This window comes from Sipha flava, unplaced genomic scaffold, assembly GCF_003268045.1.
Source record: "Sipha flava isolate LNK unplaced genomic scaffold, YSA_version1 591_pilon_pilon, whole genome shotgun sequence".
NCBI lineage: Eukaryota > Metazoa > Arthropoda > Insecta > Hemiptera > Aphididae > Sipha > Sipha flava.
In genome coordinates, this window is record NW_020273570.1 from 213,454 (window position 1) to 285,542 (window position 72,089).

The 72,089-nt window shown below is 31.0% G+C and overlaps 3 protein-coding genes across 4 annotated transcripts in view; 2 read left to right on the top strand and 1 right to left on the bottom strand.

Annotated features, from left to right (window-relative positions):
* The first annotated feature begins 4,324 nt into the window (after positions 1 to 4,324).
* On the top strand, positions 4,325 to 22,576 carry LOC112691282. Its single transcript, XM_025565442.1, has 12 exons — positions 4,325 to 4,677; positions 13,047 to 13,746; positions 15,333 to 15,580; positions 16,190 to 16,549; positions 16,635 to 16,989; positions 17,120 to 17,319; positions 17,737 to 17,839; positions 17,973 to 18,197; positions 19,507 to 19,881; positions 20,247 to 20,372; positions 20,759 to 21,154; positions 21,926 to 22,576. The coding sequence occupies exons 2-12, from the start codon at positions 13,093 to 13,095 to the stop codon at positions 22,154 to 22,156; spliced, it is 3,273 nt and encodes a 1,090-aa protein (XP_025421227.1). The 5' UTR covers positions 4,325 to 4,677; positions 13,047 to 13,092; the 3' UTR covers positions 22,157 to 22,576.
* Positions 22,577 to 62,759: 40,183 nt separating this feature from the next.
* LOC112691283 (juvenile hormone acid O-methyltransferase) lies at positions 62,760 to 66,974 on the bottom strand. Of its 2 annotated transcripts, XM_025565445.1 has the most exons (5): positions 66,760 to 66,974; positions 66,394 to 66,693; positions 64,316 to 64,448; positions 63,359 to 63,494; positions 62,760 to 63,270 (listed from the first exon to the last, which is right to left on the bottom strand). In XM_025565445.1, the coding sequence occupies exons 1-5, from the start codon at positions 66,946 to 66,948 to the stop codon at positions 63,234 to 63,236; spliced, it is 795 nt and encodes a 264-aa protein (XP_025421230.1). In that variant the 5' UTR covers positions 66,949 to 66,974; the 3' UTR covers positions 62,760 to 63,233. The 2 variants fall into 2 exon arrangements, with proteins under 2 accessions (XP_025421230.1, XP_025421229.1); XM_025565444.1 differs by lacking the exon at positions 62,760 to 63,270 and having other exon boundaries at positions 63,288 to 63,494; positions 66,760 to 66,973.
* A 4,155-nt stretch (positions 66,975 to 71,129) lies between these two features.
* Positions 71,130 to 72,089, top strand: part of LOC112691284 (protein O-linked-mannose beta-1,2-N-acetylglucosaminyltransferase 1-like) — an 8,389-nt gene continuing 7,429 nt past the window's right edge. The window contains exon 1 of the mRNA XM_025565446.1: positions 71,130 to 72,089. This exon is cut by the window's right edge and continues 140 nt beyond it. The gene's annotated coding sequence lies outside the window, so the exon portion shown is untranslated.

Here is a 72,089-nt window from a genome sequence, read left to right on the forward strand (position 1 = left end):
GATCAGTATTTTAATTCCAACTATTACAAATTTAAGATTTTTCCATTTATGTTTTATTCTTATACATCTTAACATTCCATTTATTATAGATAGGTAATATTATATTTTTTTTTTCAAAAGTTTTATCTACTCATTACATGAGGTAGATATAAAGTATAAAATAAGAAGTAAAGAATATATGATGTAATATATTCATTTGATTATATGAATGGTTTTAGAGGAAATGGCGTTTGGAATATTAAAAAAAAAAACAATTAAATAACATAATGCAAATAATACTGAGAATCCATCTAACTAGCAATATAATTAAAACAGAATGAACATTTATATTTAAAAGATAGAAAGAGCAATCGAGTAAAATATCACTTTATATTTTCAATTATTTTTTATGTGTATTATAAAATATTCAGCGGTTCAACACATTTTTTATCTTGCAGACAGGGTTCATAGGTTTTTAAAAATTTTTTGATTAAAATTTGAAATGTTGTTTTGGTTTTAAGTTTATACTACAACTCTTGTGTCTTATCAATGACAACAATTGATACGCATTTAATTCGTATAATTCGTTAATAATATTATATAAAAGTAAATTCTGCGTGTTTCTTTAGCTACTGATTTGTGATAATAAAGGAAACTTTCATAAAGCAATTACATTTCTTATTTGTATTTATGTTTGTTGTCTGAAATACGATAAATAGGCTAAGCTAACAATGCACTTAGGGAAAAAAAAACAACAGTAATGTTGTACTTGTTATTGTTCAATATGTATATTAGTATACTTATCTATCTACGAATATCGTTATTCGTCTCGTCGGTCATGTTTTTGTTTCGTAATAGCATCATTGTTACGTGATCTTGTAGTGAGTTGGACTAAGAAAAAAACAGTTTTATGTATCAACGATCATTGGTCACAGTTTTCCAAAATATTTTATTTAACACATTTTTGTATAATGTGCTAATTCTGGAAATAAAATCTGTCAAAAAGAAAGAATACCTATACAATTATAATTATATAACTATATTTCACATGGTCTTAGGCACGTCATAGTACGCCAATACTCACATTAGGTCTATACAGTGTGCGATCGTATTATAACATTATGGACAATTTGTGTTCTATATCACCGATACAGATTTGCATTCTTTCATTATATTATATTACTGCTCATATATATTTACCTTGGAATCGAGTTTTTCAATTTTAATGTTGGCTGTGATCTCTATTATCAGGGTATTCAAGATTTCCATTTTAATTATAGGTTCTAATGACTTTTAAACAGTTGAATTATAATTTACATTTTTATACCAAGGTTTAAAGAAGAAACAATTGGAATGATACTGAGACTAATAGTGTTAATTTTTATTTGCTTCGTACCAAATATAATGAATGCAACTCTATTTAAACATTGTGTAAATTACATATTCCTATATACTCATATTATATTAGGTATATGTAATATTGGTTTTAGTTCTGTAAAATATTGATGAATAATCGTTCTATAAAAATGATTCATATTAACGTAACAATAAACATATTAATTAGCATCTTAAAAATAACTCGAATATTCGTAGTATAAATTAATTTTACTTGCTTGAACTTAAATGATATGCCTTATAAAAAATAATGAGTATTGAGAGTGAACTTATTAACTATATTATGAATGGGTTTATATTAAGTACCTATATTTAAAAATATTTTAAAATAAAAATAAAAATGTTTATTAAAAGCAAAATGGATTATAATCATTATATTTATAAATGTAGAAAAATAAGTACACAATCACATTTTCCTTAATCCAAACTAATTAAACGCACATGAAAAAATAACTAACATTTATTTTTTACAGTTGTTTGATATGTACCCGGCCGATTATTTAGTTTGTCCCAGATAATAAAAAGTGAGAGAAAATTAAATTTAACATTATATTATTAAAAAACAAAACATAGAATAATATTATATAATATATCATTATAGTTTGGTTTTCTAATTGACATGGTTGTATACAAGAATAATGTATTTTTATTTTAGTTAATAAATATTTAAATTACAAAATGATATACTTATTTTTGTTTTCACAAATACGATACACAAAAAAAGATAAAAAAAAGTTATTCCGTTTGATATCCAGGTTTAGGGATTTCAAAATCTGGCAACCCTATTGATATGTATAATAATTTACAACATATGGTTAGCCTTATACAGCGGCAGATTGGCTTAAGAAATCAGCCCGAGAAATAACTGAGTGACAAGCCCATTTAATATAATATAGTAATAATAGTTAATTTATGACTATATTTATTAAGTATGTAAAAAAAGTTAGTTTAAAACTTTAAAAATCACAAAATATGACAATCGGGCCACCGGGAACTTTTCCGAAATACAGGTGGTCCGCGATCCATTGCTAACCTTCTGTACAGAATACTACTTATTTTACCAATAAGAATAAGAACGTATAATAATCACACTCTTGTTTGAACGATAATCGACAAGTTTTTTTTTTACTGAAGATTTTTAACTAAAAAAAAAAAACCAATTTAAATAACTATTTCGAACTCGAACAAAGTAATATTTTTTTTGTTCAATATATGATCTCTAAAGAGGTACTGAATAATACGAATTTTGGTTCAACCTTACACTAGTGTGGTCCCTATTATCGCAAAAAAAAAATGAAATGAAAAATGTATTGAAACGTCACGTATTCATGTTTAAAATATCTACCTACCCAATATTATATAGAATATTAAATATTAAAAAAACTGACCATACTAGAATGACGAGCAATATATACGCTGGTTAAGCCAAAACTATTAAAACTGTTCAAAATCCTTTTTTCACATATATTCACACATTGGACATAAACAAGACACTAATAAGAACTTTAAGATAAACGCGGTTATTTTAAATGTACACGAAGATGATATACATAAAAACGTTATTAAATTGAATTGTACAACAAAATGCAAATCTACCAATGATTACAAACCGTGTTCCGTAGACAACGCGTTTTCAGAACGTACTACAAACTTTCTTGCGAAATCAAGTGATAACGCCAAGTATAGGGCTGTTAGCTGGAAAATGTATTACGTCCACGCTCCGTAATAAGGATAATTTATTTATTGAAGTTTTAAAAAGACCAATTAGAAAAATTAGATAGTATAATAACAAACGTTGGTGAAAAGTAAATCGAAATCGTAACAAAAAATCATGACTTGCATATTATTCAATATAAACGACGAGTTAACGCGCATTATGCCGTTACATATTAAACGAATTGAAGACCCTAATTGATACGAACGGAGCGACGTGCGTTTTCATAATGTTCTACGGGGTGGTACCGGCATGATTAATATTTACTTCTGTGATTCGGAACACGTTTTTATACGTTGTGTTCGAGGCCGGATTAAGCACATATTGGGCCGCCCCGGGGCTGAAATGTTACCTGGGCCCTTTTTACAAAACATGTTTTACAAAGCCGCTCGCAGAACGATACATTTTTTTTTAACTATTTCACAAATCGTCAATTGCATTACAAAATTATAAAATTTACATCTATAACACTACTAATTTCAGTACGATAAAAAATGTGCGTCGGCTTAAAATTGTTCGGGCCCCGGGGCTACCGTCCCAGCTAGAGCCCCCCCCCCCTTAATCCGGTTTTGGCAACTCGAGTAACGTGATTAGCGGACGGAAAAACGGCACGAGAACTCGGAACAGTCCGTGTTTCCACGGGGAACATCGTGCAAACAGCATCAGAATGCCAAAACGACGCGACACAGACGTGTCGACATAATCGGACGTGTGTAGCTTCGGTCGGAGAGTGAGAGGAGACGATTTAAAAACGGTGCGGTGGTGTTCGTAGGGCACCGTTTGATCGTACACCGTGCGCGTGCGCAGCACGCGGGACAAAGAAACACTATAGGCGTATTGTTATGATTTTAATGCGCGCGACGTGCTGCGCTCCTCTCTCGGTGCCGTACGACCGCGACGGACGACCGTTCCTCTCCCGTCCGCGCCCGTCACCTGCGCCGTACCACACCGGCTGCAACGTCGCGGCAGCTGCTGCATGGGTACGCCGCGGGACGACGACGGATACGCTGCAGCGGCATCATCACCACCGCGCAGACACCGGCCGGCGACGCGCGCGCGTTATTACCATTATATTTCCGTAACCGCGCGGAGGAGCGCGCCAGCGTCGTCGCAACCGTCGGCCGCCGCCGCCGCCGCGTGGCACCGGCAGCAGCTGCGGCGACGATACGAAAATATTATTGCCGCCGGTACGCGCACGCGCGTGCCGCGTCCGCGTGCGTTCCGAGAGGCGTTTCACACGCATATTTGTCGGCGGCGGCGTGTTTTGTTGTAGCACCGCACCGCGGCAGTGCGCGACCGACATCGGTGCGTTCAGGTCGTCCCGGTGCCCGTCCGCCCTCGTCAGTGTGGTGCCTGTACGTGCGGTTCGATTTACTTCGGTTCCGAATACATTTTTTTTTGTCCGGCCCTCCGCCCAGTCAAGACACTCGGCCGTGCCACGTGCACCGTCCACCGTCCGGCCGGGCCAGTCACGCGGCGTCGCGCGTCCAATCCGTAGCAGATCACATCCGGTCCGGAGCGGCTGCCCCACGTAGCTAACGGCCACGGTAGTCCGTTCGACTGTTCTTCGCCCACCGCCGGACGCACACGTACGTAGTTATTTTTGTTCGTTTGATCGGTTTCGTGCGTAGTCGTCTTCAGTCGTGCCAGGGCTCAATGTAGCGGCTAGAATAGCCCGGGACGACTACGAACGACTGTTGTTCATCCGCGACTCCGTGTGTCCCGCGAGTCACAAATAGTGTCGGAGATATTTTTAAAGGGATTTTTCGACCGCGGTCCCGATCGCCTTCCCCCTGCCGCCAATAATAATTTTAGTCCGTGTTTGCCCGGAACAATATGAAAATAAAACGGTATAAACGTCCGCTTGTTGTAAATCAACCCTCATCTGCTCGACGAAAATAGTTTACGAAAGCGGTTACCGCTGGCGGTGACAGACCAGAACGACAAGTTAGAAAACACAAACGGTCGTTTGAAAAAAATAAAAATAAAAAATGTTGTACAAATACAAATAACTCTGGTGTTGGATTATGTTTCAAATGTTTCTAGATCGCTAAACGATGTAAAACTCTTTTAAACTGTGTACCTTTGCTAATAATCATGCGGTGCGCTAAACACATACCTACCTACTGTATCCGACCGGTCGCGTGATTGTTCAAAAATCCTGAACACACGCAATCGAATTAAAAAGACGTGAAACGCTAGTCATCTATACCTTACGGCTCAACCACTCTGGATAGACTGCAATTAGCCAATTTTTTCTACCTTTTTTCGGTTCTCTGCCCAAAAGACTCTCGCTGTCTTGTCCCGCGGTAACCGATCGTACGGCCGCGTGACTGCGCCTCGATGCGATCGTCGCGTGTGGTAATATTATAACGCGGGAGTTAAAGACAACGTGTATCACACGTTAGTTATTACTGTCCCTGGATGAAAAATCAAAACGAAAAAGAACTTGAGTATTTTTAACGTGTGGTTTATTTAGGTCGTATAGTGACGGTGATGACGGGCCGTGTTATTTCAGTGCGCGCGCGGCTACACACAAATGCATAATTTGTAATACATTATATATTATTATGTCATATAATAGTAATAATAATAATAATAATAATAATATCGTGAACGCCGTCCCTGTTACGCATCGGTAATCACGATTGTTTTTATTGTTATTTCCGTGCACGTTTTTTTTTCTCGTTGTAAAACGTGGAAACGCTACGAAAACACACAAAAAAACGAAACTCAAAACCTCGGTCGTTCGCGACAACACTCGCGTGTGCACCGGAGACGGGTTCGTAAACAAAATCATTTCTCGGACGTCACGTTCTTCTTCCCACAACGCGCCACATTATTGTTTATTATTATTACAAATTTTTATCGTGGTCTCGTGTAGCATTAATAATATACATCGCGGCATCCAGTTGTCGTGTACACGCCGCGGAATCGACCGAAACAACAATAAAATAACAATTACAACGATTTATGATTTATTATTTTATTCGCCGCAATCGAGCTGACTTATTTTTTATTTTTTTCTACTCCTAAAACAATCGATCGTTTTGTTTCGCGTCGCACGCTGGTACGCGGGGATGATGGACGTGGCGGTTTTTTCGCGCTGACTCTTGCACAAGTCGATCCTGTCCCGCAATACCCGTTGAATGTCGCCGGCGGCGGTCGTTGCCACGGCTTGTTGCGTGCGCAACGGTTCCCACGACGTTATTTGTTCGCGACGCACGTGGGAGACAACAACGGAAAGCGACGGCTGACCGGTTGCCGATGATTCGTCGTGTGATTATCGTCATTCCGGTAAAAACGACACACGCGGCCAGCTAAGTGTTTTGGCGCGTAAAACCGACGGGACGGTAGAGGAGCGGACGAGGTTAGGTTTCCGGTCGGTAGCGACGTTGCTTGCCGAACAACACGTTCCGGCGGTTGTTAACGCTCGTCCCCAAAACGAACATCAATAATAAACATGCCCGGCGACCCGGGAGAGTACGTGATACCCGACGGTAATTACTATCGGTCTCTGCTGTGTACCGTCCCGTCCCTGCCCGAGTGTGCCCGAAGTCAATTTTTGGACTCGGTGTGTTCGACGCGGGGCCACGAAAACATGTACCAAATAAAAATACACCATGTCGTACACGTTACTAATGCACGCGCGTGTTTACACGAATTTATCGTAATCACGCTGCTCGAATCTGTAATCATTTTCGCTACGTTTCATTTCTCGACGGTTCACAAACGCGTTTTACATTGCGTACGATGTTTTGGGATCTAAAAAAGAGCTGTTCGGATACAAAGTGGGTACGACGCGTTTTTGGAATGTGCGATCATCGCAACTTACAAATTTTTGTATTGCCCGGAAAAATCGCAACGTTTGAGCACTCGCATACATTTATTAGCTAAGATATATTGTTGCGATTCTTGATTCTCGAATTATTTCTAACATTTATTAAAATTTTTTTTTTTTGGAACTTGATGCAAGTTTGAAATGTATAAATCATTAGTGGAATCAATAATGAATGTATGCAACATATAAATGTGTACCTTGTTTAGTAACATATAACATTAAAAAGAAAGGAAATATTTCTGAGCATAATAAATTTGTTTGATTTTCATAACACGTTTAACAGATTTTTTTTCTGACTTTTTAAAACCATGCTACATCATGCTTTAAGATTTTTAATACCGAAAAACTCAACCCTTGTGATTATAAAATTATATTATAGTTTATCGATGTTTTGTACACCACATCTACGTATGCAACTTGATAGGTTCACGGTTTAAACGATGTTTTAACAGGCCGTCATACCCTCATTCATCTTCTTTATTATTTGAGTATAAATATTTGCCTAATGTATTATATATTAGTGACATAGTATACATTTAATATACTTATTATATTTTCGTTGATCCAAATTTGCAGTTTTTAATATTTTACTATATTACATTTTACTTATTATTTATGCCAACAATATGATCTATAATGTTATTTGATTAATACCACTGATATTTTCTTGTGTACCTACGTTTTTAAGATAGTTTGAAAATTATTTCAATTCGTAAAAAATAAATCTGTCTGTACATACATCTCAGAACAATAGACAATTAACGAAAATATAGCCAACGGTTGGACGCGAAAAATGTGATAAAAACTATAATTTTCTTATCAATCAATTTACGGAATATTCGGGATTAAAAAACTACACTGAAGGTATGCGAAATATATTATACATATGATTGCCATCATCTTGTAAGCGTGTGTAAGCGGTGGAAAATACTAATACGTGATTACAGTTACATTCCTTGGAAAGGAAAATTTATAAATATCTATTGAACGCCTCGTCGTCAAATCGACATTATAATAATCCTATATCGGTTGTAAGATTGGGCTATCGTTTGCTTATATGACTATAAAAATCCCTTCCTTGACAAATTTTGATAGATAAAAATGTATTGATTCTGTACGATGACGGCTGCTGCCTGTATGTCATTATATTGTATTTATTCGTGTATGTAAGCCAAAAAGTGTTGAGTGCACTGAAGCAAATTTATACAACGTGTAATTGATCAATTGGTTTGGAATTAAAGGATGACATCGAAATATTAGTTTTCTCCTTCCATCGTGTACAAACTGTAATATTAAAAAATATAAATTAATTATAAATATAAATAAATATAGATTTTTAAATATCAATTAAAGCTAATATAAATCAGCACTTATATATAATTTCTTTAATAATTTTAATTTTTAAAAAACCTGTATAAGTAGGTCAAATTGTGTAATGTCTTCTTAGTATTGTTTTTACCATAAGTTTACTTAATTCAAGTTATTTGGTTGCAAAATAAGAAACGTGTGAAATGCGGTTTGGTGTTGTAAAAATGTGTACTTACGAGTATATAAGATATACATATATTGGATATAACCAGGTTTGTGATTTTCATGTTCTTTTTTTGCTATATCGTATATGAAAATGGATTTGATCAAAATTTGTTTAGCGTTATTTATAAATTAAATATGAAATCTTGTTCTGTAATTTTGCATATTTAACCGGTAAGGGCATACGTTATAAATGCATGATTTCGCGAGTTTTTCGTGTTATTACTTTCTCAATTTAATAATACATTTTTCTCATTTATAAAATTTCTTGAATTTGGCCGATACGATTTTACCATTGTAATTTTATTTCGGTGGTAATAATAGCAGTAACATGTGATAAAATAGGTCTGGATTGGTGGCATCGCGCGTAAAATGTCAAAAGCACAGAATCTGTATACATCTGATATATACAATAGTTTATTGTCTATATCTGTGGTTAAAAGTTAAACAACATCTCTAATCTATTTAATATTATTGTGGACAAACCGATAGTGTTGTCGGCGTCTCGCGAGTAGTAATACGTTGTTCGTCGGAGTTCGTAAATTTTCTATTAGTTTAATTATAATTTTTATATTATTTGTTACATTTAAATTTCAAAAACCATAAGAAAAAAAGACAACATCCAGTCGTTTACAAAGCTACTTTGCAGAATTTGGAACGGGAATATTTTCAACAGATAACCAAATTTTGTATGTAATATAAAAGTTTCAAGTGAAAACGTTTTTCTGTAACTCAGCATATCGCAACCGAAAAACATCGTAAAGATGTTAAACGCGTTGAAGAAAAAAAGGATAAATCTCAACAGTTTTTCTTACAAAATTCAACAAAATCGTCATTCAAATCTGATTTACGTAGAGCCATGTTGAGTGCTAATATTCCTTTCAATAAACTGAGAAATCCACATTTTAAAAAATTTTTGAAAAAATATACATCGGAAGTTATACCAGATCAATCAACGTTACGAAAATCATATGTCGACAGTTTTTACCTGGAAACTATTGGAGAAATAAGAAATAAAGTGGCAGAGAAAAAAAGATGGGTTTCAATGGATGAAACGACGGTCGTTACATTGCCTCCGTTATAATCGGAACACTACTCACAGATCGGCCAGATGAAATTTTTTTATTAAATGTCGAGCAATTAGAAAAGGCTAACCATAGTACTATGTGTACACTATTTGAAGATTCTCTTGGTTTACTTTGGCCTGGTGGCATACGTCGTAACGATGTATTATTGTTTTTAAGTGACGCCGCATCCTATATGATGAAGGCAGGAGATACTTAGATAATATTGTAATATATAGCATACATGTTATATGATATAACATGTATGCTATATTGACGTTTCAATGATTTAGTGATTTGAGATTAATACTTCACATTTAATGACTATTCATAAAATAATTGTAAATTATAGATACTCCTTCACGAATATAATACTTAAAAAAAGTTCAAGTCCCACGGCTGATGTAGAGATGCAACTCGTGTGAACTATGATTACACGGACTCGTCCGACGATCTGATTCCATTTTATAAGTGTATACCGATCAAGGATCTACAATTTTTTAAATTTTAAATTTTATCCGTACAGCGAGGCTGACAAGTTTTGTGTGCTGCATTTTAAAGACTTATTACGTGACCAAAACGGCTCATAACAGTTCGACATATGTATTATTATTGAACGTTCATAGCTTTTTTTCTTTTAAGATTGTCCTTTCTGTGTTCGATTTCTAACGAAGTGTGGTTAATATATGTGTTTATAATACACAAATACACACACTCAAATTCAATATAAAATATCTTAGTCCGTAACATTACTACGTTCCCTATAAGTGGTAATAGCTTATGTTGGAAAAAAAAATTAAAAAAAAACCACAAATGTAAATACATAATGGATTCGTATAAAAAAACGATTTATATGTAAAAGTATTTTTCTGTATTGAAATAATAACGAAACGTATGTAAATTCCTACATGGGTGTATTACCGTTAGACACGCGCCAATTATTCGATCGTTCGGTGGTCGCATTGACACTTGTCGCCTTGCGTTTTAAGATGAGATATTTTTTTTCTTAAAAGCAATCTATTGTCTTCCAATGTTTGTAAAAATGAGAATACACTTCGTTAAATATTTCAAGACAGAATCTCTCTAAAAACATTTTTGTACTTGGAATTTATTAAATTATTTAGATTTTATTTATCAAATTGAACGGTTATTAATATATACTTGACAATACTTCGTTTGAAAAATTCGTATGAATAAATTTTATCTTATTTTAATATTGGTTACTGGAATATGTATCTAAAAAAAGATAATCCATATAAAAATATAACTTCCGTACGTTACATAAATACTCAGATAACATTATACTAGTAGTATTTGTTTTGTAGCTTCATTTAATAAAATAGGTATACCTAACGATGGCATGGATGTTAATTTAATTTTAGATTTTTACTGCCCGCTCCTATCTCGTTTTTTACCATCTCGGCTACGCTTTACTAACCGAAGTACATTACATCCGATTATAAATGTACACGTATTATATTTATGTACACCGGGGCCGAACGGTTATATAATATGAATAATACATTGTAATTATTATACCTACACCTGATTGACTTATTAGACCTCGGATGTGGGCTCATTCCGATTCCAGTGCAGTTTCTCGGGGCCAACTATTACCATGTATACGGTTGTCATCCGAGATCAAATTGTTTTCGTTCGGAATTAGGTATTGCCGGTCCGGCTACCGGGTATACGAGGCCGCGGCAGTTCTTCGATTAATCACGAGCGCTGTGCAAGACGGAGAAGCTGAGAAGGCCACCAACGCTGGGTCGTAATAATTAATTTACCAATTCCAAGCCGCCGTTCATAATAATTTACCGTGGGACGACGTGAAATGTTTTATGCATTAGTAGTTCATATGGAAGTCATAACACTAATTACCGCCTCATTTACAAAATCGACGTCATTTCGCTTTTAAACTGCATAACATATACATGTAATAATAACTGTGTTATCGTTTTACACACCGTCCAATGCGCGTATTTTGGTCCGTGAAGACCATGATGACCGATGAGTGCGTTTACTAGATAGGTGATCGTTGGAAGGGATTCACGTCTAAAACTACGCTCACGGTGTATGTGTGTTCTTACATTCATGTGAGTAAATCAATCTCTAGAAAGTTTTTTCTCTTCCTCAAAGCTTTCCTTTGATGATTTTAATATTCCTCCGTGGTACTCTGTTGAAATAAAATGACATAAAGAAAAAAAAAATTTCAAATTTACTGAATCGAAGTTCTTTACTGTCGATTTGTCTCGGTTCGTGTGTGTGTGTGTGTGTGTGTGTGTGTGTGTGTGTGTGTGTGTGTGCGCGCGCGCGCGATTCACGTGCGATGCGTTCGGCTTCTTGGCCGCTATAAGGACATACGACGAGTTCTGCGCATAATATTATAATAGTCGCGTTGAGGACGTCATATGGCACTCTTGGCGACCGACGACTTTCAGTCATGCCAAGCCTGTACGTACATAGAAACTAAACATATTTATCGTTATATATACTCTTGTGTTGAAACGAGGGAAATGGAGAGAGAGATGATAAAAAGCGTTCGCACATTTATAGGAGAGTTGTCAGACGTGTATACCCGTTGCCGCCACTGTCGATGATATAGTATATTATTATTTTATCTGTGGCGCGAAAACGGGCGTGGTAGCGTGTCGTTGTCGGTGAATTCATTATCGGCGGGCCCATAGCTGTCGTCGTAATTAAAACCGACGGTTATTATTAATGTCAATGGTACTCGAGTTCCATATTTTTCCGTGTAGTTACATGTTAATCGTAGATACGTATACAAACACACAAGCGTGCGCGTGTATTATGTTGTAATCTGTCGTTGTACGCGTTTCTTTATCATCGTGCGATTAAATATGTACAGTCGTTGCATAGTTTACCTACTTAGATGTATGTTATCCTCGAGAACAATAAGGTTGATTTAAAATAAAATAAAAATGCTAATAGTTTTACGGGGCAATAATTTCAAGCTGTACAACACTCGCTTGTAATGGGTAACCTATGAACGATTTGACGGCATTTTGAATAATAATACGCACTCATCATAATCGCACGCGTTCGACTACAACATTCGAACACGAAATAAACGTCAGATTTTATAACCGTTTGAAAACGTTATAACTCTCTTTTTTTTCCGCTTCGGTTGGGCGTAAAGGTTTGCACGTTCTGTGTTTATCTCCCACCCGCCTAAATTGTTGTCGGAAAGGTGCATCGTTAATAGGCGCATTGGGATGGTTTATGAAACTTCGGAGTACGTCACGAAAAGACGAAATCGTGCCTCGAGGCCGTAAAATATTTAAAAAAAAAAATTAATATATATGCACAAACACGGTTAAAAAAAAAAACAGTTCGCGCTACGTTCGACACTTGTGATTCGCGCTCACTCGACGCACCGCCGTCACGATATACACATTATGTAAACTCGAAAACGCACGTATTGCAAATACGTCTCGGGCGAACCGATATCGCGTCCAAGTGCTTATGGGTGATAAAATAAAACAATCGTTGTGCGTTTCAGACGAGAAGCAGTTTCGTCAAGTGGCGACCGCCGCCGCGCCTCGGCGATGAACTTGAGAAAGCAACAGATGCATCTGCAGCTGCAGCAGCAACACCAGCAGCAGCAGCAGCAGCAGCCGCACAGGCGCCAGGACAACCGAACCGGCTTCGAAGTGCTGTTGGATCAACCGGCGGCGGCGCGGGCGACCGCGGAGACGTCGTCGTCGGCCGGCGTCAGTGCCGGTACCGCGTGGTCGCCGAACGTCGGTGCCGCGTGGTCGCCGGGCGGCGGTACCGCGTGGTCGCCATCAGCCGACACCACCGCGGGCCGCTACCGTAACCATCACGTCCACTACCATCAACACGACCGACCGAACGGTTCGGCGGCGGAACCCGAGAACGGTTGGCCCGGCAAACCGACCGACGCCGCTACGCCGAACGACATTGGTTTCGTCGACGGCGACGGCGGCATCTCGCCGACCGCAACGGCCGCGGCCACTTCGCCTCCGCCACCGTCACCGTTGTCCTTGCCCAGTCCGTACTACGACCGCAATCCGATCGTCGGGTTCCCGCTGCACAATCACCACCATCAACATCACCACTCGTCCAAATCACCGGTGACCGCCGCCGCCGCCGCCGCCGCACCGTTGGCTAACGTGCAGAACGTGGTACACGCGGGCGCCGATCAAGATCACCACGATCACTACGCGAACAATTCGAAAGTAAGATCGCCGATTAGATTTTTCCGACCGTGCAGGATTATTTTCAATTTACATTCGGTTCGTAAAATGTATTCTTACCGCGCGTGTGCTATACGCGAAATCGCGTTGTTTTTATTCTTAATATGTCGGTTGCACATGCACCACGGTATCGTATAATCTCGATATCGTCCATTTGTTTATCATTTTTTATCGGAATATTATCTTTTTATGCCGACGAAAATATAGCCAGTGTATTATATTGAGAGCGCGTAAAATGCATATATGTTTTTCAATTCGCATCACGTTAAATCATGACCATATTTTGCTGTGTAAACGTATGTGATATGGACTACACATAAACTGGGAATAACAGATAAGCATATCTATGATATTACGATATGAGCGTTTTGATATGAATTAATTAATTAATTAATTAATTAATTTTGATATGAATCATCATTCACGGTGTACTGTTCCAGAAGACAGCATTTCTCAAAGCAAGTATAGCATTTATTTACATTTTTTTTTTTTTATAATTGAGTTACAGTACATTATTCTCAAAGCATAAAAAAATCAAAAACAACGGAATTTTGTTATGCGACCCAGACGTTATACTATGTGACCAAAGGCGGATACACTTTTTTAATTCGTCGTTGAAAAGCAGATTATAAGATTTAACAAGTCAATTACGGTTAATTGGATATTCATTATATGTCATTTACTTTTAAGCATAATTTTACTACACATACTTGGTGCGTTTGTTTTTGATGGATCGCATTAATTTCATGTAATTATGACATTTAGGCAGTAATAAAAAGAACAGTCGTGGGTCATAATTTTCTTATAATTAACCATAAACGGTTTTTAATTCAATCAATTATTTCTTCGTTGTGTGCGCGCGGTCAAAGAAAACAAACTTGTTAACGAATACATCGCGTCGTACGGACCATTTTTTAGAACACAATATTGGATATCTATTAGTTTATTCTTCAAACGTGGGTGTGGCTATTATAGTGCTTAATAATCAATAAATTAATATACTTATTCTTAATAAGGTGTAATTGGACTTCTTTTCGTCACACATTTCCACTGACCGTCTATGTTCGTAAAAATAAAATATTTCCGACCGATTATGAATCAAGGATTTGCTGTAATATTGATATAAAAAAAATTATCCTTGAAGTATGATTAATAGTATAATTGTGACCTCACTGTTAAAATATTTTATGTCATAAGAGTTAAATATTATTGATAATTTCTGATTAATTGTATTCTTATTATTATTAATAATTTAAATTTAATTGGAAAATTTCAGTTTCCTATCTTCTTAATGCGTTATTTTTTAAGTATGAAAACAGATTTTAATGCTTATTTTTTTATTTACCAATTTATTATTTACACCGTAAATTAATAATGTTTTTATTCTAAAATGCGTATCTACGATTTGAATATGCAAAACTTTATCAAATATTGCTCTAGAGTGCCTGGTTTTCAATAATATAAAATTTTCACCATTTTCATGTACTTTTATGTATATATGCTTGCATATAATAATATAAACGACGTTTATTATAAAAATCGATTTTTGTCTCTTTTCGTATGATCAGTACTACTATCAACGACAAAACCACAAATCTGGTGGCTTAATGGATGAACGGGACGATGATAAGGAAAATATCAAGCAAAGAGACGCAGAAAGTCTACAGCAGCAGTTGGATGAGGTGTTGAGAGCGTGTGTGGATTATGAGGAACGTAACAAAAATCGGCAACTTCAGCCGGCAACGATGTCGTTAGAAAGTTCGGGTAGCGCGTCACCCGGATCTGCGACCACCACAACACCACCACAACAGAACAGGTAAAAGGACTAAATTTGATGGTATATGCATATCCTTTAAGAAGTAATTTATTTATTTTTGTTAAGATTTTATCTACTCCGAGTTATACTCAATTAATTAAAACTAATTTCAAATTTTGAAATAACCTTCGCTTAAATCGCTTTTTGAGCTTTAAATAAATGAATGTTCAGAAACGTTGTCTTTCAGGAGATAATTTTTGATTTCTCTTAAAATCGACCTAACAATTTGCTAAAAAAATAATAATTACAAAAAATATATTATTCTATAGATGTTGATTGAATTGATTTTTGCCAATTTCTAGTAAGTATTCGTCATTTGAAAGCTTTTGAAATCAACAAGGTTTTTTTGAGAGTGAGTCTTAATTTTTTTAACTCACATAGTTCAAATTGTATAAAATTTGAACCTGATCTAATTTCTTAAGAACTTTTTTCCGATGTGCTAAATAAAAAAATGATTTACGACATTTCTTTACCTTGATTTTAAAATGTTCATATTCCAATTTCGATTCACAGAAACTCAAAATTATAGATTAATTGATTAGGACGGTTTATTCCTCGTGGCTAATTATAATCCTGGTTACCCTTATACCATTATTACTTAATATTCAGGATCAAAACAAACGGTTCACTTCCACGGGACACTTGCAAAAAAACCAGTAATGGCACCTCTTCTCCGACCGCGACACTGTCACCGACGTCACCGCTATCGCAGCTATCCGTGGCACCATTATCACCGTCGTCCATGACGTGGACCAGCACATCGCCTCCTACACTATCGCCTTTGTCAATACACGCGAACGGGACCGATATTGACTCGGTGTTTTTGGAAAACGACCATTATATGGTTAAGCAGCAGTCGACACAGAAAGTGGCCACTTGCGGCAGTCCCAGAACTAGAATAAGGACGCTCGTACAACCGTCACCAGCAACTGTCACGACAAACATCACCGCAGATTCGTTTTACGGCAGGTAACTGTAGCGTGGCGATGAACACGTGGTATGTTTTACAACATAACACATGGAGTTATCTCTTGTTTTTAAATTTTTAATTTAGTAATAAGAACTACGACTATCAGCTAAATCGCAAACAACATAACGGTGATGACAAAAGCGATGATAATGGCTTAAACGTTCATACTCCAAACGGTTACTTGTCACCCGCGTCTTTGCAGTCGTCTTTTCAATCGCCATCCCAACCGTCGTGGCAAACAACGACCACGTGGCTGCGTTCGTCTCCGTTCAATACAGCGGATTCCACGGATGGTGGTGCGACCACGACCGCGGCAACGGTATCCGGTTCCGATGCGGATAGGGCAGCCGAACAACGTCGGAAGCTGCTGGTCGAGTTGTCGGCGCACAAGTCTCGGCTAGTGGAATTGCACTTGCGTCGCGAAGAAGTCGACAGAGAGGTGAGTGCGATTCTATACACAAATATACTAATTTTATCTTGCCCACTCATTGCACCCGGATTAACCTCGTGACGGCCGAAACTCCCTAGACATTTATGTAGTAACTTATTATAGCGTAATGCGTTTACAGCTGATCATCGAGACAGCGTTGTTGCGCGCCGAACTTGACGTTGCGGACGACGAGACACGTCAATCGGACAATATAGTTAACGGACTGGACCGCGCTGTGAGTGATTGTCGACAGCAAATGGACTTGTGCACGGTCAAACAGCAGGAACAGAGGATGGCCGCAGAGTTGCAACTAGCGACTTACCGGCGAGCACTTCAGGGGTAACGCAAACCGCTTAGATCGTTTTCGACAGTGGAGGTTTTACGGAAAGAGGGGTTCCAGACACTCTGGACCCCCCCCCCCAGGTCACTCGTTTAGGTTTTGATGTATTTTATATGCGGATATATGCTTATAGATACATTCATATATATATATATATAAATCTGGTGATTTCAACCGTATGTCCAAATATTTGAATGTTTGTACAACTATTGCCTATTAAGGTATTTTATATTTTCTTTAAATAATGGGTTAAACATTTTTTGTCTTCATATATTATAAGATAGTGTAAAAGCACCCCCCTTCTCAAAAAAAATTAAAAAACCGCCACTGGTTATCGACGCAATTTTATAGAACTTTTTTGCGCATTGTATAGATCAACATTAGTTTAACTGTATATCTTACGGGGGTGTTCGTAGATTGCGGAACCGGTTGGAAACGGCCGGCGACGACGATGGGCTGAAGAACGAATTACGAACTTCCATTGATAAACAGACTGAACTTTTGGAAACTGAACAAAAAGTAAGTAGTAATCTGTTAAAGCCCTCGTGCTCAACGAGAACGGAGACTTTCATTTTTTTTTTTACACATTTTATTTACAATATTATTATTTAATACATTTAATAATTACGTAATCATAATAATGTGTTTACAGTTGTACGAAGACGTTGAATTTGGATTACTGGAAGAGGAGGCTGGGTGGCTGGCCCGTAGGGAAGAATTGCACAGGGACCGAGCGGCGGCTGTGGCTATTAGACGAGCTCGACGAGCACGCGCCGAATGGTTACGGGCTCAGATGGACCAGCTTCGAAGCGTGGGCGAGGACCAGATTCGAGCTCTACGAACCGATATAAACACTGCAACATTATCCATCCAACAGGTAAAATAGCTATTTTAGACATATTCGGTACTTAATGGGTTGAGGGAGTTGAGACATAATATAGAGAATATAAATGCATAAGCGTAAAAACGTTTTTTGAGTATTTATATTTATTAATGTGCTATTTTAATAGCATTAAAATAAATAAAACTACAACAGTGATTTTTTTATTTTTTTTATTTATAAAGTTTTCTAGACAAAATTATCTAAACTTAAGTATAATGTACAAAATTTTTAGCCATTTATAAAAACGATATTAACATAATATATATATATTAGATAACTAGGTCAACAAATTAGTGATACCTACACATTTATAGATTTAAGATAGTGTTACAAGCAATGAACGATTTACAAAGAGTATTTTCATTGAAGATAATCTAATTTAGGACGTCATGAGGACGACCACGTTTTAGTCTTCGATTGATGGGGCCGACATTTAACCCGAAATATTGTGGACCGCTTGCTTTGCATAGATGACTGAATAAGCTTGCCAATAGATCCTTTATGTAGTTCTTAATTGTTGGTATACAGCGCATCGTTTCGAATAAACTAAGGGACATTTGAAATCACACAGAGGACTTTGGATTGTAGAACTTGGATCTTATTAATGTGGGTTGACGCACATTGACCCCAGACAGTTTATGTTATAAACTAATATATTACCTCTCCGATCCTCATGGCGACTTCTCCATGGACATATTAATTGGCATCTGAAGTTTAAGATGAGATAACCGATTTGTTTTTGAAATAATGAGACTTTTTTCAGTCGTTTGTTATTATAAAATTATTTTATTTTACTTAAACACATATAATGAAAATACATAAAAAATACGCATATGAGCAAAATTTACGCACTCATGATGTGAAGAGCTACTCTGTATGGAGAGCCGATGACCGGCCTCCTTATATGTCATGTTTTATGATTGTGTGTGTGTGTGTGTGTGTGTGTGTGTGTGTGTGTGTGTGTATGTGTGTGTAATCCTTTATCACTATATTGTCCTATTCAATATTTATAACTTATTCTAATGCTATCGATTATTATAATTATTTTACAATACATTTTAAATCTAAAAGATTTGATCACACATTATTACAATTCAAATGTGTTACGTGGTAGTAATACATCGTGTTTCTCATGGTGTATGCATGATCTCCGTTTTTGCGAACACTATGTTTACGTACGACTCTAAAGAACATCTTTATTGTTGTGAAATACCACCCCTATTGATTTCAACCGCAACTTGGCTGTGGATTAACACGTATAGCTGCGAACGTTTTCATGAATTTTGCGATCCATATACTATAGGGTCACAAGAAACTGCAAGATTTGGATACCGCTGCCGGCAGCACGACTGATACCGGTCATCACGATGTGCAAGACCAGTACCGCCGTCACCGATTTCTATACAACTCGACAACATCGACTAATGACCAGCAACAGTCGCCCAAGTCATTGGAATGGCCGTGGGATCAACAATTGAAGTCGCCTGCGTCCCCGCCTCCGTCGTCGCTGTCGTCGTGGGACCAACAGTCCAAATCGTCCGCGTCCCCATGGTCTCCCGCTTCTGCCACGGTAACCGGAAACCCTTTGCAGTCGGTCGGGGATTCCATGGTTGCAAACAACAACGGCCTGATGTCCAGCAGCGTGACGACAACCTGTTGTAGCAGCATCGGTAGCGAGGTAATTATATTAAAAAATGTTTTCCAAATCAAAGCGACGGATCATCTTACAATGTATATTGTCTATATCAGCGTTTTTCAACATGTGATACGTGTACCACTAATGGTACGCAGAAAACTCATAGATGGGGTTATATGAAATACTCGTATTATATTTTAGGAATCACATCCATTTATATAAATAAATATAAAATATAAACATAAATATAAATATGTTGAGGGAATAAAAATTACATTGGGTCAAGTGGTACGTAAACATTTTCAAAATGTGTAGCTAATACTCGGATATAAAAAATGATACACGTAGTCGATATTTGATGCCTACACGAAAAAATACGATTATAACATCAATAATACGTTATTTAGGACGAGTGCAGTAGACCGATATCTGAAGATTCAACCTCACGAATGTCAATGTCCACGGTTTTCGACGGTGGGACTACGATAAAACTACGTCCGAAAAACAAATCGTCTCCGTCAGACATAACTAAGGTTGGTATAGTTGTTTGCCTTTCCTTTATACCGTTCATATGTTAAATGAGCGTTCTATTGAAAAGTACTACAGAAATGTAATATGACATATTGTACACGATAGTACAAGTCGAATTGACTTAACATTATTTATTATAGCCGCGGGTTTTTTCTACAAAAATCCGTAAATCACATTTAAACTGATAAATTAAAGGGTTCCATAAACAATTTCGTTATTTCTGTGCAACTTGTTTAACGCAAAAAAAAAAAAACGACGTTAATATATAAAAACAGTATTGTGTGCATTTGTATTACAAACAAAAAACTTATGTTGCACGTTTATCGGACGTTTCCTATAAATCATTATACAGTATGTGGGTAAACAACAGTTTTTTTTGTTACTGCAGAGACCGTTGACCAGATATCTTCCGGTCAGGTACGACAGTAATGATGCAATCGAAAACCGTATGGCGTTCGATCTTCGTGCGCATATTGAATCTGCGGGTCATCAACTGGACGACGACGGCGACGGAGCGGATAACCGTGGCAATTCTGGTCGACACTTCTGGATAGACAGTTCATCATGTCGTGGTTATTTGAAGAAGCTCTCTGGTGCAGGTAGTAAAGGTTCGCGCCGTAGCGGACGTAAATGGTTGAAGAGATGGTTCGTGTTTGACCGGCGTACGAGGACCCTGTGCTATTATCATCACAGGTCCGACGAAGATGTCACTGCTTCCGCCAGTACCGCTAACCTGACTGAGAAGAAAACCCGAACCCGTCCTAGGGCTACGATCCGTTTTCAGGTTTGTTTGATTATGTGCCTCGTAGATTTCTCTTGAGTTGTTTGCAATGCGTGCGTTTCGCGAGAGGTCGCAGAATGGTTCGGGTTATTTTTGATTTCACATCATCATCATATATTATTATTCCCATCATGTATTATGTATCTTATGGTTTTTAATCAAAATAGTTACGAAGCGTTTTGCAAGGTCTTCGTTTTCGTGTAAGATTTCAAAAATCAATAATGTAATAGGTTCCCTTCACCTACCCCTCTTCCACTGACGATAAATTGTTCAGTAGCAATAGTCATATAAGAAATACGAAACTTGAAAAAAATCATAATATTTTTATTTGATACACCTGATGTAAGACTAGCTGTAGTGTATTTTCTGTTAATTTACTTGTTGCGTGTAGTTTTAATCACCTTACTATATTATTTAATGTCGATGCTTAGATGGACAATTGGGAAGGGAAGAAAACATTTTATAAATAAATAATAGTTCGTTTCGCGCAATAATGATCTTTGGGTGGTCCAATAGATTCTGATCACTGTTCCGTCATCTAATAATATTATCCTCGGGTAACACGATCCGCAATTATTATTCAACAAATCGTTAATCGTCGATGACAGGTAACTTAAACGCATGTGTGCCGAACAACGGTAAATAAGGGAAAAAACTGGATCCAGCCTTCGTCCTCGACATTCCGGCGCGAGGATTGCTATTGTAACATATAACTCTTATAGAAATACTAATCGCGTCCATACGCGTCTCGTGTGTGTTTATGAAACTATGTAGGACATACAGGAGGTGTACGTCGACCACACGAACACTAGCAAGGGACAGGGGTGTGCGTTCGTGGTGAAGACCGCCCAGAGGACGTTCTACCTTTCGGCGGCGACGGGTCAGGCGGTTCGCGTATGGGTGGACGTCATATTCACTGGCGCCGAAGGCTATCGGGAGTACCTGAAAGGGTCGACGAGCGACGGCAATGACAACGGTCGCCGGGCTCAACAAACAAAATCCTAACTCGTAGCCCCGTATCGCGGTGGTTGCACTATTATTACTTTTTTTCTACTATATTATGTTATAACAGCTAACCGCCGTATATTTTTTTTCAACAAATACAGTTGTACCCGTTACTATTTAAAAAATACTCTTGTGTATTATTGTTTATTTGAAACGTCTCTGGCTACAACTACGATTAGTTCGGTTAGTCTTAGAAAACCGGTTTTTGAACATTTTTGTTGCGAGGCAAATTCGACGTTTAATCGCAAGTTGACCATAATTGAAGGCCGTTTGAAAACAATGGTTAGATAAAATTATAGAAAATAATTTATTGATTTACGCGTGAAAGTGTGAAAAACTAACCACGTAGTATGCCTCTAGAATGAAATTGTACGTCCTGTTTTTGTTAGTATTTTCAATAAAAGTTCTTTCTCGAATTAAGCCAGTTGTAAAATAGTTACACAAAATGTTTGTTTTAAATCGTCCAAAATTAAAGATGAAACACATGAAACACAAACACGTTATTGAGATGTAAGTTTGCGAGTATATTTTATTTATTTATTTTTTTTTTTGCTTTAAGCTGAGTTGTAAAAAGGTATCATAGATTTTCACAAATATTATCAGTGATCATTTATCACCTTTTTAAACAAACGTCCGTTTGATGTTCGACACGACCCAGCTGAATATTGTTTATGTACGTAGTAAGCCTGTTAAAAAGTCACGAAAATAATTATTAACGATCCGTTATAGTGCGTTGGGATTTTTGATGCACGGCGCCAGAACTACGGTTGTAAATTACTTCGTGTAACTAAATAGAATCCAATCAATGCATCGAAAACGTTAGGTACCAAACTTGTGCCGATGATACACGGCATGCATTAATAATTATAATGATTGTTTGAACTCGGACAAAGCACGAAAACTGAACGTTATTGAATTAACCTTACAGCTGTAATCGTGTAATCGTAAAATACAACAACGAAATACATTTGTACGAGTTGGTTTTTCGCGGCTATTATCTAGAAAATTATATCCTCATTTTTGTTTTATTTTCATTTGAACACATATAAATCGAACACCTGACGATAAACATTTTAATTCGAAGACAGATATATGCGGAAGTATATGCAACTAACCTGCGTCTTATCGGTTTTATGGATAACCATTCTTGACACATATCCATATGCGCTTACAAAAGTATAACAAATCAATCGTTTCAATTCGCATTAAATTTGTGTAGATCAGCAGATCTCAGACTGTGTTCCGCTAGGACTAGGGCTCCGTAGAAGTCTAAGGGCTGTATAGGCACATCTGATTTAATTGAATTCAAAGAGTATATTTCTTAGTTATCGAGGAAAAACTAATCTGATACGATTATTTGAATTGCGCAATAAGTTGTTTCTTCACCAAACGCCCATTTAATTTACAATTCAGACTCACTGATAAAATTTAGTTTTCGACTTCATTGCCTAATAATAATTAATAATAATTCACAAATGTAAGTGAAGTAAATGTATCAATACAAAATAAATTACCACATTATTAAATTTTAGATTGGATGATTTTCTCAACATAAAATTGAGGATTTGTCTCAAATAGAAATTCCTGATTTACGAGGCTCCGTACATTTTTTTTAAAACATAAAGGCCCCGAGAACAAAAAAGTTTGAGAGTCACTGGTGTAGATAATAATGGTTGGAAAAATAATTTCTTCCCCCGGGTTTAAATGCGGGTAAACTACGGATGACCATTTTAAGACTAAATTATTTGACTGTTTACACTAGCAACGAAATGTTTTAATATTGAACATATTATATAAAATATCATCTACCGTACACGCCTGGCTTATGATCAGAAAATCGACTTGTACATGTACATAATCTCGAATTAAAAAATTAGAAGAACCCTATCACATTTCGCTCATTTAAGTTTCACTGTTTTTCCCATTTAGCGTCTTCTTTGTGATGACAGAAATCCATTCGCCAATAGTTAGAAAACACTCAACTTGAGGAACATGATGCTCGGTCATTTCATTTTATAGGTAAATAAACGCACGCGAGTGTTAAGTGACGAAAAATAACGTTTACGTAAATAAAATTTTTACAGGCGTAACGTAAAACACAGCTAATAGTCTCGATGATACGTAATATAAATTCGACGAAAATAAAAGACCCTTTCACAACATTACTTTTGAACATGACGGCGGATAATATGTGTAATATAATAACTATTTGGTATAGTACAATACAAAATAAAAAAACGGTTTGTAAACAATCAATAAAACGGTAAAACTATAACAAGACAATGACATTACATCCTCGGAGTTCATAAATTAAATAAAAGTAAACATTTCCATAAACAATATTTTTTTTATAAAATCGCAAGCAGTGGTTTGCCAAGAAAGTCGTGACGAACCCGACGGACACATTTATTATTTAATGATATGCATGCATAAGTACGGTTTACATATGAACATCTTAAACGATATGATAAACATACATTTTATACCAACAGCATATTTAAAAACTTCACGATACTGATACATGCGTCTTACATTTATTTATAATACTGTTTGTTTTCTGATTTACCTGTATTATAATATCGTAGTTTTGCGTGGCAAAAGTTCAAATATTATATAGTAGTTTAAGACATGGTTACGATCAAACCACAAAAATATTTTTTAATACTATGACCGTGAATACAAAATTTGTCCACGAGTTTTGCCTTACATGAATAAAGTCTTATTTTATATAATACTTTACATCTTTGAAATTATTGTTATGGAAAATAATATGATATTGATAAATTATAATAACTTTACTATAACTTCCACTGATGATATAAGGACAAAAAAAACTAATAATTTCTAATGGGTTTATAATTTTTCTTACCAACACTCTAGCGGTGTACATTATACGTTACATTATTAAACAAATACTGCGAATTGGTTGAAATAAAATAATAAATTACTTTATAATAAGACTAATTATTCTCAACTATCCAAATTTTTATTTTATTTTTTATTTTCCATTGCCTATCGTTAATAGTGCAAGTCTAATCTCATTTGGTTTTCTTATAAAATCAAAATTCTAATTTCATGATAGGATTTAGTTTGATCTTTGACCGATGTTGATTCATTTTAATTAAGGCTCTCACTATAGAAAAAAATGAATCAAATCATTACTATCAAGTCTCAGTAACATATAGCACATTAGTTTGTGTTAAGCACAAATTTTAATAATTATATAAATTATTAATATTATTATCGTATACAACAAGTCGATTTTTCTTTCATACCACCAACGACTACAACGAATATTAACGCCCATTGACTACGTTATATAATATTTCAAATATCGTTTGAATTTCACACGGCGTTCGTGTTTGTTATTTTCATTTAATATAATATATATTAAATGACAATATAGTATAAGAACACGGTAAGTTGATAGTATTTCTGAAGGTTTTTCTGTAAATTATTATTTTTTTTTTTTTTATAAATTAATAAACCGCTATCATATATTATTCAACTGCTATTTTTAACAATATCTGTTCGGATTTAAACACACGTGTTTCGATCATTGCAATTATTGGAAACGCGACTGTTTAAAAAAAACATTATTATTATACGCACTTGAATTGGGATTTTTTTTCTTTCTATAATCGTATTTCTATTCTAATGCACTTTTTTTTTTTTTTTTACGCTGGTCTTGTGCGCGCTGCACCATTACGAAACATCGAACTCGGAAATCAAATCAAAACATCTGTTTTCCTGTACCGAACGAACGACCGCGTGCGTCTGAAACAACAGTATACTGCACCCTGGTTCCGGACCCGTGTTCGTTACGTACGCAAGTCTGTTATTTTACACGTACGTTATAACATCACAGCCCGCGGAGGAAATCCACTTGAACACATATCGTACTAGTTGCCGCGCCTCGATATGCGTGGAAAAATAATAATAATAATAATAAAACATTTACCGAAGCAAAACAGACGCCTCTAGCCGGCTGTTGTAGCGATAATGTTATTATTAGCCGATCCTGTGTAAATACGTACGTGCACGACGCATGTACCCGTTACGAGTGGTAGTACGTACCGCGGCATATGTACACATTACAATGTGTTCGTTATCCGGCTACCGTGTGTCGTTTTCGAAATTAAAAATTTAAAAAAAAAAAAACCGCCCTTTAGACGGTTCTTCTTCTTCGACTCCGTCACAACAGCGCTGCGGTTCTCGAACTGCAGAGGAAACCAAAAATTGTAACCATATCGTATGCTCCGGAAACCCGACGAAAGACGCTCCGAAGAATCAAATAATGTTTTTTTTTTTAATTTGAGATCAAAGGTTAGGAACACTTATGCAACATGTAAGATGGTTTTTATTTCCCTATCGTTATCGCTGATCTCTACGGGAAACGGTTGGTAAATGTTTATATTCTGGAGCATTATTTTTCCACTTTATTACGTAACAACACGGAGAGCATTAGATTATTGCACTGTTCAATGTTTTATGCCTAGAAAATATTTCTAAATTTTACTCTCGAAATAAGTTATTTTATTTTACGCACATGTACGCCTATATTTTATTTTATATCTGATTTTCCACTTAATATTTTGCACACGCCTTTGACTATCGTAGTATCATCGTGCTATGCCTCCGCAGTTATTTATTCCAACGTGGGACTGCACTATCAATGTTTATCTATATGGTTATATTATTATACCTAACTTTCACCGGTAATCGCTAATTTTACTTATTTTGTCAAGACACGCGTTTTTTCCATAAATTTATTACGTTACGTACTGAATTTATTTCGTTCGTCCGTAATAATTATAAAGTCGAAAACCGTCCAATTATAGTTGAGCGCAAAATCAAAAATTCATTGAGTATACTATTTCATCGAGTCAATAATGAGAATAAGAAAAACTAAATAGTGACAACGAATCTCGTTTAAAAACCGCGAAGAGTTCAATATTTAAATAATTAAAACACTCAAAACTCGTTTTGAAAGCCTCCGGAGAAAACAACACACATCATTAACCAATATTGTTCAAACACAAATCCTTAGTAAATAACGTTAGTTATGAATATTGAATATTGTAAGTTACATAATTTTAATAACGCTATATAACGCTAAATATCAGTAAATGTAACATTTATTCTACCGTGACGAAGTCCATACGTTAAGAACGATCTATGTTGGTTATACAGTGCTGCTGTATATCGTATGTATTTACGTCATAACAGATGGATTCATAATATAAATAATAAGTATATGTTTGTGTGTGTATGTGTATAAGTAAATTAAAGTTCTTAAACTCGCACAGTGAGATAATGAACGGTTTTTTTTTATGTGTTTCCATAGTGAAATTAATTTCAATCAAATTATATACATGGACGTATATGGTATTAGTGGCAGCGTGGCGGCTGCAAACCGATAAGAAATCTTTCGTAAAAGACCACAGATAGTAATAGATATAAGATTATAATATTTTAATTTAAAATTAAAATTTCTATCGTAGGTAATTGCATAATAAAGGGCCCCATTACCGAAATACGAAGGAGGGCTCACCGGGAAATGCCCGGTTTCCCAGTAGGCCTATCCACCCATGCAGTTTCCGTAGTTCTTAATGCAATAGTTTAATTTGGAACGAGTAAAATAACGATATTGCACATATTCTGTACAGTTTGACACAAGTGAACCTCGGGTACGTATAAAATAACTAGTTAAAACATAAATTATATACATTACTTACACATTTTAGTTATTTCGTAAACTAACTGATTCAACACTTTAACTGTAACGAACACACAGTACATTTATACATACTATACGTAAATATGTATGTAGTTGCTGTGTTCTTTCATTGGATTTTATTTTTATTCGTCCACTTTAAAAACGCCGTGGTTAAATGTTTGTATTTCAAGCCAATTCAATTTCATGTCCTTAAAATACCAAATACGTCTTCTTAAAATTAGATTTTACGAGTCGAACTTACTCTTGCATCATAAATCACCTGAATGTACGAGTTCTCCAGGATGTGCACCAGCTACGGTGGTGTAACACAATGAGAAAACAAATGCGCAGTTACGACCGAATAACAACATATTTGATCCCGTTTATACGTTAGCGTTTGGAAAAGGCTTTTATGCCTGAAACATAATACGTCTACGTCAAGGTAATATTATAAATGAATGTACCGGTAAGGGTAGGGCCGCAGCGTTTGAATCACCGGCTAATCGAATGAGCTGTGAACGATGTAAACTTCTAATGGGATATTTAATGTCACACACGCCTGAATATTTACGATTTCAATGATGCGCACTAAATATATTATACTTATATAGGCTCTCAAACGCGTAACCTGTATGCCCGTCCAGAGAGAAAGAACACAATAACAGTGCTAGAAAACGGAGTAGAAATAAAGAAAAGAAATCGTTGTGAAATGTCACGACTCGAATTCAATTGAAATATTTGGTTCGTTTTCAAATAAATGTTTCGGAAGACGATAAAATTATTATAGCCCAAAGTAGTTTTCTTGTTATAATACTGTATTGTTGTATAGTATGTTTGCGCTCATCTCAAATAATATCTCTGTAACGGCTGACACCTATTTTTTGGGAACCTGTAGAAATTCGAGACTAGGTTTTCGCGTGCACTGCTTTAAAAGCAGATTTAAAATCCGACACCAGGTTCAGGTACGTAGTGCTCATCGAGGACTTGCATTGGTAAATCGTATACACACTATGTATTATCTCATACTTGTATCGAATAAAAAAAAAATGGTCGGTCTTTGGTAATAAACAGGGACATAAAAACATTAAAAATCGCCCTACAAACAATGGAACCCCTATAGGTCGAAACACGGAATAGTAATACGCATTATTCTTTTCCGGTAGCGGTCACATGTTAATGATTATTACTCACGACCATACTCTTTCCGATTATTTCTTCGATCACCTGTTTTCGATCATATAATTCATAATGTACGTAGATCTTCGTCGATAAAAAATATTTTGTTTCGCTGCCAAAGAAATATCAATGACGGAGTATTAATTTAATTACAGTTTATTTTTATTTTATAATTTATTGAATACAACTGTAATAATTATTATTAACGGTAGACACGATTCCCTAAAGCTTATCTTCTTGTTTATTGATTTTACAGAAATCTAATTTATTCAGGGAGGGGAGGTAGAGGCAACTATTAATTACATGAAAACTTTTTATAGTAAAAATATATATATATTATGTTTTAATGTGAACACGTCGTGTACATAAAATATTATTATACAAATCGTACATTGTGTAAACAGATAGAACGTTTACATGCAATACTGATAGCTGTTAATAATATTTAGTTTTGTGTTTGTATAATACCATGTAATCCCCGTGTTCCCTCTAATTTTAACGCTATAATGATATGGGCATGAACATTACATAATGGTAAACGGTGTTTCTTATTATCAAACACTAAATACATTTAATATAGTATGCTTTTTTTTATCTCTTCTGACGATGATAAAAATGTGTTAATAATACATATTGGGTTTAGATGTTTTCATTCTCGTTTTATTAATTTTACATTAATTATTAATTTTACACTCCTGACTTACTGGACGTCATGTACGGTACTTATCGGTTATCGCGACTACCTAGCTATGAGACGTAACAAGACGTATTGAGTAGTGATTATTATTACTAATTGGTGTGGGGATTTATTTTAAATAAGTAACATGTGTAACATTACTTGCCATTTTCTAACGGACTTGCTATGACCACTGTCATGTCATATTATATCATATTATCAAATGTTTTAAATTTTACAATGAAAATCTGGGATTTACCATTTAACAAAAAAGATGCCGTGTTTATTTTCCAAAAATATTTTGTTTTACTTAAAATACTACTGTTAGGTCTAGCCACGAAGCTAAGTTGTACTTCCAAAAACAAATATTTTGAAAATATAATATGAAATCGTGCTAAAAGAAAGTAATCATGCGTGTTGGTAGTTGGTTTGTTGGCTGTCGCATTTAACAAAAATCCATTTATCGGCATTTCAAATTGCATGTTTGAACATTTTCCTCTTCGGACGAATTTTTTATTATAATTATTAATTATTCCTAGTTTTTATACTAGTTTTTTTAGAATTGTTTATTACCAAACTGTTATAGTAGTCGTGATATCCGATAAGTACCCTTTCTTCTTCTTAAATGTCCGCGAATTATTGCCAGGGTTTAATTTTTTTTTATTCTCCAGTTCATCAGTAAGTTTATTTAAATATCTGTCCATAATTTTGGTCCAGGCATTATTTGTTCTTGCTATATTTTTATGTCTCAAATGCTTTGAATTCCATAAAATGGGTTGAAATGTACCATGTACCACGTTGATACTCAGTTGGTCCAGTTACACATTTTTAAATAATAAAATAACACGTTAAAATATTAAAATATTATTAAAATATCCAAAAAATTAACAACAAAGAAGACTGAGACAAATAATACTGATAATGAACACTGATGAGTTGCGCACGCGAGAGTGTAGGTAGTACACCTCGCCTCGTGCTCCGTACCCTTTTACTCGCGCCAAAAAAACCGACACGGAACGTAACGTGCACGAGACTAGGTGAGACGTGACAAGACGAACGACGCGACTGATCCGAAAACAAAACAACACGACTGTTGTACCGATAACACAGCGGACCAGTCCGACGATCTAACGTGCCCCGGAGGCACCGTAGAACAATATATTTTCCTTATGCATATGTTGCGTGTCCGACGGTATTTTTTCTTTTTGTTTAATACGGTTTCATACTCGTTTACTCGTACGTTTCATCTCTCATCGTTTTCGAACCGAACGCGTACGAAATTAACTCTATACATATTCTCTCGGCGTACGGCCAGTTTCCGTGTTTTTTTTTTATTTTTTTTTTTAAAACAGTTCCATTCAACGGCGGCATGCGGCATCCTGTTGACTTTGGCCCGAGCCGCACGTTTCTACCACAATAATGGTGTAACTGGCCGTTTTCGGAGAGGTGCGTATAGGCGTAACTAGGGAGGCACAATAGGGTTTTAGCACCCCAGAATTCAAATATAGCACTCCTATTTTTTTTTCAGCTCTATATAATCTATAGTAATTTCAGTTAAATATCATTTAATTTAATTTTTAGCAATTTCAACACTCCCAATATTTGGGCTCTAGTCGCGCCCATGGAAGTGCGTGTTCACCACAGTGCGCGTACGTCATCAACAGCTACGCGCGTAAGTCAGTCAAGTCGGTCAGGATCAACGGGCGGACCGGACAGAGCAAGATAGACGCGTTGACAACGTTTTACACGTGTAAACGATCGTTTTCATTGTCGACCACCATCACGATAAAAAGTGCGTTCACATTCCGCAAAGTGATTCCATCACGCCTGTTCGTACACTGCGGCTTGTAGATATAATTTTCGTGCATCGACCAACTATGAATTATACTACGTTCGATTTTACTCGTAAATGATTTCAATGAAAAAAGTACGAGTAGTTACAAAACACTAATTTACGGATTAATAATACACGAACCGTATGCTCGTCGTCATATTATCAATGTCGAATAGATTAATTGACTTGTGTTAGAAGGATGATTTCGACGATAACTTTATCTTCTTCACCGCCAAATCGTTTTCCGCGAAACAGGATGCAAACCAATTTCATTTTCGATCAAACTGAGGGTTTTCAACATTTCAACACTTAACTATCAGCAGTTTTGAAACACTTCATTTCCCGTACAGATACTCTTGCGACCTATATCGATGTTGTTTAAGCAAAAACACAACATAAGTTAAAATATTATGCCAAATAGTTATACTCGACGGTTTGTTTATTTTATTTTCGATTGATTTTACTTTACATTTGTAACACAAATTGCAATATTTTGAATTATTAAAATACTTAATATATTAATTTATTGACTCATGAAAAATCATATTCAACACTTATTATTTTGTGCAACACAGAGTATTTCGTAAATAACCCAAATATTAGGAAATAACTTATTTTAAAGTATTTAATCAATAAATTTTTTACGTGAAAAATAATTTAGCTGTTGATTTAAAAATTATATCAAACTTTTTAAAACGCAAAGAAAATATAACTATGCTATCGAATCGTAATAAAAAATCTAACCATAATAGTGCTTTAAAATTATATTTTATCATAGTGATTTTTATATTACACAAAATATTAAAATTATTGATTTAAAATTACTTCTGTATCGTCATGATTAGTCGCGTGTTTTGACCTTTTTTTAAAAGATGTCCTGATAGAACGTTTTCCTTCAAAAATATTATCATAGTTTAATCAAAAAATGATATAGCAAGCTTCACTTTTCTATATTAAATGCCCAAAATATTAATAATTAAAATTTGTTAAAAATTGTTATAATCAACTATCTATTTTATTAGAACAATAAAAATATCAACACAATGTTTCATTAATGAGTGGTAACGATTATACATTTATAGTTTTATATGAACTATTAATAATTTAGTGATATAAAAACACCTTTTAGGTGCTAATTTTCTTGTAAAAAAAAAACTTAGGATTACTATTAAATAGTAATCCAAAAAATACAAATTAAATACAAAAATACAAATTTTGTATTTTCGACTACAATTATAACTGGAATAAAATATGAAAAATTGGACTAAATAAAACATTAACTAATTTCAGATCAATGGGTAATTTCACAAATAATTTTATTAAACATTGCATAAATGTATTAATTTATTTTGTAATGTTAATTATTAATTATATTATAGGCATTATATTATAGTTAATTATAGGCAGACATCTTTTTTTTTTTAATGGACATTTTTCCAACACTTGAATACTTTCAATATAATCCTTCTGATTGAGATAATCCATTAAGTATTTTCTACAGTAGTAAATTAATTGAATTTTATAATTATTATCTAGTTTTAGTAAAATAATAATAAATACGAGTACCTACTTGGTTCATAATTATTACGTATTACGTAGAATAATCTTATCCTTTTTAATGACGAAAATTATCTTTCGTTAAGTACAATTAATGCAGAATCAGATTAGTGATTTACAGATATACATTTTAATTCATTTTCCGAGCAGTGTTAAAATATTTTATTGTTTTGTCAACATTATACCTATCAAGATACTACAATAAAAGAAAGTGTTCTAAAAAAAAAATATTGAGGGATGTTTTAACCGCAAGTACACCCTCCGTAAATATGTCATTGGTCATGATGATCTCTCGTGTCTTTTCAATTAGAAGAAGAGTCAAATTAATTTGTTCGTATTTAATACCAATAATGTTAATGAGCTGCTTATTGGATCATAATAATATCATAATATTATATTTTCATGCATTCATATCGACTTACCTTTGACATTTCATTTGATAAATGGTTTTCTAATTAATTATTAACAAATATAAGGAAAAAAATCCGTAATATTATGTGCTTCGTTACGTAAACATTTTTAACATTACTAAACAAAAAATTGTACACTAACAATAATAAATATAATGTAAAACATTATTTTTATGTAAATACGATTGGACTTACTAGGTGTAAGTTGTGTTTGCGATATGTATAGTTAATAAAATATTACTATTATCTAATAAATTACTGAAATTAGTATCTAGCAATGAAACTATCAAGCTTGACACTTTTTTTTGAATTTTTGCTTATCATTAGTCCCACAGTTTAATAATATGTATATTTAACATTATTTTAAGTATTTTATTATATATGCCAAGATTTTTAAAATAACAACGTAGATAAACAATAAATTGTGTACAACACCATATACATAAATATACATAAATATACATTGCAGTATAAATACAATGGTTCTTAACTTTTCTTGATCGCTAAGAGTCACTACAATATTATTGAAAAAACCGTGAATATCGATCTCTAAAAAAAATGTGCCTGTATTGATCATTTGTAATTCATAATTTGCACGATATTACGTAAAACTATATTTATTTTTTTGGTAATGCTTATTGCCTTACTTTTCGATATTTCAACAACCAATAAAATATGATAGACACCTGTATGTTTATATTCATAATTTTTTATTATTTATCATAAAATAACTTCTTTTTTTAATAACAAAAATTGAATATTGAAAATAATAAATAGCAGTTTGCAAGTTTAGCAAATTGGCAGTTCTGCTACTAAAATACGGTACCAATATGAAAACTTGTATTGATTTTTCGAATGAAAATTACCATTGCACAATAATCACAGTAATTGGCACAATATGATTTGCATATTAATTGAAATTTAAAATTTTATTCATTATTTTTTCTAGTTTGTTAAAACCGTTTTTACAGTTCTTATCGAATATAAAAACTATTGCATACGTCAAATTACGAAGTGACATAGCGACATACTCAGTGATTCAAACCGATAAACTAGAACAATGCCAATCATTTTTTAAATTCTAAAACGTCGTCCGTCTTCTATCTGATTTCCATTATGAGAATCACTGATGATCCGTCGCGGTCAAAATCAACCGATGGAGCGGTAGGTAAGTATGTGCTGTACACGATGAGTGTCCCACGAAGATTTCACATTTTTAAGTGGTGGTCGAGTGGATAGGAAGAGGAGACAACCGCAGCGGTGTTTAATGTTTACGTTAATCCTTGCGGGGCGACGCTTTGTATACACTCGAAATAGCCATAATCCAACGCATGTTGGGAAGAGATAAAAAAAAAAAAAATGGTTTATAAAATAATATGACCGGCAAGGGTTGCTGCGAGGTCGAATTAATTATATGGTTCGGACACGTACAGATGCCGGTGCGTTTTGGTCGTTTGCAGTGAGCCTCATCCTTTCTTTCCGTTTTTTTTTTTTTGTCCATTCAAGTAACCATTATAATTTTGGTCTTGATAAATGTTAACAGTATAAAAAAATCAACGTAAACGTTACCGATGAGTTTTATTTTTACTATTTCAGTGACAACTAATCGTAAACAATTCATTATGTATTGTATGCATAAAATTACTTGTATGTAATAAGAATTTATGTGCGCGTTCAACGTGAACTCGAAATGTATGGGTATACACAAATGGTTCGTTGTACAAATTTCCGTTATGAACGACAAGAAATATAAAAACGAAGTCCTCATAATGAATGATAAAACGAAAAACATAACATATGTTTTGTATTTATTTTTCACGTGACGTGCAGTAGCATAGCTGACGCAGGTGTGTTAGACATATATTGGTACGGCTGTGAAAAAGGAATAAAAATAAACACTAGACCATGCACAATGGAAATATGAATATATATTTATGTTTTTTGATCACGAGCCAATGTCAGCCACACGTTTAAAAAAAATAAATCGTCGCTAACAATTTGTCGTAAATTCGATTATTAGCCAACGTGTAAACAAGGCGCATGACTCTTGACAACCATCATTCGTCACAGTTAATATTAACGTATCTGACCACTGTTACGTGTTGCATGAACGTGATTAGGTTAGAAGTTGGACAGGATAGTGGAGAACAAAATTTGGATATACCACAGTATTTCCACGGGTATCCTGTTGGAAGCTTCTGCAAGAGTATTGCTTCCCCGGAACTATAAGTTGTTTCTACGCTATTTAACACAGTTCTATCATTATGATAATATATAGCTTAAGTTCTACGCTGTTATTTTCACTCAAGAGGCGTTTCTTTGTTCAGGAGGGTTTTGAAAATTGAAAAGCTTATGCCGGGACGTCCAACGAGAAAAACCATGTACTTTGGGAAAATTTTTTTAAACATTTAACATGTAGAGTTATTTATAGTTATTTATTGAGTTAAAAAAAAAAATTTATTTAAACATGTCATTTTAATGTTATAAGCAAATGTTGTGTAAATAAAATGCACTATCGTAGTACATTATATTCAATCTGAAAACTATTATCCGTACATGATTTTACTGAAATAGTCAAAAACTTATACGAGTATCCAACCTATTTCAAACGTCCTTTTTTCATTATGTTTTAAACGTGCTCAAAATATATTAACTGGTAACTCTGGTTTTCCGTTCCCATTTTCATACATCCATAGAATAGCGACAATAGTTACAATTGTAAGGTATTTGTTTATCGTTTTGTTATTTTAACATCTTATAATTTTATTCAAATTATCCACTTCAGCAACTGATTTGTGATTCGCCGAAAGAGTTTCTCCGTATGATTTCATTTTTTCCTCGTTCCAACAACAACGTTTACGTTATTTCTTTTGCCGTTTTATTGTGTTTACATTATTTATTGTGTTTACATTAGATACAATCGTACAGTATTTGTTTTTTTTTTACGCCGTCTATCGCTTTCTCATCGCACGGCGTGTTTACAAAATCAGTCGATAATAATTTATTCGTGACACTAAAACCGCGGTTGTGCTATTTTCCCGCGCCCGATTATATTCAACGTCGAACCCATTTTCCGCGCACGTTTTCGCGCTCAATATGCGTGGGTACGCACCTCCGACACACGCCTTCAGTGGTGGTTACGTGTGAAGTTTACAATTATCTAATTGATACTTGCCGTTGACCACGACGAAATAATTACTTTCGCCGACTCGGCTACAGTCAGTGATGTAGTCCTGAACAAATTTATGGGTACACGCTCGAATCATTGTAAAAAAATATATACACAATATTGCGAACGTTATCAAATGTTTTAAAAATATATCTACGTACAAACAGTCTCTGTACAAGTCACGATTAAAGTTAGTACTATCTATAGCCGTAATACAAGTAAGCCACGGACTTTTAAAATATTTTTTTTGTCAGTAAATTAAACAAATTATGCATATCTTTTTTTACTCATTGGATATCAAAATTTAATAAATATTACCCAAAACAAATATTATTTACCGGGTAACATTATACATCTTTTTCACGGTTCGCGTACCTGCACACCACGATTTTCGTCGAGGGTACACGTCATGCACCCCTGTGTACCCTCCACTACACCATTGGCTACAGTGGTCGGCAGTGGTCGACGGTGACTAGCTTAACGTGTACGACGCACGCATCGCACCGACTGCTGCGCACGGGTTCCGTACCTTAGTTATAAAAATAAAAAAAATCTTGTCATTTCACACGGCGATTTATGCACTCATGTATCCCTGAGAACTGGGATGTAATGTTACAGTCCATACGTTAGAAACGACGAGATATATGCTTAAGACATTCCGTGCAATATGATAAGTATCTATTCTCCGACGAGATTGTTATGTACGTTTGAAACGCACCGTAACAGCTCGACCGTAGAACACCGTTGGTACAATGCTACCAGTTATTCAATTCCGCAATCCCATATTTTGATGCTTTGATGCATATTTATATATATATATATATATATATATATATATATAAACAGTGTTTGTCCGACGAAAAATTAATTATATGCTGCGTCGTACAACCGATGATAGACGAGGATAACGAATCGAAGGGCAACGACGTCGGATGTCCAGAAGCTTCATTTCACCGTAGTCCGGAAACAAATATTTTGTCGATATGGCAAAATCATTAATAGTTTTTGAATCGTAAAAGTTAAATAAGAAAACGCTTGTCTTTGATTAGTATTATTATTCTGTCAACAGAGTTGCGTTCGGAATGGGTTTTTAAATAGTAAAACTGACGTATTCAAATGTGTATTTCATAACAGATCCGGGTTTTTTTGTAAACATGCAAGCTCGCAATTTTCGTGCACTCGGTGTTTCTCCGATGAGAATAATCTCGTCGTTTCATATTACTTTAATTCTCAGACGATTGGTTTTGAGTTTTACACAATGTTTGCACATTCAAGTAATAATGTCATAAATTGAACACATAGGCATTAGGCATATGTAATTTATGTGTACAACTAAATAATTCCAGGTAATCCAACGTATTCGTCATACGCGTAAGTCGCATATTGTAAATATTCGAATATTTGAATATTCGTAAGTCGCATATTCCATTAGTGTGTTCAATAACAGAGTTATATTGGTCTTTCGGATTGTTTTATTCCAGTTTATTTATTAATTTATTTCATGTAGGTTGTCACCTACTGTGCATTAATACCAGTACCATTTATTAGATTATGATATATTTTATTTTCATACAAAATGTTAATTGGAAACTATAATTCTTAAAACCAGTTTATTTACCTAGAAATCTTGTTTTTTTTTTGTCAATTGATTTAAAAATAATTGACGATGCTTTTGAAATGTTGTTAGAGTATAGTACTTCTTCAAATGCGTTTGTATATTATAATGTATACGTGATATCCGTGCCTTCAACTTCAAATTTTTTAATATCACGACCATACATGTACATAAATATTTACATAATTTATACTTGTATTTTCTACAAATAATATAAATATCCAAGATCCAAATATCCTACGCGGTCCGAGTAAGCCGTTTAATCGTTCGATTTTTGAGCCTCAAAATATTCATTATTTATTATGCAGAGATCATTATGATGTTAACATTACATGTTAGCATCTACTTGATCCTAATTAAATAATAAACTCAAATTCATCCAGAATTAATTACTAATATATATATTCTCGTGTAATATATTATACGACTGTCGTGACTGAATTATATTATTTTATTTTATTTTTTTGTACGACTTCCCCAAGCTTTTGATGTACGTTGATTTCACTTTACCTCGACCACGGTGTATATGATTCGATGGCGTTCGAGTTCTCCTCGTTAGCGTTATTTTTGGTACTTATAATCACTCCATTTTATGTTCACGCAAGCGCTTTTCATCGCTACAAATTTATATTTTTTTTTTTTACATTTTTTTTTAGAGGTGGAATACACATATATTTTAAACTGAACACCCACTAAATTATAAAAAAAAAGCACTAAATTTAAAATTTAAAGATGATTTTTAAACAATTATAGCACAATAACACATCTCATTAGCGGAAATCTAAAGAAAAACAAAAATTCCGCGGTAGAGAATTTAACACTATTTAAAAAAATATAAAATAGAATAAAATTATAGCTCTTTTCACAAAATAGTGTTACTTAGATAATTACAAATTACCTATAAATAATAAAATGTACTTACTTCAAAACCATGTTTATTTCTAATTAAGTGATAAGATTAAATATAGATAAATACGATTATTATTAAAAAAATAAACGTTTGATGTTTTTTCATTTTTATATTTCGTCACCGTTCATAGCAATCCATACCTCTTCCTTACATCCTTATACTTACCCACATCCTTACATGCCTATATTAAATAAGTTATTTTTTTCTAGCAAAATATTCTCTAGAAATAATTTATTTGACCAAACAACATTTGTTAAGTCAGCTAGTTCGAAATAATTAATGATATTTGTATTTGTACGAGTATGTTTGTGAGTTGAATAAAATATGATTATTTTATTTTGGTTCGTTTTAAAACTAAAATATTATTATATTCATACAGACAATTCAGAAAAACTATCAACCTATAAAAAATGCGATTTCTCTAAAAATATAATTTACAAACAATTTTAATTTGTTCACCACTTATATTGAACATCGATTTAAGATAATTAAAAATATACCTACCTATTTATTCGGTATATTTTAATCATAATATTCATAATTATTATACATATAGCCTATAGTTGAGTACTTAAAAGTAATAACTTTATATTGAACGCCGATCATTTACAAAATATACTTCCATATTATATATTTTATAATAATGATTACGTTCGTAAATAATTTGATTGCATAGCTGAACATAATATCTGCGTATTATATCTGTACGTTTACAAGGTATGATAATATACAAGTTTTGTATGCAACACGGATATTCGCGATTTGATTTATAATCGTGACGTGATCATTCAAAACGCATGATTATTTTTTGTGATATAGGTACTTAATGCTCTAAAATAGTATGTTAAAAATTATAATTAGTAATAAATAAGTATACACTATACTATAGTGACTATAGTTTTAAACACTGAGAAGCAGATAACGATAGTAAATTTGATAATTCTAATAACAATTTTTTTCGAAAAATATAGACAGGCGCGGATACAAGGGAAGGCTATGGAGGCTGAAGCCTTCTCTTAGACATTAGGTAGAACCGTATCAGGTATAGGTACATAAAATGATTTAAAAAATTAGACGTAAGAAAGACCGTACAAATCTACATGTGCAACGAATTATGGCTGTAACTCACTTTACTAGCCTTTCCTTTTTTCATTTCTAGATCCGCACCAGCATGTAGAACATATTGATGTGAATATGTTTAAATATAATATTTTTATCGCAAAAATCAGAAGCCTATAAATACATAATATTACACATTAATTAATGAAAAAACCAATCGGTTACAGACTTAAGCTTCGCTTCGCTTTATCAAAAATCAATAAATGTGTATAATAAGAATTAAACTAATACATATACTTAAATGTTATGAAAATACAAGTTTAAAAAAAATTGCATATGTTCAAAGAAAATTAATATTCATTTTGTTTATAATATTTAAATATGTTTTCAACTCAACAGAAAAATGTCTCGGTAAAAAAAAAAATACTCTTTAAATTTCTGTAGGTACAACAATGTTGAATAGTACAACAATCAGCATAAGTGTAAATAGAAAACTCTTGAAAACTACATTCTTCTTATCTAAAATATATAATAATATAACCATTATATATAGTGATACGTGTCATCAACATAAATTGCGCAGAGAATATTACTATTGATTATTCTACATTTTTTATGAACCTCTCGTGTATTTTTTTTTTTTTTTTTGTTCATTTATCTGATTATAACTGATTTGTAATTTTTAAGTATTAAATCAACAGTTTTATTTACGACGATTATTTTTCGTATAGTACCGAGATAACAGATCATTGGATTTCACGACATGAAATAATACTGGACACTGACTATATGGTATAATTCATGTTGAGTTCACATAAGCGCAAATGAATTTACTATAAATCGCATTATATTGAGTATTTAATGTTCAATATAAATAAGTTCGAGTAAAATGAATAATTATTTATCGTTTTAAATGCGTATATTCATGGTTAGAAATAATAATGAATTGTAATTTTTGTATTTGTTGAATAATTATCGTATAAAAAACCAATGTTAATAACGACTTCTATAACTTTTCTTGTCTAACTTAAATATAAAATAATGCTTATATTATGAATAAATAAAATGTTGCGGCAATCATCTACTATGTTTTTTCCACTTTAATTTCATTACAAGTTTATTATTTTCAATAATTTTTTGAAAACATATTTGTTTGTTAAAAGTATTATTTACAACTTGTGATTTGACGGCCATTTAATGAGCTGCATGCTTATAATATTTTATGTGTAATAAATTAAAAAGTTATTAATAATAATATTTACAGTTTATGTACCGTAATAGTTGTAATTTTATCGATCTACTAGTTTTAAGTTTGGAGGACTTACTATGATTTTTAGGTACACAAGAATCTTTATTGATCCCGACTATAATCCTATAAGCATATCGTATGTTCATGGTTTTTAAATCTTTGAGTATAGTATACCATTAAATAACATTACAACTTTGGTATTTCCAGGTATTTTGACAAAATGAATACCTAATTGTCTACACTTTCAACCGATTTGTATCTGATTTTTAACCAGGAAAAATATACGCAACTTAATCAAGTTCAGTGCACGATTATTATTTAATTTTAATATCCATATTAATAATTCGATTAAACATTTTCTGCATTAATAAAAATAGTGCGTCATTTCTTATCCACTTATTTTTGTACGGGTAATTCTGAGTTTTTTACTATGAAAAAAAAAAATGATTATAGATTTCGAAAAATTGTTTATTATTTTATTAAACTAGCTTTTCGGTACGTATTCCAAATAAACTGCTTGAAAATAAATTAAATGTTCGTTTCGATGGTTTTTAATACATATATTCCAACGTGTCGCGTTACGTGTAGTAATAAAAGTTCTTGTAATTAAAGAGAAGACAAAAAAAAGTTTTTCCGAAAAATCGATAGATAAGACATCTTCATTTTGTTGTCCCCTGCGAGTGATGGAAAAATTACCGTCTCCCTTTCAATGCCCAATGTCAGACGAAGTACACACCGTATCTCGAGCACACGATCACGTGCCGTTCCGTCGTATCGCCGATGTCAATTGCCACGCGTCGTCAAGGTTAATGACAGGAACGGCTGCGGTTGTTCATCGCCTGTCGTTTCAATAACTATGGTATTGTTGTTATTATCATCGTCGCTTTTATTGTTATTAGTATTATCGTTGGCGATGGAGTGTTATAAAAATGTAGCTAAAAGTTTTTCACTAGGAAAAAAAAACCAATACACTTGTACTCGGTGTACTTATGCCGGACCAATCTGATATTTTAATGTAGAACTGAAATACCTACATATATATTATGATGTGTATAAAATAGTTCTGGTTGTAAGTCGCATTTATTACTTGCGTTGCTTGCAGGTGGTGGTAAAAAGCCATCTTGACTTCTGAAGACGAAGTGGATCGGTTTAGTGTTGGGCCGTCATGAAATTATGATTCTGATAACTCGCCAACTCATAACGTAATAACTATTTTAATAATCGAAATACTTGGTTTATTGTGCTCGGTAGTACTTCATTATTATTATTATTTTTTTTTTTCTAGAATACGACTGATATAGACCGGTTTATTACGCCAAAAAATAACATAAATCTTATGATTCTGCAGTAACAAAAATGGTCGAAACAAAAAAAAAAAAAAAAATAATGAGTAAACTGGTTAATCACAGTTTTAAATATTAGTCAATTTAATAGCATACAGCTAACAAAGCGCTAACGCGTCATACAATGGTTTTGAATATTTTTACGAATATTTGTTTAACAATCATAAATATTTGTGTAGTTACATTTATTATGCAACTAACTTAAGCTCGCAATAAACTAAATATTCACCCAATATTAATAGGTAATTTTTCAACATGTTTTTGTCATTTTTTATCCATAGTTTTATATACCTAATCGAAGAATTGGATTCGTGTATATATAATGAATACAAATTTTCCCATTAGTCTTCGACATTAATTTCATTTTATTCAATACATAAAATCTATTCTGAATCTAGTGAAGACAAAAAAATTTAAATATTTTTTCAAATGCATATACCTGAAGTGCATTAGAATTTTCAATATACAATACTTTTAAATCCATATCAGAACATCTGTAGGTTTTCTGTGCGTATTTGATGATCAATATCAACACCAACCTTCAATTAAATATAATTATGGCTATTTAAAAAAAATAAAAGTATACACGATATCTTTTTCAAAACTATAAAGATTATCTGAAGCTATATCGCCTGGTCTGCATCCTAAGTCTATTTATTGACTTTATTTAGTTTATTAACTATTTCATCAGATTTCCAAGTTATTTTTTCGATTAATTTACTCAAAACATCTTTGGCCTATTTTCGTCGATAATCATTATCTCTAAGATGTTGCACTGGACAATCTACTACATTAAACTGATAATTCCACCATTAATTATAAATTATTCTTCCACTAGTGCGTTTCTAAATCATTGATTAATAAGATCAGTCGACTGGAATATATTTTGTTTAATTAATAAGACTTTGAACTACGATAATAGAATGTGTAAGACAATTTTTTTTTTTTACAGTGAATAGTAATAACGCATATTCGAACTTGTTTGATAACGACGAAACTATATTAAACAACTGAATTACACATTGGCCAGTTAGCCGTTCATTTCTAGAAAATATCAAAATAAACTTAATAAATAACGTCAAGACATTTAATTTAAATTACTTTAATAGTTTAAAAAATTATATGTTGGTTTTATTTTTAATTCAAATAATGGTAATTAATATTTGATTATGTAAAATGAAGCTTGACTTAGGTACACATCTATACTAATATATAAAATGAAGTCGCTTTTTTTTGTTCAAGATAAACTCTGAAACTACTTATTGGATCGTCGTGCAGTTTTTTTTAAATTAAAGAGGACATCACAGAGAAGGTTTTAGGCGTAAATTTAGTCCGATAAAGTTAATAAATAATTAGTTATTAGTTATCTATTTATTTATATATATATATATAAATGGAGCCAAAAATGTATAACATTTTATCAATTGAGAACGGCTAGGCCGATTTAGCTCAAATTTTTTTTAATTGTTTGTAATTGCCAGGAGAAGGTTTTTACGAAAAATTTTTTTGGAAAAGTGCTATTGTTTAATAAATCATAGTTTAATTTAATAATTTTTGACCCGGTTGATAACTGCACAATTTAAAATGAATTATTAAATAAAACTATTAAAAAACTATTAAAAAACTATAAAAAACTATTTAAAAACTTAATTTTATTTTTGGTAGTAAATGACTGGTATTGCATAAATATTAAACAAAAAAAGATCCCGCAACAGGTGTCAAAACAAATAAGAATGTTAGTTCGAAAAATTATTATGCATATCGGTTGATGATTAAACGCGATCAGGACAAAATTATTCTACGAATCATGAGCTTCGTCAACAATTCATGGTCGAAATGTATGTAAAGATAGAGAGCGAACGATTTTGATACTTGCGATTTAATCAAAAAAAGCTGTGTGCAGAAGATTCTCAGAACAATTGTTTGATATTGGAGATGGGAAAGTTACTACACTAAACGGAATATATAAAATTACCGACCGATTTCTGCACAATCATTTATTCGCAAGATGCTCTCATTGACTAGATATTTTCCAATGTACACAGACAATACACAAATCATGAGTGGCTGGCAGAAAGGGCAATTTTAGTAGTAAAAAATGTGGACGTCAAGAAATTGAATCTCAAGATAAACATTTATTACCAGGAGACATGGTGTCATACAAATCTATAGATATAGTTTGCTATGCTACTGAAGCTGTAAATTATCTAACAGAGTTTTTAAAGTCATTGGACTTACCAGGCATGCCACCGCATAATTTACAATTGAAGGTTTGTTCTCCGGTTATTTTGCTTCATAATTTGACCTACCACGGTTGTACAACGGCACGCGATAAGTTGTTAAAAAATTAATGAAAAATGTTATCGAAGCCATCATTTTAAATGGCAAATTCTGAGGTGAAAATATATTATTACCGCGAATCCCTATTATACCCATAGATGTGCCATTAGAATTTAAACGCCTTCAATTTCCAATTAGATTGACATTTGCAATGACTAGGTATCAATAAGTCTTAAGGCTAAACGATGTCTGTATGTGGCTTAGATTTGAGCACATCATATTTTTCACACGGATAATTATACGTGGTGTGCTCTCGAGCCATCCAGTTTGTGTTGGCGAAAGATGGGATAACAAAAAATATTGTACACTCTGTTGCATTAAGGGATATATATTGTTTTTTACTAATATAGCTAACATAATATACTAACATAATTAGCGATATATATAATTTTAAAGAATCAATTTTAATAAATTATTAAAAAAATAAATGTTTGATGTTTTTTCATTTTTATATTTCGTCACCATTCATAGCACTCCATATCTCTTCCTTACATCCTTATCCTTATCCACATTCCTACATGCCTATATTTAATTAGTTATTTTTTTCTAGCAAAATATTCTCTAGAAATAATTTATATGACAAAACAACGTTTGTCGGGTCAGCTAGTTATTTTATATGTATTTATAGAAATATGAATTAAAATTGAAACTAAATATATACTTTATATATTATTGTTGGTCGATTATCTTGTCGGTATTTGTTGGTTGTTGATTAACCCAGAACCATAGTAATTATATAATGAAACTTAATTTTCTTGGTAAATTTTATTAGCGTTTTCTAAGTATCATAAAATATAATATCATTCGTGTTATTCTACTACTATAAAGTACATCAATATCATTAAAATATTAACGGACAAATTAGAGATCGTCCAAATGATAAAATATTGACAGGAAGTCAGAAAATGGAAAAGTAAGTTTTTCAAATTTAAGTATAGAAAACACTTATTTAAAATATGTTTAATATATATTTAAGAATGGAAATTTATACCAAATAAACACGCTACTGACATAGAGAAAAGATATTAATCTATAGCAGTCAATATTGTCACCGGATTCATCGAGAACATGTGTCAAGGAACATTAAACCATTTAATGCTCCTAAGTTTAATAAAAAATAAAATGTCAACTGCTAGTATATTTTAAAGCTTGTAAATCCATAAAATTTGAAGTAAAATTAGCTTATTTCTGATGAAATGGTAAAATGTCTATTGATTGTCACTGACAGGGGCGTATTTAGGGGGGATGATATGGGTATATATATGATATGATATGAACACCCCCTCCCCATCGACCATATTCTATAGTATTTCATCAAATTGCAAACTTACAGTATAATTTGAATAAACGTTGTATACAACTTGTCGATTTTACATACAGGCTCTTAATATAATCATTTTCATTAGTATAATAATTTATATAAATACATGGTATTTATTTATATAATATAGGAGGGAGGCAGAGCCTCCCACTTACCATAAGTCAATTAAAATTTAAAACACCCCAGTTAAATGAATCCAGGATACGTCACTGGTCACTGAGCTATTTTAATTGAATTAAAAAATACTGAATATTAAATGATTAACTGTTCTAATAAAAAAAATCAAATATCTTCCGATTGAGTCCGGGTTATTCAGCAATGCATATAATTCTTAAATTGTATACATTTATCTACACCAACGAAATATAACTCGTAAGTGTTGTTCAAATATTATTTAGCATTTACAATACCTTAATTACGAATACACTTCCTTGTTGCTAATTTTATCGACATGTACATAGTATTTACTATTTAGTCTGAATAAATGTATCAAATGAGTTCGAACTGATCAGTATTTCGTATTCTAAATGCTTTAATAAAAACACAATTATAAAATAAAATTACAAACAATATGAATAGCTACGTGACGGTGTTCTGATAAGACTCAATGTTTTCACTTTCGACTTTTTTCGATAATACGGTATTGAATTTAATAAGTTATATAGTTTAAGTTTTATAAATAGAACTTAAAACCACTAAAAGTAATACTTAGATAAATTATACTTCTCCGTATAGTCATTTTTATGTTTATTCTTATTTGATCCGCAGTTCGTTAGTTCATACACTATGATTGTTTATAACATATCAAAGTAAAATAACAGCATTGAGATTTTACTCGTCGGATTTTACGACTTGCCTAATGAATAATTTTATAATGAAGGAGATCATACTTCTCGTATGGTTTTTTATGTATATTTTTATCATTTTCATTTATTCATGAAAACTAATGTTTCCATATGACGAATGCTTTTAACGATTATTTTCAATGTAAACAACAAGAAAATCTCCCCCAATGCGTGAATTTAATTAATCGTCAGCATTAAAGTATATTATACAAATATTTTCTGTCACATTGCATTATAAATTATTTATGTTTATCTATAATTGGTTAGTACGTGTAATTAATTAGATCACATACTTATAATATAATATACACATATATATGTACATATTATTTATCCAATATAAATTTAATGATTTCGATCCTTAGCTTCATTAACAGTATAAAAATAAAATTCTTTACATAGTTTGGTTAACAATTCAGTAAGTTCAAATATAAATCAAACAATATAATTGTGAAGGTAGATGAAAACTTCAAAATATATAAAAAATAGGTAGGTAACCAGATATTTTTCTTTGTACAAAGCGATTTTCGCAACCTTGATCTAATTGTGAAAAAGATTCTAGTAAAAAATGATAAAATTAATATAAGTTTCAACGAAAAATTAATTTACAATATTTTTGGAGCATAATTAATCATCGTGTCAGAGTTATCAAGGTGCTTAATTTATATTAATTTTTTAGTAATTCTAGTTAATGTTGTATTGATAACATTCATTTTTAATATAATGATTGTATTTCTCGACCCATTATTAAACTGATTCTCATTTTACTATAAATCATCATTTACTTCCTCAGTTGACCATAATAACCTTTTAGGTTTATCATACGTAAATATTAGTTTAGAAGAAATATATAACACTTTGAGTACCTATTAGTTTTCTTCGTAAGCTTGGTTTTTATTTATTACCTACAGTTTTAATTCAAAATTGTCACAGTAAATTATCCCCCCTAATTTATTAATAATTTAAACCTAATTTAACATATATAAATGCTTTTTTTTCTATGAGAATCTAATTATATTAATTATATTTTTAAATCTAACAATACATCTATGGTGGTTAACTATAAACTAATAAAACTTGACTTTTTCGCTTAATCAATGGCACCAAACACGTACTTTTATGGGGTGGTTTGCTCTTATATTTAACTTTGTAATGTTGAATTTACTATATAATCATGCAGCCGGTCATTATTTTACTAACTTGATGGGTGGTGGTGGTAACTAATTTGTATACTTGGCCCACCAAATTAACTACAAATCAGCGCCACTACCTTCAATTATTATTGTATCTCAGTAATATTTTTATTATTAAACAATAAGTCACTGTATCATAATATAGAGTAGAAATTAAATAATTACTTACGTCTTATAGTATTTTAGTGTGCAATATACCGGTAAATATCGTATTTACGTAACGTAAATTATTAATATTATGCCCAGAAAAAGTTATTGAATTCAAAATAAACATGAATACAATATACATGTTACTCCCGACTCTCATAGATAACAGTAAATTATATTTCCATTTATTATATTATATATAGATTTATATATTACTTTACCGATTCACCATTCGAATACATTACTTAAAAAAAATAGTTTCCGAAGTGATAAAAAAAAACCGTGAAAAAATTATACGCAAAGCGTATTACCGCCCCATCACACAGTAAAAACGGTCAGAAAGACTCTGCTTAAATACACTCCTAAACCAAACTCTTATTATAAAATAAAAAAATCAATTTTTTAGAATAGTTTCGTCCAAAATTTTTATCGTTCCGAAATACTAAAAATTCACATTTTATTTTGGTGGTTAGATAGTTGTGTACTGGTATAATGAGTATTTTTAGATAATTTAAATTTTCTTTCAAACAGATAAAGAACTTTATAACACAACTTTTATACACAACTCATGTTAATGCAATTATTGATAAGTAAATAATCGAATTTAATATCAATGTCAATATTAAATGTATACATTTTATACAAGTTTCAATTTCATAAATATTACTTAAATATACTGGATCCATTAAAATAATTACTACTAAGTGAATTGTTATGAATTTATGATACATAGATACTAGACACTCACCTGGATTTATTGTAAAATAGTAACAATTCAATTAGTAGGAAACCTAATTTTATACAACCAAGGGGTACTACAATTTGCGTTAGTTGTTATTAGTTAATTATATTATATAATATATTTATTGCTGAGCACATGAGATGCTTTTCTCCATTTTTATTTTTATTATAATGTCAAATTAATTGGCCAGCCAATAATATTAACCGGTTGACGAACAATTTAAGCTTAACTTCACACACCTTCGACAAAAGAATATTAGAATATGTATTTTTAAATAATAATTATGTTGCTGTAATGTGCGAAAAAAGGCAAATAAAAAAAAAAAAAAAATTAATAATAATTTTTTGTTATAATAATTTTACTATAGAGCAGTTTTATAACTTTTGTATGTAAAAATATTATAAAAATATTACGAACAAAACAACATGTTTAAGTAATCATATCGTTTTTAATCGTTTTCGTTTGATCCTATCAAATAACATTAACTGTGGCACATCAATATACCGGATATAAAAAACTAAAATACATATACATATATTTATAGATAATATGATCGTGAAAACATCGAATTATTTAATTATTATTACATTGAATAATAATTATTATTATTTTCCATAAATTATTTTTTTATTTTTACATTTTTAAGCAATCATATATAAACTTGAAATCGTTTTATAGAGAACGTTTACTTTTTTAAGATCAATAAGGAGATATGAAATCCAACAGTTTCAATTAATCAATTAGATAGACTATTTTGTTTATTTATTATAGTTATTGTGTATAACTACCATTCATTAAAATTTCAAATCATAAATAAAAGCGATTTTATAAATGTAATAATCATTCATTTATCTTTAGTCATTATTTCATTATTAATCGTAATTTTTATATATGTATAAAATAACAATTGATTATTAAGCTAACAATCAAACTATTTTATTCATTAATATTTTCAATTATTATTAAAATGCTCATCATATTACCGATTAGTGCAAAGTGATATTTTTAATATTACTCAACACAAACATTGTATTTTCAAATTTTATAATGCAATCTAATGACTACGAAGGGCCGATCCAACGCGGCAGCGTAATAGGCAGCCGCCTAATGCGGCACTTGTTAAGGGGCGGCAAATTTAAAATGAAAAACATTAAACATAAAATTTCTATGAATACATTTAATACGGTATTATTATATTTAATATAATATCTCGTTTATCGATGATTCGATTGAGACTTCTTTTAGGCAACATATAAAACTGAATTCTTCTCTTCTTATGAACAATTAGATAAATCCATAATTGCTTTATTAAATACATTCAAAGTTGAGTTATACTTTTATGTATTGAATGTAACAATCAATTCTCTTGAAAAAAAATTTCAAAAAAATGCATAACCACTGCGATCATTTTAAGTTTTTGTATGATATAAATACCTAAATTAAAAAATATACTACAAAAGGCACACAAATTAAATGTTGATATATTTTTAATTTTGTAGTCATATTTTTCAAATAATAATATAATATGTTATTGTTTTTGTATTTTATGTTATTGTATTAATATAATACTGTTATTGTAAAATACTGTATAAGTAGGTACTGTATAATCTCAGTATCTATACAATGACTTGTTCTATTTTCATAACATGTATTTTTATATTTTGTAAAGAAAACTTTGGTCACTCAATACTTATTTTTTTATCTCAATAATAATAAAATGTTCATCTTTACATTATCCGTTTAGTCTTGTGAAGAGTAATTTAGTTTATTTTTTGTGCTTTTACCAAAAATGGATGTATATCTCGTTTGTAAAAGCCCGAAGTACAACAACTATTTAGAGTTCTACCGTATGATTGTTTCCAGAGGCGGCATTTTGGGGGAGGAGGTAGACTATGGCAAATGCCCCACTCTAAGAAATTTTAAAAATTTGGCAATTCTTTGTCCGATGATTAAATGCTAAAATCAGTAAATCGTAAATTTTTATTTACTATTTTGTACTCAGTAATCAAATAATATTCTCTTTAAAATACACGTTCACGGTTTATTAAAAATTGGGAAACACTGGCTCTTCCCCAGTTTATGACAATCATTATTACGCGAACCTTATAAACTTTATTTTTGGTATATTATATATTTCTATATAATTGATCTTTATAAAACAGTTTTCGTGATATCAATACCATAAAAATTGAGCTCATACAGGCAGGTACTCGCCTACCGGGATACCAGGAAAATCCCGATAGGCCCTCTCAAAAATTATAAGACCTAGGCCCCTTATCAAATAGGTACCTGTAGTTTAAGTTAAATCCAGTAATTTTATTATTTTTAACAATTACAATACAATACTGATGGACAGTAGACTTCAATTTAGTACCAAATGGGAAATGAGTAAAACACGCAATTTTTCGAATAATTTAATTGATTTGCTTTTGGTAAATATGTCTATTACCATTATTTCGATTATTAAAATCATTCGATTATTCCCATCAATAGTTGTAACATCACCAGCAGAATCGGTAGGTCATGTTGCTGAAGTTCGGCCGAAAAAACGACCTGTAACAGCTCGGGAATACAGTAAATTTAAATATATTGCAATTTCTTTAGGCATACTCCCAATTTTGTTTTTTCCAATAACCTGCTTGATGCATTAACCGTCTTTGCAACTAAAAAAAAATTCATCTTATGTTACATTTGTGAATCATAAATCCATGTATTTCTTAAAAATATCATATAACTCCTCTTTAATATTAAGTGATCATGAACAATTTTTTTTTTTTTTAGTAGAGAAGTTTAATGTGTAATATATATTTTACCACTGAATTTATTTTTATTTTAGTTTTATTTTATGTTTATTTAATTTTGCTTTTCACCAATAAACCTACGCCATATGCAAAAAAAAAAAAAACCACTGAATATTACATAAATCGTAATAAATGAACGGAGAATGAATAGTCAATATATACAATACAATTTTATCTCACCTACCTTTTTACTAAATATCGAATATCAGAAGCTTCGTCAATGCATTTTTTATATAGGTTGAAGTCAAAACTTTGAAATTTTTACTTTTAATCCACTTGATTTTCTCTTTAAAAAAACTTATAATTTTAAATAAGTACCAACGTTAATATTATGTTATATATTTGTCATGCTTTTAAGCATTAAATAAATAGACCATAGAATTGACAATTTAATTTCTGTAGATAATTTATTAAAATTTGTAAGAAACATATTTTCCGACAACGATTTGGTTTTATTTATTTTTTTCAATTATAAAAGTTTTTCATAAGGCATTATATATCATTCTTTTGATTTTTCATGCAACAGATTTAGTGAAACAGCATTTGCCGTTTTAACCATGTATGGTGAAGTTAATGGTTTATTACAACTACTGTACTGATTGTCATCTTTCGTATTTATGCTTGTTTGCGTGCTTCGCAGTCAAACCATCACTGGTTCGATTGTGTGACGTACTCGGGTTGTTTGCAATAAAAAAAGAACACTTAACAAGGATAATTAATGAAATTATAACAAATGCCAGGATAAACGGGTCAAAAGCGTAACAATAATATTAAAAAAAGTAATAATAAATATGATAAATCTAAAAATAACAATAAAATCACATATGCACCAAACGCGTTATAATAATATAACAAGATAAATCGTATAAAAATAAATATTATATTATTAACAAATATAACGGAAAATACCTTGGACGGTCTGGCGTTCGAGTAGTTATGCCCACGCGATCGTGTTCACACGTGCGACGAACGGCAAAAGAATCGGTTGATCAGCGGCGTCGGTCTCGATTTTCAATAACTGGCTTCTCCGCGCACGACGATAACAGAAAGAAAATTTCACGGACACGGGTCAGCTACGGTTCGAATAATCGTCACACACATACGAAGTTGTGTCCGGAGATGGTGACTCGACCGTGCTACGCCGCAACCACGAAAACACACGGCCGGTGGCACGGGGAAAACGACAAGTCGGACGTTCGCAGAGAAATTGTCGGCGGAAAAAAGTCCCGGCGGTAATGGCGTCCACGGACCGGTGATAATCGTACCGCGAAAACGCAACGATCGAAAATTCTCGAACATCACACGCCGACCCCGTTATCGGGTGCTCCGGTTTACACGAAATAGGATCGTTTTAACGGCAACGTGACACTTGCGCGAACGATCTCATTTTCTAATTCGAATTATTATATAAATCGCGCGAAACAAATTTATCCGTAACGTCCAACGTACTTGTGCGGGAACAGTGAAAACGAAATATGTTTAAATGTTTATGCGTCGTGCAAGGAGGTTGTGATGTGTGTATAAGATCTAATCGAAAGTTTTTGTTTTGTACGGACCGTGGTATACATTTAAGTTTCTGGTTGTGCTGGAAATAAGCGGCCAGCGCTCTTGTAAAATTCCATTTTACTACACGGTGCTATAGGGATTTCCACTTTCCCTCCCCACCTTATTTTTTGTGATTTCCTCTTTACCGCCCGCCACTATGGGATTCCCCACTTACCGCCCGCTGGACGGATAAATGGGACATTCCAACGCTTCGGCCGTGGTCGAAAACCAAACTTTCGGTACAGATGTAACAAAAATGTTATACCTGGAGAGTCATGTTTTAATTTCGGTTACCGTTTACCTTTGTGTTTATCATTTCGATTTATACTTTTGTATAGCACTTACGGGTGTAACGAGAACTTAAAATGGCTAATACAATTATCTTTTGGATGAAAGTAATTTAACAGCGGACGATCCTATAAGTAAGGGATCGGGTTTTGGAACTTTTCAAGAATTTCGTGGGAGATTGAATGTTCTGCGAACGTTTTCAACGCCTATAATAATACACAACAACGGTAAGATAATGATATATATTTAAATAATAGTCTTGAAAGATTCTTCCGATCTCGTCAAACATTTCCATTCTTTCTTAAAATAATTATGTACCGTCACCATAATAACACACCTTCACGAAAACGAATATTATATATTATTTGATTGGGTAAATTGAAATGTTTCATGTTTTTTGTTTATCATCATGACATCATTATTCATTACTAATCCTTACATGTTTTGTTCCGAAAAAATATTTTATTGATAGTTTATCGTCCATAAATATTAAATATTTAAATATAAAGGTAACCATAATTTTTTAAATTTTATGAAGTCGGCAAATTTAATCAGTTGCCCTACCTTTTCAAAAGTTGAAATGACGCCCTTGATTGTTTCCTAATTATCTTAAAATTTATCAAGATCAATCGGTAAAACCTAACATCAGTTGTACTTTAACCGTAACAACTTGTAACATTACAGAATTGTATATGCGTTACATAGTATAAATCTGAAAGATTCGTTGCGTTCCTATCTGAATATACATGTTTATATATATTCTGTACTTAAATGAAAAGTGTAATCCACAATCCTCATTTATAAATGTTAATTGGGTATAATATATATATATATATATATATATATATATATATATATATATATGTATGTTTTTTTTTAATTTGTATTAATTTTTAGTGTACGCTTAATGCTTAAAATATATATTATTTACTGTAACTTAAATTAAAATAAGTCATCTTCAAAGTGAAATGTACACAAATGAATGTGTACAAGTGAAAACTAATGTAAATTATTCCACCGGCTATTTTTATTTATATTTTTTTTTTTATAAATATTTTAAAATATAAAAGTGACATTATCCTGATGTTAATATACACTGTATAGTCAGTACTACAATGTCCACCTTTTTCAAAAATTTCAAATGTTTCATCTTATCATTATTCATGAACTGATGGTTAAGGATAGCGCGATAACACATCTAACAGTAGATTGAAAACTGCAAGACAACGAAAACTGTTATCGGATGTACATATTTTAACAAAGTGTTGTTGACAACAGTGTACATTATTATTCAACACTAGTACGATAAAATACATACATAATACTATTCATACAATATATTATTTTCGTAGAATACTTAAAAATGGAATCTTCAATTATTGTTGTAATTATATTCGGGAAATTTCTTGAAATATATGATTAGTCAATGACGTAAAACGGAATAAAATATTGGTAAATAAAAAATTATTCATGTTTCATTTTAATATTAAAATTTAGTAATTCTGTTGGAATTATGAAACAAAAAAAAATCCTCCTCCTCATACATCAAGTAGAAAGGGACCAAGAAATGTTAGCCCCTTACAGAAAAATTCTTGGTTACATGCCTATACCTATATTATACACGTATACAAGACCACGGCAGCGTATAGACTACATAGACAGTATACTATTAAGTACAATACAACAATATATTGTAATATGATATTGTTATGTAGATTTCAGAAAATTAATAATCCATGAAAATGTCGTCGCTGTTATTAAAAACAACCAGTTTGAACAAAAATACTAACAAGTTAGGCACTACGACGTGAAACGCAAATGACTGCTTCGTTTGATAAATCGCGTCGCACGGCCGGCCAGTGTCACATTGTTTAAAGTAATATTACGTACTGCCTATATATTATTTATAATATTATTTTTTTAGGCATATATTATGTTCTACACACATGATTTAATGTATAGATGTTATGCAAACGTGCCTAATTCAACGTTACTCGATATCAGAATAGCTTGTGCCATTATAATTGATTCGTTTTAATAGAAATACAGATGTATGATGAAAACCAAAATCGGAAACTGCAACTTTTGTTTAAAATCTTTCTCTAATTGTATACATATTTACAATTTAATTAAATTTAATATGCTTAATAACGCATCAGTATATATAAATACCTTAGGGTGACCATATTTAAAAAAAAAAAACCGGACACTTTTTTGCAACGAGTAAAAAAAAAAAATGTAATTATTCATAATTGTCAAAACATGAAACTAATACAAATAATATATATATTATACTATATACTACCTTTTATACATATATATAATCATAACAACAAAACGATATTCAATTTTTGTATTGTAAAACTACCTGTTATATTTAAAAGAAATCATACATCAATGTACATTTGTTGATTTTACATTTGATGTTGATTTGAGTTCTTTTTTATTTCCAAAATCATATTTTTGTGATGAACTTATTAAATCTAATAATTAATTTTATTTTAGAAGAAAATTATAAAATTCATTACAAGAATAATTCTTGAAATTATTAACATTATTAACATTAATTATAGCTTTTACATGTCTATGAGAAAACAATTTTTTCATCAGTCCACAATACACTTATATTATAAAACGTTCTTTCAACTGCTGCATTTGTTCCGGGTATTGCCAGAGCATATTCAATAATTCCTGATATGTTTTGTAGGCCAATATTTTGATTTACCATATACTTGAAAATTTCATACCATTTTTCTTCTACTTTTGTACAATTTTTTTGCCATTCGTGAACTCGTATTTTGAAAATGTTCACTACATGATTAAATTCATCGAATAAATCGTCTTAATCTAATTTCCAATCGATATTATTTTTATTTTTTTCTTTCAAAAAATATATACTTTGTTGAACATCATCCCAAGTAGGATAATTTATTAATTGGATCCACCGTAATATTTTTAAATCGTCAAAATGATAACCCCATTTTTCAAGGTATGATAAAAAAGTATCTTAAAATATATCAGTATTTTGTTTAAATGACTTTTGATCATACGTGTTTTATTTTTTCAAATCATTTAACAGTGATACAATTTTAGAAGTCAAAAAATTCTGATTTTTCCTATTTCTAATTTTTCCACACAAAACCTCTAATTCTTCTGCTACTTCACACGCTGATATTTTATCTCCTTCAATTTTTTTATCAGTATCACATCCAACTTTCAATTGACTTTGCAAAAAATGAAGCCATATTAAGGAAAAAGGATCATTAATAAAAAATTGTATAATCATAGGACATTTATCTTGTGTCACAAAATATGATTTTAAAACTGGAAAAATTTAAATTATCCTTGTAATTGCTGGTGATAAAGATAGCCAAAGAGTTTTAACACTACCAAGAATATTTTTGAATTCAATTATTGCAAAATCACAAAATTCTTTCAAATTTTCAACACGTACAGTATTTATATGAAAGTACTGGAAAATCTTGTTTACTGTAGATTTTACATCAATCAGCAAAATATCAGCACTTGATTGCATTGCATTATGCAAAACATGAGTAGCGCAACCAATACCACAAATATTATTTTTTAAACTTTTATTTAGAAATAAAAAAATATTTTTTGTTCCTTTCTTATTCGATCCTCCAAAATGTGTGTTGCAATTATCGTCAGAAAATGCAATGATTTTATTGGATAATTTATATTTATTCAAAATCTTAATAATATAATTTGTTAAAATATCAGCAGTTTCTCCTTTTAAATTTGTTATTTCCAAAATTTTTATTTGCACGTCCTTTTTCTGGTTGAAATAGCAAATTAGAATAGATACAACTTTTAAGTTTTTATGATTTGAGGTATCTATCATAATTGTTGCAAGCTTTACAGATTTTAATTCATTACAAATTTATTGCATTGCTAAAGAAGCAAAAACGTTTAAAATAATTGATTCAGTTTTAGTACGAGAGCAAGAGAATTTTTTGTTATAAATATATTTCAAAAGGGTTGATGTGCAGTCAATTGATCTAAAAGAATAATTATCGTATAAAATTAAAATAACCCTTCCTTGGCTGCGAGATGCTTACTTTCATCAGATAATTCAACTGGGCTTTGTTTAAAAAAAAAAAATGTAACTTTATCATTACTTGACGTAGAAGATACTGCACGTAAATGTTTTTTCGCTTTGGTGATATGTTGTTTTATGTCTGCTCGGCTACCATTTTTAATTGAAAATACAGATTTACATACTGAACAAAACACTTTTCCGATTTCTTTAGCATTTCTCAAAAAAGAAAATTAATTTTTTAAACTTTGCGTAAAAACGCAACTACTTTTCGGCATTGTAAAATACGCACTGCACGCATTGCACGAGACCAAGACTTGTACTAATATCTAATTGAGATATTCGTATGTGCTTTATATCAACACATTATATTCATACGTTGAAAATACATGTATAATAAATAATATTTACAGAATAGAGGTTGAAATAGTCTATACTTAGAAAAGAAATATTAAAAATAAAATCAAAACTAAAAATAATTAACGTTCTAGTATTATGAATGCTATTAATATTTATTATATCAAGTTACAATAATGATATATTATTCTTATCGGCGATCGACATCGTCTTAATTTTGGGAAAAACAAACACCTACATTAAAAATAAATGTCTCAACATGATTTAATAGATAAAAATATCCAAAATAGTTTATTATTAACGACATTTTTATAAATTAATCGCTAAAATCACTTTTTGATAAATAAAATAGTGAAAAATAGGATTAAAACAGGACAGTCACGAAAAACAGGACTAAATGCATCCTGTTTAATTCCGATTGAAAAAATAGGACATCGAGTTGAAAAACAGGACAATCATGTTTAAAACAGGACGTAGTTACCCTAAACTACCTATACTATTATTGTGTAAACAAAACATTGACGTTTGCATATATGTACAGCGTTAAACGGTTCGATTTATTTATGTGCAAACTAATCTGCGAACCCTAAGTCGAATGAATATTACGATAAACGATAATTATTTCTTGATATTACACGTCATTACGTCACGCCTCGTACACACAATAAGCAATTAATTATTACCAAGGCTCATAACTTATAGCTCTAAAAAAGGTTGTTATAAGCGCTTAAATATGCTCTAAAAAGTATTCATGTAAGCGCTTAAATATGCACTAAAAATACTGAAATATGCAAAAAAAAAACGTTTGTATATAAAAATTATTATTTTATTATTATTATTTATTATATTATTTTATTATTTTAGCTTCTATTATTAAAAAAAAAAAAATTAAGTACTGAATTCACGAAACGAACTAGCATGCGTACAATACGAAAAATTGGAAACGACTGCAAAATGTTAATGAAAAATAATCTGTAAATAATCTGAGAATGATGGTATCGGAATATCTAGATAATGATATTGGAATACTCGAATACCTAGAAACTATAAAAATAAAATACTACAGTACAAGCTACAATTACATATATACAATTATAATGGTTTCTTTATCGATGGGATTACGAAGTTTCGGGCGTACACACTCACTACGTCACACGTCGACTAAACTCGTATATAGTTCATCTGATATTATATAAGTTATATGAGAAGAAAAATTAATTAACACGAATTAATTACTAATATGAACAATTAATATGACTATAATTACTTGTTATTTTTAAGAAAAAATGTTTTAGGCTATTAAAAAATATTTTAAAAAAATCAATGATAAAAATCATACAAAAATCCAAAAATAAGCAAAAAAAGCGAAAAAAAGTAAAATAGTACTTATCTTCGAAATATGCAGAAATATGCAACATAAAATTTCGTATCTAGCTTCTTGGTTATCTGAAACAAATTTATAGCTCACATAGGTATCTCTAGGACCTTTCAAAAAAAATATGCAAATGCTAGAAGTTATGAGCCCTGATTATTACCCTCGCAGTGGCCCATTTTCGCCTAATTCTCTTCCAAGTGTTCCATAGCCGATTAACTGTACTGATATGCATATTATTTTTATTAAATATTCCAGAATACTGAGTGTCTGAATAGGTAATCGACAAGTTACAAACTTACCGATAAGCATGAATACACGTTGACTTGTACTTTATTTCATGCGCTTAATCGTAACTTATACCATACACTGTATATTTCGAGTTTCATATACAGTAATTTGGTCCTTCATTTTTAACTATACACATTTCCTGCTAGGACCTCCACCCCATCACATTTTATTTGATACGTAGGATAAAAATGTACATATACTTTATTAAAGAACATAATATTATCTATAAATTTTAATATTCCAACATTTCTCTTAAGTTTATTTTTTTCAATGAAAAACATAAAAATTAATTTTTATTTATTTGTCAAACATTTTGGTTTTAGGGTTATTTTAAACTTATTTAACGAACGATTTAAGATAGAATAAAAATATGAATATATAAATTATTTTAGATTAAATTTTTATAAAGTACTTAATTATTAAAAATATCATTGATAGTTTTATTGTTACAATCAAATTTTTGTAAAATTTATCAAAAAATGTTTTGTTGTAATAAAACGTACTTCAATGAAATACGTATAACTTATTTTCTTCGAATTTATAAAAAAAAGAACTCATGCAATTATGAAACAGTATAAAATAAGTCATTGAAATTAATACTCATAATTCTTTTTTTTTTTTAATTTCACAGCTACATGCAGATTATATACTAGTACTACAATATTCCTGAAAAACCTATAAATTTCATAAATTATTAGATATTTACAATTCAATAGTTTATTGAATATATGTAGAAAATATTTACTTATAAGATACATTGCTTCTGATTTTCATTTTTACTACATTTTTGATTATATTCCTTCATCAACTTGACACCTCTTTTTGCTGCGTCATTAACAGTTTTTAATGACTATAATTTCTTGTATCATTTCTTTTGCTAGTGTGAACTCATCTATATCTTACCATATATTTGGGTTGTATGCCAATACCTTGCATACAGCCAGAATTTACTTTCTCTCGTTGTTTTAATAAAAATTGCGTATTTTCTTTTATTTTAATTTAATTTAAGACATCAGCATAGATAATATCAAATAAATTGTCTAATTGTTCTTAAAATAAGGTTTCAAGGTTTTACATGTTTTATTTTTCTCTAATTTTCTCTGCTCACCATAAAATGACTAAAGAAAAAAAAAATAAATTTCTTCTCCTATAAATAAGGAACACTTTAATATACATTGTACCGTATTGAATGTTTTTTTTTTTTTTTTTATTAAAACGTGGTTTAAAAATACACGTGTTTCGGCGTTTGGATTTACTGTTGTGGAATTTTGGTTATACTCGTATGTTTCTATTCGATTTAAATGGCACACATGTTTAATTACATTTACATTTACATAAATTATTCATATTAAATATGCAAAATTTATAGGTACTAATAATTGACAAGAAAAATAATAATGTAAAGAGACAACGTATTTACAGAAGTTGTTATAAATTATATTGCACAAACTATAATATCATAAGGATAATATTCATGCACATTATGAAACGGGACGATATGCATTATATTATTAATCCTTTTACATTACGAGTATGTAACTTGGATGCTATTGAAAAGCATTCATGTAAATATTTTTATACTGATTTCTTTTACGCATTCAATTATAATTTTTATTTTTCACCGTTATTTGATTGTATATTTAATACATACACTATCTATTTATTATAAAGTATGATGATAGTAGTATTTTTCACGATGACGCCATCTACTGCATTCGTTCGTTTATGCAAGTATTTTATTTTCTAATCTACACCAAATTCATAACAAGTCCATACATATATTCTAAAAAAAAATTTTAACGTAAAAGTCACGTGTTATTGAAATTTATAAATATTCAAATCGATAGCCCATGACTCGACATGTCCGAGATGACAAATGTTGCTGTAGATACAGTTATTATTACAAAGCGTCATAGTCATCAGCAATATTTTTAATAAGTTTGCAGTAGCAACAATCGATAAAACACATAACAATATATAAAGTTCTTATAGTTTTATAGCATAAACGAAATTTGTATAACATAATTTTTTCAATTATATTACATCCTATTTTAGAGATACAAACAACATTGAAAATTGATTTTTCATCTTTAAATTTAAAAACTGTAAAAGTGTAATAAAATAAAATTTTACACCTTAAATATTACAGTAAAATAGTAAAATTGTTTTTATTGATCAATATTATATTTGTATAAAATAATGTATATATAAATGAGTTGCAAAATAAAAAATAAAATATTATAAAATATAATAAACGATTAGATTTATTATGAATAATATATTATTTAAATTATTATCTTTTTAGTAAATATAACTGTAATTTATATTATTTAATTTTTGTAAACAATGATTACACAGCACATTTCACATTTGTATTTCACAAAACTAGATCAGTTTTATAAGTAAAAATAAAAAGCTATAAAACGGTTCTACGATAGAACTCCATCATAGCTTCTAACGCCTAGTACTAGAATTATTTTGACATCCCTTCTTCTTAAATGACTTAAACGTAGAACTTGAACAGGCAAAGTTGGGGGAGCTATAGAGGTTCGAGCCCCATTCATAATAAAATTAAATAATCAAAGTATATTTGTAAATCACGACTATATTATAATTATATTATATTATTATTATATAATGATAACTTATAAAACTGCCCATACTAACCCATGTCTACAAGCGCCGCCACTCCTTGCATGTTGATATAATAATAAATAATAGTTATAATCAAATATATATTAAATCATATTGTGAAAATTATTTATTTTTTCTCTCTATAGTGCATAATTAGGATCGCCAATGTTTGATAAAATGTAATTCTAATTTTCACGATTCTCACGCATCGTTCTGATTGTATCGCCCTGTGCCACCATACGCGTCGATCGTATCTAAAGCTGACCTTGGTCCTACTTAAATTGTATAATGGATACTATAGTTCATCTTATATAAAATGAGTGAAAATTGTACAATATCAACTCAATAATAGGATCGGTTTAAAAATATTTTTTGTAAAAATACTTAAACTTACATAATAGTTAAACTATAGTACTGCTTAATATTTTTAATTACTGAATATAATCATAATTCTCCAATTTAAGCTGTAAGAATATTAATATATAATAATATTGTATTTATTAATGCAGATAAATTTAATCTTTTATTGCGTGTACAGTAATTGGAAGATACCTGGTTATTACTTTTGTATTTGGACATATATTAAACATCTTTTTCTCAAGTATTTTGTCTTTGATATGCATAGAATATCGATCATGTAATTGTGGTGGCAAAACATTGTACATATCATCAACGGATTTAATGGCATCTAATAATCATACAAAATATTAAATTAAAATATATATATAACAGTAAATAAAATATAATTTTCTCAAAAATTAAATGTTGGAAATAAATATAGAATGGCTTTGAATTTGTTGAAAAAATATACACTACATTCTAATGCAGTAAATGTATGGTCTATTTTATAAAACACTATACATACTCGTATTTAGCTTTAATTTTTATAACAATAAAACAATCAATATTTAAATATGACTCGTCTAAATAATATGAAAATACAGAAGGACTATAATTTTTAATTTAAAAATGCGACAAAAAAAATACCAATCATAAAAAAAAAATAAATATGAACTCGAATATATCAAACTACATTGAATTTACCAAACACAATTTGTATCTTGTACATAATCGTACTTGTGCCTCGACTAATGTTGAATTAACTTTAAGTGCATTATAATATATTATATACTATATTATATTATAATATATAATATTTATCTAGTGGTAAAATCAAAAAATTTAATTTTTTGTAGCATTTTTAAAGTTCTGAAATATTAAAAATGAATTATTTTGATTTAAAAATTTTTTTAAACATACTTAAGAAAATCTTTATAAAATATTTCATATACTTGTATAATATTTATATAATTTTCAATCAATGATATGTTAGTTATCTACTGAACTATAACACTGTTGTAGTAAGTACCTACTTAATGAAAAAACTAATGACAATCAGAAAATTACAAATTAAAAATAAAATAATATTTTAGTACTTTATAGTTGATTCAAACTTTTTTATTTAAAACTAAAATTATTTAAATGCATTTAAAAATGTTCAATAAATACCTAAGATGGAAGTTAAATCTGGATATGTATACTTTCTTACACTTGATTCACTGTTGATGATTCGAAACCCAGCCTCAATGAACATAGTTTTTACTTCATCTTGAGAATACGAGTTGTTCGGTTGACGAGTATCCTAAAAAAAATGTGTATTAGCAAATGTGTATTAGCTTAGTAAAAAACAAAAGTAAATCAGTTTAATACATACCTACATTTTTATCACAGCAAATATAAATTAAATTAGTAAAGATTTCAATATACGAGAACGTGTTTAAGCGTTATTAGCATTATTATAAACTATTTATTCGATCGATTACAATTTTGACATAAATATTTAATGTGTAACATGATATATCAATATAACCATGATCAGATTTATGCATAGGCAATCTAGGCATGTGCCTAGAGCGCAATATCTTTGAGGAGCACTACTAACTTTTAATATATTTATACCTTTAATTATGTATAATATATTAATAAAACTAAAATGAAGAATATTTAGTTATTGTATTTTATAATATTTTTACATTACTTTAAAATATTTATATTATAGTAATTAATAGAAGCCATTGGAGTAATAATATTGTGAATGTACCTATACGTTTTAATTATTAAAATGGTTAAAATTTCTGTCGGATAAAATACATATCCGATAGCATGTTTTTTCTATGAAAACATAATATTAAATTTGATTTTCATTCCCTAGTCGATTTGGTAAAATAACTATTCAATTTTCGCAAAATTACAATTTTTTAAAACAATTCGTGATAAAATTTTTAAAATTTTACTATTGAAAATATAAAAATCTAATTCATGGTTTTAATAAAGTTATTGTTAATGGAAGATATTTGTAATAAAAAGACATCTAAAATTTGAAAAAAATCGAAAATTTCAAATACCTATAAACACAGCATAAATATTTCGAAACTATAATACCTGTGTCTTTAAAATGCTAATATATGAGCTCTTTAAATATTTCGAGTTATTACGATTAGTATTTATTGGATAACAACTAAATAATTAAAATAATTTAATGTAAATTAGATAAAATATCCGATTTCATTAAAATTTCATTTTGTAAACATTTTAACGACTTTCCAGTATTTTTATTATTTTTTTTTACTGCAAAGAAAATCCTATGAAAAATCTTATACTCAATTTTCAAACCTTAAGAATAAATAGTTTTATGAATTTTTAGCTACAAAAATGTAATGATTATTCGTAATTTTGAACGTTTTATCAAAATTTAATATTTAAACACTCAAATGTTGTTTTTATGGATTTATTTTACCAGTTACGAGACACCAATGTTATGATTCATAAGAAGGAAAAAGTGAGTATCCCCCGAATATAGCTAAACAAATAATTTCGTAAAGTATTTTTACGATGAAAAGTCTTTCTGTTTCAGACTTGTGTGTACATTTTAAGTTTTTAACATTATTATTTCCGCATAAAATCCACTTTAGATATTGCATTTTTATACTAAGGCGTCAATATCAAAGAAGTATGATTTTATTTGGTATTCTATAATGTAATGTATGACATTGTATGACCTTAAATTTTAGTTTTCTATACGCTCGGGTTGAAATATATATACATATAAATGGTTTTATATAATTCATTTTTGTTTTTATTAAATATTTAGGAAATTAGTTATGACATTTTTTTCTCGTCTTATAACTGTTGATGAATATTATATTTTACGTTTATTATTGCACTTAGGAAGTTAGATTTAGTAATTATTAATCTAAAATTTTCATATTATATTATTAACTAAAAACAATGTTAAAAATTTAAACTCTGACACATTTTTTTTTTTAAATTATAATATAATTTTTTTTATTTTACCCAAAAAATATGAATGAAAAAATGAATTATTTATATAAGTAACATAAATAACATAAATGAAAAAAATAAATGCATTTGAAAATATATTTTCGAGTCGTAAGAAAAATAATATGAAATATACTAAAACTAATATATTTATATTTTATATTATACGTAAACTGGAAAATATTACAATATATTAAGTTGGATAAATTAGAAAATAATTCAACGTATAAATAAAAAAGCATACTCACTTTCACAAAGATTTGCCATTCTGCATCTATATATTTGTAAAGTTCAACTATTGGATTAACTAACATGAAATGAAGTAAAATTTCCCCACCACTTTTCAACATTGTTTTCATATTAATCAAAGCGTCAGCTTTCTTATGAATCCAATGGAAACAAAAAAAAGAAAATATTTTATCGAAACTATTTGTATACGAAATGCACTCATTAACATTTTCAATATCCAAGACTTTGAATTCCAATTTAGGGTATCCATATGTTTTTTTCGCATGTTCGACCATTTGAATTGATCTGTCAACACCAACCTAGAATAAAATATTAATATAAATACATATTGTTCATAAAATAATGTTAAAGGTTCTTTAACAAACCATCCGTTTGATTTTATTTTTTAATAGTGGATACAGAATATTTGATGATACGTCTCCTGGTCCACATCCTACATCCAAAACTATTTCATTGGGTTTCCAAATCATTTTTTCTATAAATCTATTTGAAATATCCTCGGCATCTCTTCGTTGCAACCCATTTCCTCTAATGTACTTCTCGGGGCAATACATTTCGACTAACTGAAGATTCTATCACAAAGCATTCCTTTTTATACTTAAATGAACCCAACTATAATGGTTTTGATCAACCAGGTGACCCTCTCAAGGTAAGTAATTTCCATAACAATCCCATAACATTTTTAGAAAGTAAATGAATAACTAATCAGTATCAAGAATATACGTATAACAAGTGCATGTGGTGTACATGTGGTCCACTCCCCCTTTCGTTAATCAGATTCAAATTACTTTTGAAAAATATTTTGATTTGGTTTCAAATTCCGGTTATTTGAAACAAGTGTTTCTTAAATATATTTTAATTTTTAACCCCTGAATGCCTGTGAACATAATACCCATATTTGGTGTACAGCCGTATTAAAAGAAGAATATAAATACCAACAATTTGTTATCTAAATTAAACTCGATGCTGATGACGTTGACGATAGTGAATAATATAATGTCAATTCTTAAACTTATTATTGTAGTTTAAGATTCCATTGTATTAGTTAAATAATTGTTTGTGTTTGAAATACTTTTTGTTTACAACAGACGTTTATGACGTATTCCACATAAATTACCTTTGTGATTTTTTGATCATTGTAGTATTTATCCTGTAGCATGCAAATTTGTATTATTTTCAGTCTATAAAACTTGTATTGTGTTTTAATTTCCCAAGAATATAAATATTTGTATATTTATCTCGTATTGTTGTACTATAGAAATGCTAATCAAAACATTATAAGTAACGCGAACGGCAACAACTCGTTTCCGTACATATATTTTAGCTACTTGTAACGAAAATACCTAAAAAAAGAACACTCATTTTGCACACACGGATACTTGGTAGGTACTTCGTACCTAGTACTGGTATGCTCACGCTATAAATGCTTATAATATACTACCAAGTTTTAATTAAATATTGCAGTGTTTATTATTATTAAAAAATAGTACATTAAATTTAATTTATATGATGAAATTTATTTTCAATATTTTTATATAATTTGAGCGATTGATTGTTTTATGTTCATTTCACATATCATGTAAGTATTTTTGATTATGTCCAGTTTCCTTTCTTTTATATTCTATTACATTATTTTTTATTGAGTTTATTTTTAAATCCGTTTCATTGGGATTTGCATGAGTATATCAATTACTTGATGTGGATGTGTTATATAAAATTGGCTGTGATAATGTTTATGGACACTTACCACGTTATTCATTATCTTGGGATTACCATTTGGTTCAAATCATACAAGTAAAAAAACCTCTAAATATACTCTAAAATTTAAATATATAAAATTATACAATAAATAAATATACTAAATGTACAGTTACTTGTTACTAGGATGTATATTGGTTTTTTACTACTATAACTATGAATTAAAATTATTTTATTTTCATAATTATATTTATTAAATAAATAAGAAATGAAATAAAATTAATCAAATAAGAAAAAGTAGTGTTAATTATAATAATTATATTATTTTTTTTATTTAACGTTGGACTTGTTGTTACAACATTTAAACAACTATTTTTAAATCATCAATTTTCTACTAAATTGAATGTTACGTTAATAAAATAAAAAATTATTGAAAAACATGTAATCAATACAAGTATTTCTTTAATATTTATGTAGTCTTTAAATTCATTAAATAATGTATTAAATTATTAGGAATATAATTGAAATATTAAAAAAAAAGTTAACCAAATTAAATAGGCAATGGACAAGAAATTACTTAAAAAAATTGAAGTTTAATGTTTCTTATTTTGATATCTAAATGAGAGAACAAGTACCGTGGTTTATAGCAGTGATTTTCAATCTGGGGATCGCCAAAAATAATGAATGAAATGATTTTTTCATATTACGAGTAGGTATTTAAAAAAAAAAGAAAAAAGGAAATTGTTTATCATGTAAGCATTTTATCGGTAAATAAATCAAATTTTTATGAATAAAATAACATTTTTATTTTGAAGGGGTCGCATACAAAAAAATAAAAAATGAGGGGGGGTCGCAATCCGAAAAAGATTGAAAACCACTGGTCTATAGTTTAGGTATTCGTTTCGGCAATGTTAGCAATACCGTGTAATTACATAAAGTGGAGAATTCGTGGTTCTATTTCAAGAAACGGATATAAACGTTCATTTTACGAAACGAACAACAACGCGATATGGATACGTCATATATATTATACATGGAATAATATATATATATATATATATATATATATATATATATATATATATATTTATGGGTTGATCACATACGAAAATAATAACTTCCTAATGCAATGATGCAAGACAACCTGAGTTAAGTATTTGAATAACAATTGAGTATTTGATTATAGATATTTTACATTTCTAAATATTTAATGTACGTAATATGTGTAATACTAATATTTAAAATATATAGTATATTATCCTATGTATTTTAAATTATTTAAATTTTAAATTTTAGTTACAACAGTTTTTTCTGTATTGAATGCTAATCCAGAAATGTTTCACGGGGAATGGAACGCACAGCCATATATATATATATAGAAATAGGATATATGTATGGTAAGTTGTAGCTTTAAGAACAAAAAAAAATTTTATTACACTAAAAAGAATGAAATAATATAATATGGTATTATAAATTAATAGTATACTTTTTTTTTTTTATAATACACATTCAAGTTTTCATTATTTTTCTTTAGAAAATCTGTTGATTATATTTTTCATGTTATTTTCTCTGTCAGTATTTATATCCTTGCAGATATACATAAGAACCAACTCTGTCAATCTTTTTTATCCCATTCTTGCCCTTAACTAAATTTTAAATAGTCTTAAAGGGGAAAAACTTTTTTCTGCTGATGTGATAGATATTGGCAACATAATTAAAATGTTAAGAAATTATGTATGTACTGAATAGTAATTTTAATCTAAATGATTTAATATTTCACGAGCAAAATCTTTATTTTTAAACTTAGGATTTACTAATAAATAATTATTTTTTTTTCACAGAAAAGGGCCTACTGAGATAAGTTTGTAACTTTTGATATTTTGATATATTTATTACATATATATTTATGATTTAAGTGGTCAAAAATATTTGTAACATTTTTAGGTATTATTAAACTTTTATCGCTGACCAACAAAGAATAATAATTGAAAACAAAATTAACCGTAAAAATAAAAATCTGACTTATCTAAAAATATGTTATGAAATATTACAATTGAAAACTATGTAAAAATTTAATTTGATTTTTTTTATACTATTTGTTTGATGTTTGAAACATTCATATTTTTTTAAATGATAAAACAATTTTTGTTTGATGAAATCTTGAAAATGTAATATTACTTATATATAGGACTCAGGAGTTAAAGCATTTGCTTATTTTTATGAATTGACTTAAAATGTAGCAGAGTGCTATAGAAGCTTATGTCAAGTTATAACACGTACAATTATGATATTTGAAAGTGTTTTTTTTTTTGCTTTTTTCTGCAATTTTTTAAAAAAATGCTTATTTCCAGTTTTTTTGATTATTTTTGCTTATTTGACCAATTTTTTTTATGTTTTTATAGTTTTCTCCTGCAAAGTTGTTTTTGATCGAATTAAATTGAAAATTAATTCTTATTTTATTTACGTTGTCACGTAGTTTGTCGTCGTCCAAGGCATCGTTTTAGGGTTAACAAAAATATTCCAACGCTTAAAATAGAACTGAGTGTCAAACGTCAGAATGATCAAGAACAGAGAGAACAATTTACATTTTATTTTTCAGAAAAATCCCTTAGAAAATCCATACAATTCTTTAAGTTTTGAAAGTGAAGATTTATTTTTATTTTGTTTGATTTTTTAGTTAAAATTTTATAGTTTATTTTTTTTTATAAATATTTTTGCTTGATTTTAAATTTTTTAAATGCTCATTTTAGTGCTTATAATGATGTTTTTAAACGCTTTTTTAAGCGCTTATTTTAATGATATTAAGTGCTATAAGTCCCGAGCCCTGCTTATATATTATTCTTACTTGAATAGAAAATTATAATAAATCCTCAGTTACAATTATTTTTATAATAAGCGTTTACATTATTAAATTGGACAAAACTCAATAAAAGTTATGAAAATCTGTAATATTTAAAAGTTAAAAATATATGAAACTTTCAATATTAATATTTAAAGACATAAAAAATTAATACAAGAATTTTCACAAATTTTTCTTTGTAATGAACGAAAAAATGGTTTGCTAAAAAGTCGCAAACAATTATTGTAAACTTTAGATCACAGAGTAAAAGTGCTGAAAACGTTTCCTGACTCTTGTAAGAAATCAAAAATATGATTGTGCCGTAAAAACGTAATAATGAAAACAATCGTTTTTCGTGTTTTTCAAATAGCTTTCTAATGGTAAACTGGTTGAAGGGCAGTACGAGTTGAGTTCTGTCAATTCACTACAGTGGTCGAGTGAGTACCGTGTTCTTTAGTAGGTATTCACCGAAATTAGTGTAGATTAGACAATCGAGAAATTCTAAATCGTGGGCGTTACGCGGAAAGTTAACCGTCGAAGAAAGTAGTCGGCGAAGGTGTAAATAATGTTTCCAAAGAATATATTCAAAACTTGTAAGCGTAACAGGTGGTCGTGAGCTACGAAAAGGACCGCTAGTTCAGTGCATTCCGTTGCCGTTAACGAAAAATGCTGTGCTGAGGAGAAAAATAAATAATAAGCAAATTATTAAATGTCAACTCTTACTGGTCTGCCGCATTTACGTGCCACCTTTGACATGTCAGTACGGGGCGCGCGATCTGTTGGCATCGCATGCGTTGACGTACCGCCGCCGCCGTTGCAACCCACGCTGATGTCGTTTATCGCCCGCGGCTCTGTTATCAACCGCAACGAAGTCTAGGAGCACGAGAGCGTCTCAACCGAAACGAAAACGACGATCGACAACGAACGACGAACACGATGTGAAAAACTGACCGCGACCGAGGCCGATGACGGGAAAGATTACTATTGGGTTTTACGACCGCGCCATATCCGTGGATAGTTTTGACGTTCGGTCAGGTCGCGCAAAACCGCGCACTCTTCGCTCGAACGGCCTCGTAATTGAATAATCGTCGTCGTCGGCCTAACGGAACGCTCAAGCCCAGGCCAGTTTCAGTCTCCATGGACGCGCGACACACGCAA

What these genes read in the sequence shown, in the direction of transcription:
- LOC112691283 (XM_025565445.1), bottom strand. Translation starts at nt 66,948, where the DNA reads ATGTATTGCCCCGAGAAGTACATTAGAGGAAATGGGTTGCAACGAAGA. An exon ending in AATGGCAAATCTTTGTGAAA is followed by an intron (nt 64,449 to 66,393) that starts GTGAGTATGCTT and finishes CATTTTTTTTAG; the next exon opens with GATACTCGTCAACCGAACAA. An exon ending in AATACAAAAGTAATAACCAG is followed by an intron (nt 63,271 to 63,358) that starts GTATCTTCCAAT and finishes ATATTCTTACAG; the next exon opens with CTTAAATTGGAGAATTATGA.
- LOC112691282 (XM_025565442.1), top strand. Translation starts at nt 13,093, where the DNA reads ATGAACTTGAGAAAGCAACAGATGCATCTGCAGCTGCAGCAGCAACAC. An exon ending in TTTTGGAAACTGAACAAAAA is followed by an intron (nt 17,840 to 17,972) that starts GTAAGTAGTAAT and finishes ATGTGTTTACAG; the next exon opens with TTGTACGAAGACGTTGAATT. An exon ending in CTCCGTCAGACATAACTAAG is followed by an intron (nt 20,373 to 20,758) that starts GTTGGTATAGTT and finishes TTGTTACTGCAG; the next exon opens with AGACCGTTGACCAGATATCT.